A 72,089-nucleotide genomic window follows, 5' to 3' on the forward strand; every position below is an offset into this window, starting at 1 on the left:
CAAATGGTGGGGACTAAATATTAAGCATCTGCAAAAACTTTTGTGTTTTGTGTGTTGAGCTGCATATTTATTACACTTAGCTGAGAGAGCATCCTCTGTAGTATCTGAGTGTTATGAATCAGCACTGTAGTCCATATTAAGTTTCAGTGCTTGAGATGAGGGACGCATCTTAAGCATTCAGCTAAAGTGAAAAGAGGCAGGTATCTAAAAAAATACAGTGAATCTTGGCACTTTGACAGAGAATCTCATAAAGAGAGGCCAGGACTTCAAAGAGCAGGGAAATGAGCTCTCTTCTTGCACTGCTTTCAGGGCAGCACGGGAGCTAGTGCTGGTACTGGTACAAAACAGATTGTTGGTAAATATATATCCTGTTGTTGAGAACTCCCACGAATGGTTTCTAAAGCCAGTACTTGAATTTAGGAAAAACAGCATTCAGGTGCGGGAGAGTCGTGGCCAGTCTGTGGTGAGTGGACATGATAATAATACAATAATAATAATAATCATCATCATCATCATCATCATCATCATCCTTGCAAAAACAGTGACACTTATTCCCACTTTTAAAAAGGGGAATGGTGTTTACCCCTTCCCTGAATTCCAGCACTGTCAAAATCAATAACACAGGATGATAGCATCAGTTTTCATCATACTCACTTCAAGCATCAGATCCACCAAACTACAGCACTTAACGCGCCTGCTGCCCTTTAATATCTTTCTTAAATGACACATCTGTTTAAAATGAGAAGATAAATATTTAACCACTTACGTTTCTGTTAATGCACGGTACTAATGTAGACGCATCAGCACTGATGTAAACGCAAAGACAGAGTGGCTTTGGGTCTTGCAGGAGTCCAGGATTAAGTCAAAGTGTGTTGCAGAAACTTCATGTTTCCAGGGATCTGCTCCACGGCAGAAGGCTTCACTCATCAGGAGCAAATGGGTTTATGAAAACTACTGCCTGATCTTGAATACAATTCTTGATGTACTTGTAGATGAATGACTGGCACATTCGTAAAACCACATTGATAACTGTTCCTCGATATTTAAAACAGCACTATGTTTAGAATTGCTCATTATTTTGTGAAAGTAAAAACAAACAAACAAACAAACAAAAAACATCTACACACCTGAAGCGGCCTAGCAGCGGCATCATTCAAGAACTTAGACAGACCCACAAACGTCTTTTTTATTGCTCAGGTTAATGGAACAGGCTAATGTTATTCAATACAGGGTCATGGGGGAGCAGGAGCCTGTCCCAGCAGGCAATGGGCACAGGACAGAATACTTAGATGGGATGCCAGTCCATGACAGGGCAGACAGGCACAGACACACACACGCCTGCACACCAGGGTCAGCCTTCCCAGAAGCCAATTAACCTACCAGTATGTCTTTGGACTACGGGGGGAAACTGCAGTACTTGGCGAAAAAACACATAACACAGGGAGAACATATGAACACCAAGCAGGAAACACCCCAGGTCCTGAATTTATCCCAGGGCCCCAGTGCAAACCCCTGTGCTATTGTGCCCTAGTATACATCAGCATCTCATCTCAAAATTCACTTTGTGGCAATGAATTTATTTTTTCAAACAAATCATAAGAATCTGACCTTACTGTGGGCCTTACAGGCTTACCTCTGCTTTTTAGCGTTGTGAAACGATGAAAGCTAATTAATATTCATTCCCACAATTCTTATCTATTGACTAGCAAGAAATACTTTAAGTATATATATATGCGAAGCAGAATTAGAAGTCCCTTTAGACAACGTCCTCTGTGTAACTTTGTGGAATTGGTCAAAACTAATTAATATTCACGTTCCCATACTTCCTATCTGTTTGCCTGTCCAGTGGGAGTTACTACCACTGGTATTTATGATAGATTACTCCAGAGGGGTCCCATTTTAAAGGGCCATTCTTAACTATCAATGACCAGTGATCCAAATTTTCATATTTCTTTTTCAGTTACTAGATAAGAGAGGTTAGCAGAAGTCTAAACTGTTAATAGACAGCATTACTAAAAAGGTGATAAAAAGCTCATTGTCTATAATCAAAAACCAAACTGCAAACAAAAGGAATGTACTGCTTTATTGTTTTCATCAAGTCAATGAAGAGTAAAAGCAGTGTATGTATTTACACATTTATAAAGTGGGCGGTACCAGTTATTAAAAGCTTAGAGCAGCTTTTAAAATACAGTACTAGCCAGTCCTCTGTGATCTATACTGTACTCACTATTTTCACAGATGAACACCTACACAGTTCCTTTTCTCCCGAGTCTGGTTAAGTCCGTGTGGTTTTTGCTAGACCAAAGGCTGAGGTCAGGGGAAGCACTCCTCATAATAGCAGCAGTTAACCATCTTATGTGTGATTTGGCAATGACAGTACATTTGACCATAAGTAATTATGCTTGTTTCTAATTTGACTGTATTTTTAAATAAAACTAGCCATATGTTCGGCAATCTATTCGGCCTGTGAAAAGACTTTTATGATAGACAATTTTGTTTGCAATCCGAAAAACCTTTAAAAACGTAATTAAAATTGATCTTGCCACAAAGCAGAAACAAACACACACAAATACAAAATAAATTTGGTAAGAAAGTAATTAGCGTACTTCACTCTTTTTACAGTCCAGAGTATCTCAGGTAAAAGATAATTACATGTATAATACTGTCAGGGAAGCAATATAGGCAATTATCCAAGAGCTTTGTTCCAAGAGCAGATATATCACGTACACTAAGGTTTTTCTTCAAAAAAAAAAGAACAGGAATGTAACTGAGGTAAGCACTTAGTTTTCATGTAAACCGCAGGATTTCAACATGAACTGAAATCGCCTGTACTAATACATAGCTTAAAAAATTGTAGTTGGACTATTTCCATCAGTAAGAGCATTGTTAAAGAATCACACTGCATTGTCAGTCTGAGTGAGACATGATTCCAATCATGATCTGCCTTGTCAAGATTTCTAAGAAGTATGCCAACACACCAGCAGCTTTTAAGTGCTTAAGATCCCATTTAGCCCTACAGCTGTTTATGCTTCTTCTCTTATAATATGTAATAAAAGAGTTCCGATGAATATATGCCATTAAAGATATGAAACAAATTACTATTGTAATAATTTTCCACACTCAATATTCCTCTACAGTGGTGCCCTTCCACCTCTCGCTTTCAGTCTTTTCTGTAGTATCCTAAACAGAGAGAAATTGAAGGGAGCTGATTCTGCTTTGATCCCTACGCTTGTTGTCAAAGCGCCTGGGATTGAAGAGACTGTTGGCTACAATTGACTGCGACAATTAGGAGATGATCAGAGCCCTAGAGTGGAGCACTTAAAGGGTAATTTACATGTCAGTTTGTCGAATAAAAAAAAAGATATTCAGCTCAGATTTTTTTATTTCTCTCTGCCTTGTAAACTGTAATTTGTCCTTTGCTAAGAAAAACCTGGCAGAGGAGTTAGGATGCCCATTACCATTTGAAAAGAAGCAATCATGAGGCCACTGCTGCGCCTATTGTCCACTGAAAATGCTGATTTGCAGCCAGTGAGTAAAATGAAACCTTGTGCAGAGGTAACTCCCCCTGCAGTGGTCTTTTGGAGTTTGTTTTTTATTCTATACCTTAAACCCTACATTTGCCATCATTATAACCTTGTTTTACTGCCAGTGAAGACCTCTTGCACCGGTTAACCTAACAAATGCAGGAGAGAGAGGAGGGTGGCCGAATATAAGCTAACAGCAGGTTGATAGGATAATACTAGTCATCTGTTGCCCTGTATCATTTCCCTTCTGCCTCCCTTCCCCCTGCCACCTCATTTTCCCTGCCTTGTCACCTCTGGAGCTATTTGTCTGTCCTTTTTGCTTTGCTAGTTGTCTGCTCGGTAGGACAATGCACATCCCCAGAATTCTTCGTCTGCACAAGAGTGCATGTGGACGTGCGTGGGGAACTGCCTTTTGTCTGGTGAGAAAGCCAACTTCTGCTACACTTTACCCTCCCTCACAATTACTCAGTTTCCTACCATAAATGAACTAATCCAGCTTTTGCTGTCAACATAAACATATCCCTAATCTAAATCTGTATAATGCCCATGTAAGTGGAAATGAGTGGAATGAGTAATAGCCAAAATTAACTAATCCTGGGAAATTAACATTGATTAATCACACGTTCTGAAAATAAAACCAACTTGAATTTAAATACCGGAGAGAGGTAAAATCGTCTGATTCAACACAGAAAGCTAAGTGTTTTTTTTTTCATTTTCACTTTTGTTTCATGTTTAAATTGATTTTTTTAATTCAGACATCTAAGCATATAAAAACATCCTTTAAAAAGTTTTTTAAAAATGTTTCAGTTTCATGAACTGACTAATGCATGAATGTTTCACCTATAAATTTTGAAAGTTAAGAAAATATGTCTATTGACATTTAGGGGCACTGAATCTTTTTTAACGCAGAGTTTTAATTTTTAAGGTGGCCAAGCAGTAAGCAATAAAGAAATGAGGAATCAACATCATTTTTTCTGGCACATTAAATAAATGATTCATGGACCAATGTAAAGAGTTTCCTTTATAAAATTTCAAGCACATCAGATACAAACGTTTTTCCAGAGTAAAAAGTAAATATTTACTTTTTCTACAGGAGGTATTATACATTTTTACAAATGTATTTTTACGCTATGAAAGTGGACACAAACCAAAATTTACCCTTTGGTACATTAATATGTGAAACCCTGAAAAGTGTTTATTGGACACAGATATTCTACAACAGTTGGTTGCCTAATCAAATTCTTGTGTATGCCTTTGTGCATAGTTTTGTTGGTTTTAAAAGTTATCTCTTAAGAGACAAACCACTTCAAAGCTGCTCTGGGCTCAGAATGTTTTTCAAATGATTTGGTTTTCATACGAGCTATATGAATGTTGCCGCATGTGTATTCTAGAAACCTACATGCTGTTCACTTACACCGATACTTGGTCGTGTGCTCTCAGTCAGCCTTGAATGCAATTTCTCAGCAGCAAAGGTGAATAAATAAGGAGCGAAGCAGCTCAACATGGGGAAATAAAAGGAGATATTAAGGGCAAACAGAATAATGAGAAAGGAAGCTGGGATGGATCTGGCTTAGTACATTTCTTCAGGATAGAGGCAGTTGTAAATCTGGATCAAAATCAGGCACAGCAGGAGGTGTGTGTCTCCCAGGTAATGGTTAAATGACAAGCAGATGAGCCGTCATTGTATTGATTTAGGCATTTTGTTCCAGCCAGTCACAATTAATGTTGACTTGTTATTTTTTTCTTTTTTCTCAGCACAGGTTTGTTTCCTAAAGGTGCTCTGGAAATACCAGGTCTTAAAAAATTCCAAAAAACCTGAGTTGCCTTTAGTTGTTTTTTTTAAGGCTACATGAAACCTATTTAAAAGCACCAATTAGTTTCCGAAAACTTTAGTTCAGCAGGCTTTGCCTGCTTATTAATGAAACAAAGTAAAAAACATAATAATTAATGTTTTGTTTTAAATCAGCATGTAAAAATTTCATTCTCACTTTAAGTCTGAGAGATTCATAAAATGCAGAGATAAATAAAAAGGAAAAATGCTCTCTCAAAATGGTCAGGAAACAATGCTAAAATATTTTTAATAACAGGAGGATTTTAATGAGTAAACAAGGCTAACTGGAAAAAAAGAATGATTTCCCTCACATTATATAAAATGTTATTGCTCTATAGTCAACAAGTTTTTGTATTAAAGATGTAATTATATTAAATACTGGAGATTATTACTGTTGTAATAACCAATACAAAGCTATCATGAAGGGATAACATTTGAGTTTATGTAGGGCATTATTTGTAAAATAAATATATGATTTTATTAATATTGTATGATGTTGCTTAATATTGTAATTACTTTTAGATATTGTTAAGAGGAAAAATAGTTTATTTTATATAATTAAATATTTATGGAAACTGTAACAGTTTGCTGTAATATGCTGCACATTACAATCGCTACAGTTTTTTACAAAATATAGATTAAACCACTTCTTTGAAATCTTGAAACCGCATGAAACGGAATTAAATTCCAAATAAGTTGCCTGGAGGATGAACCAGTGAAGTCTGTGTAAAGTTATGTCAAATCACATGTTCCCTGCTAGTAACTGCTACCATTGGTATATTTTACTATATGTGAAAAGTATTGCAGGATATTCCCAACTACAGGGGCAGCCTTACTATTGCCACTACACTGGCTGTTCAAAGACCCACTCTGAGAGATCTGCTGAAGGTTGGCAGTCATGATTTCATGCATTCGCACTGCTCAGTGGCTGATTCACTAGAGAATGGTCACTTTAATATCAGGGCCAGTGTCTGAAACATGAGGCTCCTGGCATCGTTAGCTTTATTGGAGTGCTTTCACCTGAGGCACAGTCAGATTAAGTTCATTGTTTCATTCAGCACTTGACCTTCTGGGGCCTCAAAACATGTGTAAGACTAAAAGGAAAGAATTTCTCCTGTTTGAGTCATTTTCTTGAAGAGCAGTCTCAGGACATTGCCCATGTAAGAAATCGCAGGCGTCCATGACATCCAGCATGCAGATTCTCGTCAACTGGTGGCTGTACTGATTACTAAAAGCTGTTTGGAGCTCTTAAGAACAACCGAACAGAAAATCAAATAGCCAAGCGATAAAAAGTAAAGGCTTCTGTATGAGCAAGGCTTCTGCATGAGTTTCTCAGGCATCAGTGATAAATTGAAGATGTGTGTTATTATATCATCCAGTTTAAATGTCTGAATTTAATGGCAAAGGCAAGACTTTACTTTACCATTTGACCCAGACAAGAAAACAGAAGTTTACATAATACAGGCCTGTAAAGACTGTGTCGAATTTGCTGGAATTCATGTGACAATGGCAGGAAAAATATTTTTCAGGAAAACTACTGTGTAAAGTACAACTTGCAGTAAGTTTTTCCATGAATCCGGTAAGGGTAACTTGAGAACAACTATTCAGTTTCTTAGATTGTATAATTCAAATATATTAAAAGTCAAATCCTAATGCATTTTAGTGTATGAGGAAATGTTCAGCTTTCTAAAAAAATGTTTTTCTCTGATAAGTTTTTAACACTTTGATGTTTCTCATTAAAGCATTATTTTCTATTTGAAAAAAGTTCTTATCCACAAGAGCTTCTATATATACAAGTGAGTTTTAAATTGTATGGGATATCTTGTGTTTACATACTTTCATCTATCATAATTTGAGATCTTCTGTGCTAACCCGACTTACAAAAAAGGACTTAAACTAATAATGGTACCATGTCACATTGCACTTCAAATGAATTAATAGAATAAAGTGCTTCTTGTGTTTCTTGCATAATATTCAAATACTATGATATGCCACACGAAGTAAGTCATATATTTAAAACAAACTAAGTTTTTCTTTTAATAGCATTTAAAATTATTACATTTATTCTAAAAGCACTGCTAATTTGAGCACAAGGTACAGTATTTTGAGATAGATACACATGCTTTACATTTTTTCTCAAGAAAGCACGGCTTCACACCTTGAAACATAGCCCTTAATAGTGTCTTAGCCCCTTTCATCATCTGTTTTAATGTATATACAAAATAAAGCATCATGGGTTAGACAAACGAACCTTTTTTCAGTCTGTTTAGCTCCATGCTAACAAATAGGTGTTTGTGTCACAAACAGTGTCACAGTAAATTTAGGCTTGATCTCCAGCCAGACACTGCATGGTCCACAGATCCTGGAGCTTATTGTCTAGGCTTGTTTTTTAAGGTGGAATGCTATTTATAATGACATATTTTTAGAAAGGTGGTTAGATTATTGTTCTTCTATTTTGCCTTTTTTACAGGAAATGCAGAGATATATTAAAACCATTTTCCTATTATAAAATTGACACAAGCTATTAATATTATTGTTTTTTTTAACGATTATTTTGTAGTCATGTGGTTTACCATGTCATAAAGGAGTGCTTTAAAACAAATTGTCAAAAGAGCTTAACTCTTTAATCAGTCATTATTATTCTTCGAATGGCCACACCTGAAATACTCTCAAGAAATAAAAAAATGAAATAAAGACTAAAATTTCTAGATTTTGCTACTATAAAATAAAAAAAAATCTGTTTTCAAAGTTTAATGTTCAAAATTCTTTTGTTACCTTCAATCCTACACATCTTTTATATGCCTAAGAAATGGAGAATGGAAAAGATTAAAATAGAAATTGATTTTTAATTACCCATTCTTTGAGAGAAATCTGGATAATTTCGGTAATTAACCTGCTTGCATTTATATGCTATTTTTTAATTACTGAAAGACAAGTTTGACATGACTGGAGCAGGTTTTATCCAGTTTCATATGTCGAAAACGACACATCTACCTTAACCTGGGAACGCTGCTGAAGCAGTTAGCTTGCACAGATCTAATCAAGTTATTTGGCTTTTTTTGGCCCCTCATTACAGAATTGTTTATCAATAGGTGCACCAAGTGTCAGTAGTTTTTCTCATCAAACAAGGTCTGACAAAGAGCTGCGGTGCCTGGGAAAGAGGCAGCTAGGTGAAACTAATGCCATAGATGTTTGATTCATCAGGGGCTTATTGTTAACAGGGACGTCTGATTGTAAAGGCTCAGTCAAGCAAAAGAGTGCAGAGTAATCAGTCGGATTTATAGTTTGCAGGGTTCAAAAAAATCAACGCAAACCTTTGGATCCAGCAGAAACAGATCCCCCTCCCTTTCACAGCCCTAACCTGGGACCTGCCAAATAAGGTCACTATGTCTGAAGGTTTCCTGTCAGGTGATCGGAGATATTGCAGGATTATAGCCATATGGCATAGCCTATCATACCTTCTGACTTAAGATAACAAAGCCAAGCTTTGTACCAGGCCTTTTTTTTTTTTTTTTTTTTTTTGCTCGTAGACACCAGTTTTATTTTTTATTGGACACCTCCGGCGAGAGAGAGAAGTAAAAATGACCGGAGGATGATAACACATGGCTACGCTGCTGTAGATGCCTCAAAGCTGGCTTTGTGTTTTCGAAATTCTCATAGACTGAGGAGCCTGCTCCTCCCTCCTGTTCCCATCCCCCCACAACTGTCAGTGCCCACCCCTCAAGCCCACCCCCCCATCTCAGTTTGTACCTTGCAAATTAGAGACGGCCTTATTCAGAACCAGATGTAGAGCTCCTAGAGAATGAGTGGTAAGCTGTTGTACTTTAAGCCTAATGGGAAGTTTTATATGCAAGGGCCTTGAACTGATTAGTATAATTCCCTCTTTAATACAGCTGTCCCTCCAGATTAAGGTAAACCAAATGTTGCAATCAGAGATTAGTGTACCTTGCCAGTTATTAACATCCCCGGTTGTTCAGTGAGCACGTCAGACTCTAATGCCATGCATTTATTCTGCCACTTCAACTCTGTAACTTGAACTTTTGCACCTGTCGGGGCATGCCTGTGCTTGGATGAGGCTGTTACAGAAAAGCTCAAGAATGTGTACCTGTGCACCTGTTTCATTTCGTCACGTCACGGGAGCCTTTCAGTGTGCCAGCTCTGCCAGGTGGTTTAATGCCCCAAATCTCTTTTTCGAAGCTTATCGTCTTTCTCTGCCCCTCGCATTTGGCTTCTCATTTTATTTGTTTTGTGACTTCTTATGAATTGTGTTATCTGGAAAAGAGTGAGGCATTTCTAGGCATGCAATAATGAAGCAACCAAATGGGGTATAGCCAGGCTTTACAAGACGAACCAGAAGCTCTAGTGGCCTAGTTAGTACCAAGGAAGTAATGAAATATGTTATGGCTACAAGTTGCGTTTGTGTACAGTTACTCCAAGCATTGTTATATGTGCAGCATTTTACTTTTGACATTCAAAGTGGTAAACTATCTGCCGAGCTCTGTGCTGATGTGACACCAGTCAGTCTGTTCTCTTAACATTTTGTAAAGACAAGTCACGTAGTAATCACTTTATAATTTGCAGGATATCATGGTCAATGACATGCTATGGTGTGGTTCACAAAGGAATCTGACCCAAACAAACAGAAAATTAGAAACACAAGATTATTTCCTTATCAAGTGTGAAGTTCAGATACAGTTATTCATTAAACATCACACTTAGTCATTCCATCCACATTTATTTCACCTGAATAGAAGAGCATGAATTTTCACAGGCTAAAGGTTAATAACACTTGACTCAGGGCACACTACTATTGTCTGGATAGCATTAATTTTGAACAGAGCCCTTAAATGTAAATCCCATTACCCTAGCAAAGACTGCTTAAGCACAAGAACTAAAAACCTATTAGCCACAATGCAAAACTAGTTCATCATAGTAATTGCTTACGACTATGATGAGCTACCATAATGCTTGAAGGAACTTTACTATTGAAATATTTTTTCTTTGAAGCTGTAGTGTTTGCACGTACACAACAAACTCAAAATAAACATTATTTATTTTTGTTTAAAATATATTGATATGTACTTTGTACACAAGATACACATGAAACAGTTTTAATAACTGCTCAACAACAACAACAACAACAATATTGATACATAATAATATAAGTCATAAAGTTACATGAAAAAGGTTTTGTTTTTTAACAAAGAAAGTACTGGGCTCCAAAATGCACCTCAGGTAATCTGCTTAAATTGTAAGCCTTCACAGGGAGTCATGCCTATGAGTTAAGATTTAAGACTAAAGCTTAACATTTGCACCACTGCACTGTGGATGATTTCATTAAGGTTATACATTGGAGGTAACTGGAGATCTCACGCATGATGCAGTTTTATAATGTTCATTCCAATCTGATTCAATCCATTAGAAAAATAATGTGCACTGGAAAGGTATTTCAGGAAACTGCCCCATTTCGTTTTGTACAATGCTCAGACCTATTTAACAAATATGATTTCAAATCATACGCCATTTGTATAATAAGACTCACTCCCCAGAACTGTCACATTCTCAGGCAAGTAGCTCTTGAAATAGGTAAATTGTGAGATTTACTTTACTAATGTAGCACAGAAAAATGTGGGGGAAAGGAGTCTGCGTTGTTTCTGTATGAAACTTTGAAGACTGTTTTGTTAAATATTTTGTTGATTGTGTTATTTTCTATGAGCTGCACATGTGGTGTTTGTTTTATTAACATTCAGCTTTGCTCAGCTTACCACTGGCATTCAGATCATTCAGTAGACTGAAATCTTCATACTTAGAGTATGTACGACTTCATATTGTTCCTTCTCACTAGTTACAATTTGCATTATCATGAACACAACATGCATCACAGCACAGGGGTTTACCATTTGTTCATTCCAAAGTACGTCTCTTTTGATACAGAATCTCAGACAATCTATATTGATGAGATGTGAAAAAATATTTTAAAGACTTTTGTCTTTTTTCTTTGTCTGTGACTTTTGCAGAATTATGTCCCCCTAGGCACGAGCATGCAAGGACAGACAAAAAAAACCCACCTCATGCACATCTACTGAGCCACATGGAATCTGCGCACACAGGACAGCGAAGCGCAGCGAGTGAGTTAGTATTGTACCTAGCAGTTTTGAGCGTTAGGCTGCCAAGTTATTGCTAAATTTAAACAAACCAGTCCTTGGCAGCTCTTCTCAATTGTCATATTCACTTCAGGTTTTCAGATAAAGCAGGCTGGATGCTCAGTGAAATGACAGGCCTGACAGGGGGAAAGGGCGTGGGCTGGAGCTTGTGGTTGTGGAGAAGCTGTGTGTTCTGACCTGCCGTAGGTTGATATGGACAGGCTGCAGGGGGATTTTGCTTGTCATAGGGTCCCCAGGCATCGGAACAGAGTGACTGTATGTCCTGCTTTTTCCTGTTAGGATCCTGACACATGAAGCATTGATGAACTCAGCACAATGTTGAATAGGAGTATTTTGGCAGCTGAGACACAAGGGCTAAGCTGCAGGTCAGAGATAACACCAGCGCAGATCTCCTTATACACACAGCTCTGGTAGTGAGCATTCTTCCCTCCTGAGTGCAGGAAACAGGTCCTGTTAAATATGCTCACTTCTGTGCTTTTTTTTTTGCCTTTTTTTTTTCTAAATGCAGTTTGACAGATTGGACTTTTCAGCTCTCTCCCCCACCCCCTAACCCTCTTGCAACTTGATTTCACCTCAGAAGTAGTCCTCAGGAAACAGGGCCTAATCTTGGTGAGGAAACGATAAGGTGATGCTTGATTTTCAATGGAAAGCAGGAGGATGTGACTGGCCAGTAACTGCACGCAAACCTGCGGGCTGTCAAACTCCCCTCCGCTCTTCCTCTCCCATCGGCGGAGCAGGAGGACCGGGCCCCGGGCCCGGCTGGAAGAATGCAAGGACAGTTAGCAGAGGGCCTAGCTCAGGAAGGAAGTGGAGAGAGAAGGTATGATAATAAAACAAAGTGCTCCTATCAGTGATTAAGGGACAACAAAATGTGAGACAACAGCTTAAGATCCTTAGTCATGTCTGAAACCTAAAAATGTCAGTTCAACGGTCTTAAAAATGTTAGGACAGAAATAAATACACACACACACACCTGCTGTATTGGATGCAAATTTGTTTGTGTGTGTAAATATTCCCAATATCCCCACTATCATTAGTGATTTTGATGTCTGTTAATTTTAAGGGCTTTAATTTGGACAAGTGAAAGCCACAAGTGTTTTCCTGGAGTTCCTCAAGAAGCAAGGATGATATAAACATGCATATAGACAAGGTCCCAGTTAAGACTGAATTAAGGAAATGCAAGGGGCACAGCACACATTGAGCCTTAAAGTGGTAAAGAAACTGGAAATGTATCCAGTTTCTTGGCACAGATAATTTAGGTACAGGGGCAACTAAATGTGCAAATTGCAATTGCATCATTTTTAAATTAGCCTTTTAATCTCTTTTACACTTTTCTTCTGAATATGAAACATAACAAAAAACAATATTTTATTAAGTTGGAGATTTTAATGGTATTTCAGATATCTAAAATAATCAGTTTAATCCATCATATTGTTTTTTTAATTTGAAACAAAGTTTAGAATGTTACATTGTACTGATCGAATTAATTAGCAGTAATACTAGATAGTTAAACCAAGCAATGATATGTGTATTTCTCTCTTTAAAAACATGTAAACAAAAAGATAGCGATACTTAGCAGTTACATCAGTAGAAATGCTAAAGTGTTGTTTGCTGAAATTGTGTACGTATTGCTTATATTAACTGCTTATACTGCTTATATTGCTTATACTACAATATTTTGTGGATTTAAGTGAATTGCAATGTGTAAATAAGAAAAGAATGAGTCTAGACAATACTTTCCTTCTCCCTACGTATATTACAAAAACAAATTGCAAAGAAAAAATACATCTTTGCAATTTAAACCTTTCAGTAAATTTGTGTATTTTATTATAGCGTGTTATGTATATATATGCAAACATATTGCAAACTGGTGTCTGTAGTGTGCTAAATCTCTGAGGACAGGTTTTTAAAATGATAAATTTAGGTGGTATCCATAGTGTATTTTGACTCCTCATGTCTTGGGAAGGATCAGAGCAGTATTTTTCATCACTTTCAACAGACATAGGCCTCTATAGTAACAGCAACAAAAAGGATAAGACTTGAACTCCCTGCCGAGAGAGGGCTTCCTGCCAGTTACAGAAATGAATGAAATCAGTGGGATTAGCAGTACCTGTAAAGGCCTGTCAGGTAGATTTACAGGGCACACTGATAAGTAAGCAGGAGGGATAAATGCGTCTGGATCCAGACGGCAAGGCAGCTCTCTTCCACTCACTACCTTTAATATCTGTCTTGACTGTGAGTCTGCTGATGAAGACTTCCTGTTTGTGTTGAGTCACTCTCAGAGTGATAAATTAACTTAAACCTTCTCTTGTGAGGGAGCAACAGCCGCCTTGATGTAGAGGAAAACATCAAAACCCAACGAGAGAAGACTGGCAGAAAATCTTCCACCACAGCACAAATCTGTCTCGAAAGTAACCAGGCGGAAGGTTAAAATATGAAGCAAACCAAAGCAAACATTGCTTCATCATTGTATTTCATCAGATTTTAGTGCGTTTGTACCTGGGATCTCCCGTATTGTTTTTGTAAGGGGATTTAAAACAAACAGTAAAGATGAAAATATTAGCTGAGAGCAATTCAGTGTCTTTGACTCAGTAGATGCTGGCTTTCCAGCTTGACCACAAAAACAAATGTGAGATTCTGAGCTGAAGTTTCCAGAATCTTGGCAAAAACAGTTACACAATTTTTTTTTTAGAATGTAAACTCAGTTTGTCCTTATGGTAGCCAGAAGGGCAGCCACTAAACAAATTTAGTGGCCCGCCAAGATCTGTGGTATCCCATGATGGTTTCTAAGGCTAGTGGAATTTGTCTGGGGGTAAAACCTAAAAGTTTAAGGTGTTATTTTAAAAAAGTCCACCTAATTTACATTCCCATAGGACAACATAGTTTGAAGAATGTTTAAAATACCATGATCAGATGGGTAGAAAATATTTTTTTGTTTTCTTTTAGTCTTTTGTTTCTTGTTAGATAACCTGGCTGAAACATCCAAGTGCAGATTATCTATTAGGAATGGTAGAGCTGGAGCACAAAGGAAGAGATTGAGTAAAGCAGCCCAAACACTTCTTCCCATGTATGACCGGACAGTTGCAGACAGCAGAAGCTTGATAGGGAGTAACCAGAGGGTCATGTTAGTGTCAACTCTGCTGTCAAACCTTATAAAGTTTACAGCCATCTTCCTGCAAGCACATTCCTCACTGCTACAGACTAGTTAATGAAGGTAGAGTAGTAGATGAGATATAACTTCATGGCGCTGTGAACTGTGGGTTTACCCAAAAATTATAGCGGTGAAGTTTCCCAGAAAAAAAAGCACTGCTAATCCCTCCATCTATGAGATAGTGCTCCATTGTATTACTCTTGTTCTTTTATTGATAGATGTATTAATAGATGTAAGAGTATCAATCATCATTTATTACCATATAAAAATAGTAAAAACTCTTTGGCAATGTTTAAGATAAAACATTGTTAAAGATGTTTAAATCACAGTTCCTGTATTTTGTGTTTGGTATGCGCAATATCTTTAGACACCTGGGTGTACTTCAGTGTATACTAGCTAATCTGTCCAGGGCTGAACTTTGACAATACTGTTTCTCAGTAGCGTCCAATCAGTAGCTAAACTGAGGTGGAAGAAGGTGTGAAGGAGAACACTAGCCATTTGCAGAGGGCAAGTTATTAAACGTTATGTCCTTATTGCTGCAGAGTCATATTATGACTGTCAATGAGGACATCTTCTACTGCCTAAAACACCTTAAAGCATTTTGCAATGTAATCAACACAGATAGGCCATTAAAAAGCAATCTTTATTAAGTGAAAGTCTGTACTAAAAGGAATCAAGGAAATGCTTTCTGAAAGGTATCAGAAGCTATCTGGTGATTTTAACCATATTTTATTAATGTACCTTATGTTATTAGTTTAAATCATTTGTATATATATACTTGTTATTCAGGTATCCTCTAATGCTGGTCTGAGTTAAACAAAGACATGATTTGGTACAACAGCACCGGTTATTCTTTATATTTGAGAAGAAAGGGTATTAGGTCTTGTAAAACATTATTGTGAAAAGGCTGTCAGCTATTGTCAGTTATAGCAAAGTGAACTAGTCCTTTAAGACAGTTCAGGGAAGGTGTTAGTTGATAAGTGGTTTTGGTTAGTTGAACTGGGTCTCCTTTGGTGTGTCTCACCTCCATGCTCTTGTAATAAAACATATTTTCCCATATAACATCTGAGTTATGACTTGGCGAAAAGTCATTAAAGCTCAGAGTACTGGAATATAAAGGGCTGTGCTTATTTTAGCCATCAAGGGTAGAACTCCTATTCTGAGTCATTATAATTGAAAACATCAGTTTGCAACATTTACAAGGCTGCTATAAAACGTATTCCCTTGTGCTGTATTAAGTCACTGCACCTCCATGTATCCACAGTATATATCATCACTTCTCTCACCAAGGAGGTTTGTTTGGGAAAGCAATTCACAATTGTTAGCTATCTACCCTGCTCTTTGTTATTTATGTGCTCGGTGCAGCCAAGCATCTTATAAGGTACCTTCCTGAATAGAATTGCTATAGGTTAGTTTTCAAAGCTGGAAAATACTGACACAGATACAGTCCATTATCGGCAGTTAGGTCAAGTCCCCAGTGAACATGTTCTCACCCCTATAATATTAGGTAATACATGATATCATGGCTGTGGGCAGCAGGTGGGGAATACTGAGGGACTATAATTACGTGTAATTTTGGGTCAGGTGTTTAGACTAACGTTGTGTAGCATTCCCAAAGAAAACGGTTGCTAAGGAGTATTTGGGTGGACACATTGACAATTAATGAGACTTAACGTATTGTTAAGTTTTATTTTCTATAGTCTGACTAGTTCAATATAGCTCATCCTTTTTATCTTGACTTATTGTAGATCCATTTCAACAGGAGAGCAAACTGTCATAAAGTTCTAGATTATACGTTTTCACTTAGTAACGATTTCTATCACTCTGTTTAGCATGATTAAAAATGACCAGTACTCAAACACACATCTCTCAACATCAAAAGTAACTACAATTGCCTTCATTCAAGCTTTGCATTGGGAAATACAAAACACAATTATGTTATTGTATGGAAATGCAGGATTCCATCATTAAGTATGATACTGTACATTACAGTGTGTTACATGGAATATTTTTTGTAAATGATCATACTTATTTTTATATTTGTTCAAAATATTGAGTCTCCTGAAAACTGCTTTGATCACTAAAATATCAAAATCTTTGACTCATTTTACAAACAAGCTCAAATATATAGAGACTAGGACTATCATAAAATATGATACACAAAATTAGATCACCACCTCTTTGTCTTAAAGACAACTGTAGCATCATGTGTCTTTTATCTTTGTGCACTTTCCTTTCAAATTAATGGTGAAATATTTTAGTTATTGAAATCTTATAGACTTATATTATAAAGGCCCCAGATGAAACTGGATACAATGTACTATATTTGAGCAATAATGAATAAAATGTAATTTACAATTTCAGTCTTATAATCGTTCAGTACACAATACGCTACCAAGTGATTTGCTTTTAAGATTGTGTTATTATTAAAAATTGTATTGTGGCAGAGTTACAGACATGATTTGCATTTGACGTGGGAAACTATACCTAATTCTACTTCATTTTGTTTTAACATTTACCTTTTACACGTAATCCTTTCAGTGGTTTTAAACTTCCAAGGAAATAGTTCAATGTATATAATTAATCCTTTCAACACAAACGCAAGCTTTTTTGGGAAGAACAGTACTCTAAAACTCAAAAATCTGACTAAAATATTTTAGAATACAAATTGCCTTTTTAGGATAGGTTCTCTACAGAGAAACAGTTTTCTGATAAAACCAAGTTGCACAACATATAGTGATCAGCGGTATTTCTGAGGTTTCACCTTCAGGTTTCAGTTGGTGAGGACAAACTCAAAAGCTTCAGCCCACTTGTATGTAATATCATAAAATATAAAATAAAACACTTATCTACTGCTAAAGGTACTACAGTAAGAGTGACCTTAATCTAACTTTCTTTATCAGTCAACACCCATCTCCCTGTTTTGGACATATGCAAACTTTTCACCTCCATTGACCTGAGACCACAGTATCAGTTAAATAACTGCCCATTATTGCAACCTTTATTCAGTTTATCACAAGCATGCTGTTTTCCATAAAGTAAGAGATGGCTATAAAAAACCAGAGGGCACGTAAATATTGCTATTAACTCCAAGTGCAGTTCTGTTCATGCTGTTTTTTTTGTTAGACTTATAATGTGGAAAAAATACACCTAACTATCAAAAACCTCAGTAATATCCGACAACACATTAATATAATAATCATTCACTTTTTCTGATATGGGATTAGATTTTTATGGAATTCTGGAAAAAAAAACATTGGTGACAAATATCCCTATTATTATGAATCCTGCTCAGATGCAATAGTAAATTGTTCTAAGGGTTTTTCCTGTCTGGACCCAGATCACAGCCCTCCATACACCTGTGGCTGGCTGCCCTTGCCTCGTTTCCCTGATGCGCACAAGAACGTAAGAACGATTACAAATGACAGGAACCCATTCGGCCCATCTAGCCCAACTGGTGGTTAGTAGCTAATTGATCTCATCCAATTATTTATTTTCTTCCTCAGAACAAACCCCAACAAAACCTGGATTTCGGCTTCAACAGCATGACTGTGGCGTTTGTCCATACTCCCACAGCCCTTTGGTCTGAAGATGTATCTCCTGTTCTCAGCTCCAAGCTCACTTCCTTGTTCTTTCCTGTTATGTCCCATGGCTCATGTTTCACTACTGATTCTGAGGAGGTCCACTGCGTTGGCTGTGTTAAGGATTTTGAACGCTTGTATCAGGTCCCATCGCAAACGTCTCTTTTTAAGACTAAAAAGGTTCAGATGCTTCCATCTGCTAGTGCAGGGCATTCCCTTACGTCAACTGGGTTGAGAGGGTATTCTTCTGTTGGCCTGGAAATGAATGATATCTATATTGTTATGATTCTTCATACTCAGGCAGGCATTTTTACCCAGCTTAAAAATAGAACTTCACAGCTCTAATTTACTGCAATATAATAGATGTAAACAAACAGATAATAACAGAGATTTCTAAATTCTTAATTAAAAAGGGAAAACCGATTAAGCCCAGTCTTGAATTTAAGACTTTGCACTATTAATGCTCTACTGTAATGTCTGTGTTTATGTTACGGTGTGGAAAAATATGAAAATAACACTCGTGTAAGATGAAGGTGCTTGTTGAGTTACAAATGGATAACTTCAGAAATGGTGTGGTTAAAAAAAATATATGTCAGGAAAATATGTTTCTCTTTAAGTGCATTTTGTTGTGCTCTTCTATTATTTTCTATAAAAAATAGGAATAAATGTATGAATTATGGGAAGAGGAATAAAAACTCTGATAAAAATCTGAATATCTCATCATCTCTAAAGTAAACTTTTATTCCTGGCTCCTTTCCATTAAAAACCTCTCCTGCTTTCCCTTGTCACCCTCTGGATTTGCGAGTCTAGTAAAATTAACAGGCTACATATCTCACTGACAGGAAATGCATGGCTACCTTGAGTAGACTGTGACAAATGTGATTAATAGTGGGAAGAGAGACCTTCAAGGAAAACCAGTTTGCTGCTGGTGGACATGGAGTTGGTGGTTCTACCTCAGACCCAGAATTTACAAACCAGTATGGTTACAGGAGACGCAGAGCCATAGGATGTCCCTCAGAAGAGATATTGAACTAAGGCCCCGATTACTTGGTCACTCAGTTCATGTCACTGTTCAAGAGAGAGCAGAGTTTTAACCCTGGTGTCCCACTTAAATTCCAGGCCTCTCTAAAGTTCCTTTGTCAACTGGTGGAGCGATGTCTCACTCCCCTGGTCTGTGCAGTGGGGCCAGTGTTACAGGCACTGTAGCTGCAGTGTGTCACCTACAGTATGTGGAGCCGCACTTCAGAAGTGGATGAAGTCTGGCCACTTCTATGTGTAAAGTACTTTTGGTCGAAAAGCTATATACAAATGCCATGATTTACTAATAAGTAGCTTGTTCCTGCTTTGTTTTGCTGCTTGCTGAGTCCCAGTGTTATTCAGCAGAGGGCTTCAAACAATTTGGCAACTGAGTGTTTATGTGATATATAAACTTGGCCATACACAATCACAGCTGAGCAGAAGGATCAAGGTACAGCACAGTGCAAAAAGTTGCATTTGGCTAAAAAACTAAAAAAACATCTGTTGTTGCCCATTGTGTAAGAAATCCCAGGTCACATATTTTTTAGGCAGCCAGTTGTGGTGGCGAGAGCCTGGCTAACCGAACAGTAAGAAGAAGGTTACATGAAAAGTGTCTTTGTGGTTGGGTGGTGCTGAGCAAACCAGACATTATTACCAGCAACCGTGACGAGGCCTACATTCGTTAGAAAAAAAGAACGAAAAAGTCTAGAACTAACTTATTATTCTGGCAAACAGCTATGTGGTAGAAATAATTTTAGCAAACCAGTTTAATGTGAAATGCAATTCATCATTTTTGTAGTAGTGCGCATTGATATGCTCTTTGGGATCATGCCAAAAGTAACCAGGAGTTACGCACAAAAACCTTTGTGATGGAAGTCATGTGGCTGCACCTTCAGTGACACTCAGTAGTGCAGCACTTTGATATTCTCAATTAGAATGAACTTAAACATATAGTTACAAAGAATGTATAATGATTTGTACAATTACAAAGCATTGTAAGGTTTGTATGTTAAATAAAAAAAACTCAGAACCATAAATAAAAATATTATTTATCCTATTATTGTATAACAAGCTTTTCCATTACTCATGTAAGTTGTAAAAGCAAGCAAACGTTTTTATATACAGGCCAAGTAAATATATGTTTATACAGTGCCTTGCGAAAGTATTCGGCCCCCTTGAACTTTTCAACCTTTTGCCACATTTCAGGCTTCAAACATAAAGATATATTTTTTTTATTTTATGTGAAGAATCACCAACAAGTGGGACACAATTGTGAAGTGGAACGAAATCTATTGGATTTTTGAAACTTTTTTAACTAATAAAAAAATGAAAAGTGGGGCGTGCAAAATTATTCGGCCCCTTTACTTTCAGTGCAGCAAACTCACTCCAGAAGTTCAGCGAGGATCTCTGAATGATCCAATGTTGTCCTAAATGACTGATGGTGATAAATAGAATCCACCTGTGTGTAATCAAGTCTCTGTATAAATGCACCTGCTCTGTGATAGTCTCAAGGTTCTGTTGAAAGCGCAGAGAGCATCATGAAGACCAAGGAACACACCAGGCAGGTCCGTAATACTGTTGTGGAGAAGTTTAAAGCCGGATTTGGATACAAAAAGATTTCCCAAGCTTCAAACATCCCAAGGAGCACTGTGCAAGCGATCATCTTGAAATGGAAGGAGTATCAGACCACTGCAAATCTACCAAGACCTGGCCGTCCCTCTAAACTTTCAGCTCAGACAAGGAGAAGACTGATCAGAGATGCAGCCAAGAGGCCCATGATCACTCTGGATGAACTGCAGAGAACTACAGCTGAGGTGGGAGAGTCTGTCCATAGGACAACAATCAGTCTTACACTGCACAAATCTGGCCTTTATGGAAGAGTGGCAAGAAGAAAGCCATTTCTCAAAGATATCCATAAAAAGTATCGTCTAAAGTTTGCCACAAGCCACCTGGGAGACACCCCAAACATGTGGAAGAAGGTGCTCTGGTCAGATGAAACCAAAATCGAACTTTTTGGCCACAATGCAAAACGATATGTTTGGCGTAAAAGCAACACAGCTCATCACCCTCAACACACCATCCCCACTGTCAAACATGGTGGTGGCAGCATCATGGTTTGGGCCTGCTTTTCTTCAGCAGGGACAGGGAAGATGGTTAAAATTGAGGGGAAGATGGATGCAGCCAAATACAGGACCATTCTGGATGAAAACCTGTTGGAGTCTGCAAAAGACCTGAAACTGGGACGGAGATTTATCTTCCAACAAGACAATGATCCCAAACATACAGCAAAATCTACAAAGGAATGGTTCACAAATAAACGTATCCAGGTGTTTGAATGGCCAAGTCAAAGTCCAGACCTGAATCCAATCGAGAATCTGTGGAAAGAGCTGAAAACTGCTGTTCACAAACGCTCTCCATCCAACCTCACTGAGCTCGAGCTGTTTTGCAAGGAAGAATGGGCAAAAATTTCAGTCTCTCGATGTGCAAAACTGATAGAGGCATACCCCAAGCGACTTGCAGCTGTAATCGCAGCAAAAGGTGGCTCTACAAAGTATTAACGCAAGGGGGCCGAATAATTTTGCACGCCCCACTTTTCATTTTTTTATTAGTTAAAAAAGTTTCAAAAATCCAATAGATTTCGTTCCACTTCACAATTGTGTCCCACTTGTTGGTGATTCTTCACATAAAATAAAAAATTTATATCTTTATGTTTGAAGCCTGAAATGTGGCAAAAGGTTGAAAAGTTCAAGGGGGCCGAATACTTTCGCAAGGCACTGTATTACCAAGTGCAATCATTAAAAAAAAAAGTTTTTTTCTATGTTTTTAACGAAGATTTTGCCAGAGGTTTTTTACTCTACCTTTGTGCTTTGAGCTGGGCAGATGATCTTGCTCTGCAGGGGGCTGAGATGACATCATCCAGCACTTTCCTTTTCACAACCCAAAGTTGTGGGTGTCAGCTGCCAGTGTTGGGGGGGATTAGAACATGCAGGGAGAGATTTTCATTCAAACACGTTCACACGTTGTGTACTGGAGCAATGCCGGTGATCCGAAATTCTATATGTAATATACCTAATGTGTCATTTAGAAGGTGGCAGTGTTCTTAGAACTCCACCATCACATTACAGGAAATATTTGCACAATCATGACTGGAGCTGCACTGCTCTATCACTCAGGGCCCTGCACCTCCACACACGAACTTACAACCGCGTTCGTTCACACAGAGAATATTGACAGCTCAGGCTTTTGGTGAGCTCCTTAATGAAAGGCAGTGACAGTGGATCCTTCCAGCTGGTGTCCTGTGACTGTTTCTAAGTCACCAATTTTGCAGATTGAATTTCCCTCTTATTCTGAAAGTGTTAGACAGCTCTGGGTGTTGTGTACAGTGCACAATCCGGGTAAGGCAGGCTGTCTGTCCGTCTCGTGACTCACAAACATCGCTTTAATGTGTAAGTGCGTTGAAGATCACACTTCGAGGCCTAAATGAGATTTAACCCTCTACATGAAAATATGGATTTCTGTTTATGGTTAGGTTCCTTAAGAAAAACTGTTTGATGAAATTGCGTGCCAGGTTAATTTGCTGTCTTTGTTTAAGCATTGCAAAGATTAGACTTTATTCAGCTATTAGATGTATTTGCGTTGAGGTCAGTTGCTTGTATATTTTATAGCTTTCAGTGATGAAAAAGCAATACTTTAAGCTTTTTTCATATTTTCAGTCCTGCAGTTGCCATCTTGCTAAATATTTCTACCAACAAGCTGCCTCTAAATCTCTGATGGTATTTGTGGTAACTGGCACATATAGACATATAAAACAGCTAAAAAGTGTACATATTCAAATAACATTTTTGTTGCTAACAGGCAGCTCTTCTGAAAGGTACACTCCCTTTTTTAAATATTGTCAGATGCTGAGCTTTTTTTTTTCTTGCTTCATGTGTGGGAGTGAACCTAATCATCCTGTGTTGGTCATATGTTTTTGTTTCTTTTCATTTTGGTGGAGACATTATTCTTGGTGTCTTTGAAAAAAAAAACTTTCCAGCTTGCAGACAGTTGGCTAAAAGGAGAAGGGAGAACTAGGCAGCAGGTCGCAGTCAGATTTGGGTTTCTACTCGTGGAGGGGAGGAGGAGTGGGGGGGCCGGGGTGCCAGGTTGCTGACACAACAAATCAAAACCAAACCATCTGAGGCTTCTGGCTTTGTACTTCTCAAAACCCTCTTTGCAGAAAATAGCCTTGCAGTGTATTAACATCCACCTCCCACCTTCCCTTTCTGCGTTATAATAGATAATGTTGACATATGTTCCCTGCTGGTTAGAAACACTATATGTCTGTGAAAGGTAACATTTTCGAGCTATGACAAAATGTATTTTACTTGGACAGAACAATACTTGCTGGACTTAACTCAGAATGTGGGCTGATGGGCATGTCTGAAGATTTTTCTTTCTGTTTTGTTCACAAGAGATGCTGGTTTCTCCAGCTATTAGTTAATACCGTAGACACGCTCAGCTAGAATGTCACAAGATCACAAGAATTTTAGATTTGTAAATGGCGCAAGTTGGATTGAGCAGTTGGTACGGATATAAGATATCCGGGGAGAGTGCAGCCCTTCTCTGCGTTTTTCTACCCCAAAATACCTAACTGCACAAAATAATCAAAACAGAATTGTATCCAGGTGTAGTAAACTGAATGGTACAGAATGTTCATGATTTACCAAGCAGGGATACTAAAACATCAAATTATTTTATGAGCTCTTCTGTTATATCTTTTTGCAGTGTCACAAGAGCAGAAACTTGTGACAGGGGTAGTCATCACCTGTGGGGTGTGGCAATCACATACTTGTTGAAATGCAGGGAATATGCAGTACTGAAAAGGGAACTGGATTGTAAAACACTCAATTTTACAAACAACAAAATGTAATGTGTCACATAAGTAACCATCTGCACAAATATAAACAACAACTCCAAAACCCCAAATGAAATGTACATTTGGTTTAAAAAATCATTATAAAGATATCATAAAATGCAGTTCAGCTCATGTAGCAAATTGCTTCAACTCCTTTTTAAAAAAATGCCCAATATATGCTAAAAGTTATCAAGCTAATGGTCATTTGTGTTTGCTTCTGTGATATAACTATAATTGTTTTATACAGTGAAAACCATCATTGTATTGTTATTAAAGCTACTGAAATAATGTCATAGAGCAATGTACCTATGAGTGCCCATTGTGCCCAAGTGAAGGGCCACATTTGTGGGTCATTTCAGAACATAAAAATTGCTTTGAGAAAATTATACTTTTTTAAACACATGATTAAAATAAATCTGGAACTAAAAATACATCATATTGAGAACAAATACTGACAGTAATAATTTAACAATTTCCCTCCGCACAAAAAGACGTATCTCTCATGTAACTATAATGGTTGTGAAAACTGACATTGAAGGAAGACTTTGAAAACCTGCCAAACCCTCTTTGTGTTTGGAAAGTTCACATCAGACTGAGAGCTAGTAAATAGTCACTGAGTGGTAGGAAAAGGAAACTATTAGTGTTGTTTTCTTTTTAAAGATTAAAGCCACTATATAGAGCAAATCATCATAAATTTTGAGATATGAAGTTTTTTTTTCTTTTGGATTCAAGAAGGCACATTAAGTAGAGTAGAATACAAACACCTAAGAAATCAAACATTTCTAAAAGCCTCTCACTCCTCTTCAGAGGTTTGGGCAGGGCAGTATCTGTGTTTCCATGGTATGCAGAAGGGAGTTCTAAAACTTTACCATTAAGGTTAGGAAAGCGGGTTCTCTGAATGTTTAAGCAAGATGATATATCGGAGCAAAGGCAAAAAATTAACTTGCTTCCTGCAAATATGATTTTATTTTTTATTGGCAATGGCTATGTATGTTCTAAATAAAGGAAGATTCAGATAGATCCAGCAATATAAAAACACATTTTATTCTGAAGGTCACTGCAAAAACAAACAAAATAAAAAATCAAGGTTTAATTTCTCACAAGATCGGGTCACTGTAAACATAAAAGCACATATATTTTACTTCTAAAAGTTTCATATATTTCCAGTGTATCTGTTTTTCACCTGTTGCTTTATGCAAGCTTATTTCTTAAAAGTGTTCACTAGAATACTTGCTTTTGACCATGTCTAATCAAGTGCATGTTGTGCATGTTTAAGAGTAAGTGGAGGATTTACAATTGGGCTGGACACCATTGACGTTAATCTAAACCAACCAAGTCACACCCAGATTTTTTGGTACAATCTAGCAGACAAAACTATAAGTCCTAAACATATTAAAAATTAAACATTGTGCTATCCTTTGCCATTTGTACACAAGATAAGAGTTTCAAGATGCGATCCTCCATTTGCGAAATAACTCTGCAAATTGGAGTAGTGGAATGTTTTTGACATGTATATGCACCAACAGATTTTTATCGCCTTTTGAAGAGCCAGGCTAAGAAGGTTTACTTTCCAAAAGCAGGAAGCTGTGACCACTAAAGAGAATGCGGGGAGGAAAAGGAAGAAAAGGAATAAGTAAAAAAAAGATAAATAAAGACAGCATCATTTTCTATTCTTTCAACTTTAAATGGCGTTCGGATTGATTTATTCCATTTTCAGATGCTGCAGTCAGTTTCCTGGTAAGCCTGATTCATGCAAATCCATCATGAGCAGGTGGGCCAAACAAACACATATGGGGAACACTGTATTACAAAATTATAAATTCTCTTCCTCTGAACCATTTCTAATTTGGAAACATCAGAACAGCAGGTGTTGCTGCCATTTTATTGCATTCAGTCGTTAGTATAGTGTGCTACATCTCTGTGGCTCCCTGCTCCTGCCTTTGATTGTACACATGGTAAACCATAAGTGATCTAAAAGCCCTAATGTTCTTTGATGACACTTGCTGTAAATGCTTGACCACACTGTCTGAATGCATAATGGATGGAGAATCATTTGGAATGCTACGCATTAGAAAGAGAACAGTCTCATGATATCGGAACATTTTGTTCTTTTTTGCTCATCATAATCTGAATAATCTGATTTATACAGCAGTATAAATATAAATAATTGCCAGTGGAATACATATTGGTATTATGTTTCAAATTAATATTGAATATTGACCTAATAGAATGCTCAATTAATACATTAATAGCAATAAACAGTGCAGATTAAAAACAAAGTTATGTTACATAAGAAGAAGATATAAATCTCCAGTTGTCATGAGCTAAATATTTTACTTTAGGTACCTGGTAATTACCTCAGAACCCTGGTAAATATCTCGCCCATTGAACTTACTTATTCCTTTGCATATCTTTGCAGCCTTGTGTGTGTAACAGTAAAATAAACAACAAAAACATTAAAGATTAATAAATGAATAGCTATAGCTTGTATTCAAATGTATCAATGATTTTGATAGATATATACTGTAAATTCATGTTACAGAGTTAGACGAAACATTTTAGACTACAAACTATTTAGAATTTAGTATACTAATTTATGTTACTACAGACATGAATAATGCAAAGACACGTACTTTAGCGAGTGAATCAAACAACTGATGTAAAGACAGATAACTAACTATGCTTGTGAGTCTTGTCTAAGAGCAAGTAGAGGGTGAAGGAACCGCAATCTGTTCTCCACCTATGAACAGGAACCATTTTAAGATGTACTATCATTGCATATGAGACTGCAACGAGTTTAATAAGGGGCTCTGAATGTAGACCTGGTTTCATCACACAAAAATCTGAAAGAAACGAGCAGCTAAACCTCTTCTTGGGTTACAGTGAAAAATGTCTTTGAAATTCAGATGATAAGCCTATCAACTGTCACCTGTTCTTTTTACTTCACAGCAGCTTCTGGAACGATTATTTTCAGGCAACAGTTTTAACTGGTGTTCAACAAGCAAGACATTTAGGACAATTCAGTTTTTTCTGGCTTTAGTTCATCTGGATTTTTATCCAAAAGCTCATTCAATCCACTGTAATTGTTCACCATTATTTTTATTATATATTTAAGAATGTACTAGAGGAGTTGAGTTACAGTTTTATCTTTTACATGGCAGTAAGAATACTTGTACCATAGCATCCAGAAAATAGTTCCTGCATTCTTTGTGTAAAACAAAACATTTATTGCTGCTTGAGAGAGTTCGCTCTGATACAACAAAGATGGAAAAATGTAAATTATTTTCACAAAGCCAGTCTTGGATGTAAAATAATGCGTATATGAGAAACATTAGGTGATATCAGTGTCTGTCTTCTTAAAATGATACGTGACAAGAATATAGCAAAGCATATGAAGGTCCGGATTAAATCACAATTGCAGCCCATCCATTAATCGCAAATTACACACCCAGTCCTTGATGGCAGGTTTCCACTGGGTAAAAGCAAGAAGTCTCTGTCAAGCAAATAACCACCACCGAGTACCAGGCATGTAATTTGTATCTGGCTAGAACGTTGCTATTTTAATTTAATCCAGGCCTAAGTATGATATAAATTTAACCATCAGCAGAAGTACAAGAGTGATTAGAAATTCTATTTAATGCGTAAAACACAATGGATATGTATCCTAAGCTTCTACAGGTATTCTTTGCTATCAAAGCATACAAAGTCCCTTATTTTACAACACAAATAAGTGATAAGAATTTCTAATCATATCAAATACTAAATAATAAAAAACAATAATAAAATCAGAAAACAAAATGTGCATTACATAATTAAAATGTGAAACAATACAGAAGCTTTTTTCATTGTTGTAACTAGGTAGAGCACTTTGGGGCAGTTTTCTGAGGGTTAAATAAATACAGTTCCTGGGATATTAAGACAGGATATAGATATATATAGACTAAAGTAATTTTTTAACCTTATTTTCCCATTCCAGGGTGTATCTTGTCTTGCGCCTGTAGTTTGCCAGGTTAGGCTCCGGCTCCCCTGCAACCCTGTATTGGATAAAGCGGATGGAAAATAGGTGGGTGGAAACAGTAAAGCACTGAAATGTGAAATGCTATGATCTCAAGAAAAGATAGCATCTTGATCACACAATTCTAGATTCAGTTACTCATTTCTCATTCTCATTTTTCTGTTCTCTCTGCTCTTAATAAAGAATAAAACAGACAAAAGTTTGTTGTCTCATCGAATAATCAGAAGAACAGGATCTGTGCCTGTTCTTTGGTAATAAAATGTTCTTTTTCAGGTCTTTTTCCAGTGAAATCCCACTCCAGTACAGTGACTCACGCTGGATGGCATTCCAGAGAAGAAAATAATTACGCCATTGCTGAAATTGATGTAATGGGTGTTTTTCAGGATTCCTTAATTGACATGTGCAATATTTTGGCAGGAGTTTAAAATGGCCCTAGATATCTAACTACATTGCTGACAACTCCCCTCAGGCAACGTCTGGAAAAGAGACAAAATCACATTTGGTTGTTAATTTTTTTATCTTTTTTTGTAAGAAGAGTATACAATTCCTGAGTAATATACAAAAGAAAACATTTTCAGTCGAATGCACTCACAGTAAATCTTAACAGGATCCCAATTTCATACTTGAAATGCAGTGAAAACGTTTTTCACTACAGAAAAGATACTGTGTCCTTCTAAAACTTTTTTTTAAATTAGTTTATTTGAGAGGACATCAACTAGACGTACAGTATATGACTTTCCTGACGGGTAGCACTTAGACTGAAGGAGCAAGTGATGAGGAATAAACTTAATTGGATTTTACTACCACATCGTCTGGATGGAAAGCTAATGCATGGGGAATATATATTTAGGATGTAGGCCAAGCTTTGACAGGACTCATAGTCTAGGAATGGCAGTCTATTCCTAAATGTTTATATCTGTGTTGATACTGTGCAATTTCTCTTGTAATTCACTTGCACACTCTGTAGGTGTATCTGGTGTGTGGTGTCTCCCTCTTACTTTTTCTTACACTGTCTTGTCGTGACTGTCTTCGATTTCACAGGGAAGTTCAGAGGTGAACTTAAACTTCCACAAACCTTAAGAAGTTAAAGAAAGCTGAAAACAATACAAGTATGCTGTTGTGTCAAGTGCTGTGCTGGGGCTTTATCGTGTGTTAGAAAGAACAGTCCAGGTCAACATTGTGAAAAGATGTTGGATCGTGTTCAGCAGTCATTGCGCACTCTATCATGTTCACTGCCATGGGCCCTCAGAAGCACTAGTTGCAATATTCTGTTGCAAGAAAACACCCTGGCAAAACAACATTAATTGTGTTTGATCTGTGGGAGAAAGTCTCATTTAAATTACACAAACATTTGAGACAAAATGAGTAAATACTCGGCATGAACATACAGAACAGGATACCACCACAGTCATTTTATTTTCTTCTTCAACAGTGCCACAGTGAATCACCCTGAAAACATGAACATTTTCGATCACAGCAGCGTCTTTCCCTTTACAATGGCTGACTTGTCAAGAGAACTTAAAAAAATGAACATACTAATTTGTGATAATTTGTCATCACAGCTATGTTTTGGCCTTTTTTGTTATTTAATATCACTGGTAGTTGGCACCATCCTGGTTTTGCACACCACAATAATAAAAAACACATTGCACAAGCAGATGGGCGATAACTTTATTTTAAACCCAACTGCTAGACATTAGACCACACCCACTTCCACATCTTCACTTCAAGACTTCCTCTCCTCCTTGTACAAATGAAATTGCCTAAATATAATGTTCATATCTGACGGTTCAACATATTATTATAGTTTTATTTCAAAACAGACTAATGTGGGATACAGAACATTATGTGTTTGAGTAACAGAAGTGTGAAAAATGTGATTTTAGAAAATCTGATGTGTTTCCATATCCTTGACCAGCTCGGATGATGCCAAAACAGATTTTAGTACTTGTTGACTAATAATAACTTTCTTGGAACTAAGAAAATGACTCATAAATTAGCTAAGCAGTTTTTCACACATATTCATTTAGGTCCCAGATGCTCCACCTGTGCCCTCTGGTCAGGCGAATTAAATGTTCATGTTTCGACACCTTTGGCAACAATCAGGATTAGTATTATCTGTCATTGATTGCCAGATCACCATGAAACCCACAATGCCTGCACTCCTATCACTAAAATAGAAGTGTCTAAACAAAAGCAATATGAAATTGAGGAATGGGTAATGTTCATGTGTTGAGCTACTGTATGTATTGTATTTAGCACTATTCTCTCTTAGTCCCCACATATTCTGTAACTCTCTGTTGTTTCTCAGTGAACCCTGTCGGTGCTTGAAAATGAAGGTGTCTTAACAGGGATCACTGCAGTGAAGGAAACTATTCTGAAGAGCTGGTTGGAGTTTCTGGGATATCTACATGATCTTTTGTTTAAGAAAGGTCCACTTCTCAGTTTGATTTAGTCTTTATCACTATATGGGTAGCTTGGAACACTGCTATGGTAAAGTATCCCAGATTAAATTATGGTTTTATATTCATTTAAAAAGGAGAAAGTAAGAATGGGCACAAGAACTGATAGTCTTCAATGAAATCCAGGTGACAGTTTTCAGGTAAAGTGTGAAAGGCTGAATAATTAGCTGATCAGTGACAGCTGAGTGATATATATATATAAAGAACAAATATAGTCCAGTATATTTATGCATACATAATATAATAATAATATGCATAATATGCATACAATACAGTATATATGTATTGTATGCATATTATGGAGAAGAACAGACTTTTGCGCATTCTCAGAACTGACACACTGAACAACCTGTGAGCTCCAGATACATGAATATTTTTAGCAGCTTTTCTGATTCATATATCTGAATATGATGGGAAATCAGAAAAAGTTGAAAAAAGTCATTTATCAATGAACATGGTAGTATGAAGGTAAAGTCCTTACCATGTGTGAGAAGATATTTCAGAGATTAGCCTGTGCAGCAATGAATCCATCAGTAAAGATTCATGTCTGAGACACAGTGACCTGCCCAGCACTGATTCCCCTGACATAACAGTTTGAACCGAACTCCCGCTTTTCTCACTGTGTCCTACAAACCCGGGCTTAGGTAAGGCTGCAATGGAGGCTTTGCTGAGCAATTCCTTGCCTTTTACATCCCATTGGCCCTTACTATCTCTCTCATGTAATGGATATACAATAATTATTGCGGTTTATGCATATATACGTCATTTTGCATACCATTACCTAACCGTGCAATCACCACAATGTCTTATCCTGTCAGATCTCAAAAGCCAAACAATGCCAGGCCTGACTGGTACTCAAACAGGAGAGCTCTAAAGAAATCCAGGTTCTCCTGTAAGTGTTAATGTCTCACCTCTCCACCAGATTTATTCTTTAATCAACTTAAAATGATTAATTCAGTTACTGTATATAAATATCCTCCCACATGTTATGTTTAATGTGTTGGTAAGGTTAAACTGAGTTGAAGAGCAAAGTCCGACTCCTGTATGATGATTGTGTATGTTGGTGCATATGGATTTGGTACCACAGATACCGACACACAAAAATGTGCATTTCCATTCACACATAAACAACATTTATCTAAAATATGATCTAAAAACCAATTGATACAAATGCCAATTGCTCTGGATAAAAGCCAGTCAAACAAATTAATAGCAATAATAGATGTGAGAATTACTTCTAAAGGAACATCTCATTTATTCATTAAAAACAGTGGCACTGGAATTAGGATATCCATAATTTCTAAATAAGACATTACATGTTTATTTCATTTTGTCAGTTTTGTTATTAGTGTGAAATGCAAATTGATACAAGAGGACATTACATTCAGAGTGGCACTTACCAGCAATACATAAAAAAATGGGTTGTCTATCTACCAATGTGTTAGTGTATATTTAACTGTCTTACAGAGCCTGTCTGGTTTATGGCCTGTTCTAGAGAATGCAGATGCTATGAATCATGGGAACGAATATTAATGAGCAGATTCTTAGTGCTGAGGAGGTAAGACCATGGAAAGAGATGTCTGAGTCCTAATAAGGGTGACTGTATATGTCATTTGCTGCTAACTTTGGCTTCTTTCTATATGCTAAAGGAGGAGATAGAGCTCTGTTTAAACAGTTCCTCTCCCCTTACCATAGTAAAAAGGCTCATTAATATATATCACTATTTGTTTGCAGGAGTATTACAATGTGTTTCCTCTGTTCTTTATTTAAATGTGCTGTATCTTTTGTCCCTCCATGGACAGTATTGAAGAGTTTCGCTGGTGTGTGTGTATCTGTTCCTTTCATTGTCAGAGGGGTTAGTTTACAGAAAACTACTTCATTCAGGGCTAAAGAAAACAAACAATGTTATCAAACCCGACACTTAAATTTGTTTTTGTACATTTGGGATCCCAGGCGCTCGGTTGTTCTGAAAGGTAAATAATCACCCCTCCCTTGCCTTCACCCTTCCCTCCTTTTCTGCCTTGAGAAGCTCTCTATCTCTGAAGCTTTCCACTTCGCTGGGCCTTAGGTAGGTCTGCTAAGAGCCAGATTGTTTCAGTTAACATGAGCAATGAACCGGCTGTTTTACCTGAATATCTGGGACAATAGCCAGCATCATTTCCCAACATTTTACTCAGAGGCACACAGCCTATAAAGCTGTCAGTGTTCTTGTAGGCCAAGTCACCTTTGCCATGGTTTTACCAGCTAGTCCTTCTTTAGGAGCAATATTGCAGCTTATTGGATCAGGGTAAGGAATCTCTTATAATAAGAAACATTTTGAAATAACAAGTATCTTGGATCATGCTGCATTCACTTGGACATATGAATGCTCTTGTAATTCTATCTCTCTGCCATCGCTTAAATATATACATATCCTTCTTTTTTTAATATCTCAGATTTATCCAGGTGAGAAAAGGCTATAAATCTCTTTTCACACAACTAAAACAAAGGAGTGTTATAAAGAGATTTTCCTTGTACGGAGCCAGAAACTCAATTTAAAAAACACTTCTGCAATATTGGGTAGCACTACAACTTTGGTGTTTATTTTCTCCCCATAGAAACTATCTAATAATAATGTGAAACTTAATGAACACGAAGAGTTTATTTTCTGGCTGTGAAATATGAATACAAGGGATCTTTGTTGAAATATTAATATATTACCACTTCTTAAAGGGCAAATTTGATACAAATCAGAGTAAAGCACGTTATATACCCTGAGGCTGAGCGTTCCATTCGGGTTGCATTCCTCTTGTTTACAATTGGAATGACAATCCAAATTCTGTGATATTAAACAAAGCAATAATTCATACTTTTTTGCCATTTTTACTTCAGGCCCACTGCAGGCACAGACTCTGTACAGGGCGCTACTTGTGATGGTCAGGAATGATTTCGAACTGCAACATTGGTGCTTCATCATGATCAATGCATATGACACTCAAGCACGCAATTTAACACAAGCAAATGAAAAACAGGAAAACAGATGTCTGAACATGACTTTGATCTGCGACTTGCCCAAATGTTTTATGCCGCTACATGATTCCTGTAACCGTTGTGCCATCTTTTGCTTGTCTCCTGTTACCCTCACAGCACTGGCACACCATTATTGTGTTCAGACTAAATTCCTCGACACCATTTCCTCAAAGACATTTCTGCCAAGGGCTTAGATATAGACACACCTTTCTTTCACTAAAAGTAGGAGAAAGATAACTTGAGAGGAAGTGGAAAACCCTGTGTTTGTACTAATAATTGTGACATCAGGCAGGGGATTGTACACGAGGGAAGCATATGAAATCCTCTGACTTCCTATGTACCTAATTGTTTTGAATACAGACCCTACTTTGTTTAAAAATCACAGTAATCTCAAGACTTGCTATATGCACTCTATAGATGTCTTTTCATTTTAGCTCCTGTTAGTCCGAGGTACCGATCGCAGAGAAAAAAAAGAGCTCACATGTTGATAACTGGTGGATTGAAGACAGTTGAAGTGTTAAAGTTTAGTATGGAAGAAGACAATGGGGTGGAATGATCTCTCTGTGTATTGCTGTAATTATATTTAAATATTTGATCATATTCCTATGGAAAAAACACATGTTAAACATTAAGACTGTATCATATTTTTTTATGAATAAATAAAAATCAACCGATCTCAAAGGTGTGTCTTACCTACTGTTTTTATTAAGGCTTTTAATAAAAGATCAAAAGAACCCCAGTTCTGGCCAATAGGAGTGCAGCTCAAAGGTATAAATTGGGTCCTGAAGACAATTGTTTACCAGCATTTGTCACACTAACACCCCTCTCTCCTCTCCTCTCCTGCTCCAGCAGGCAGCGGCCTGTTGGTTTATAAGGGGTTCAGACTTCCTGTTTCATATGGCCAGCTGTCTCCCCCTCACACCCAATGGGTTAAATACTGTATATGCTTGTTGATTATCACAGACACATTATGAGGGTATGTATCCCATTATGAAGGATGCATTGTAAACTCTGCATCCAACAGTAAAAGAGTATCAGGGTTTATTCGTTTTCATTTTTTTATTTTCTGTGGGACTGTTTTCTCAAGTCTAGTGACCTGTCTTCCTTTAGGATGATGCTTAAATGCATTCATACATACAATAGCTGTTTAATTGTATTAAATAATCAATAATGCATATTATTTTGTGGTTTGTGCAGTATGGAGTGGTCTGGTTTTTATGAGGAAGCTTGAATGCAAGCAGCCATTAACAATCCAATTTAAAATTCTAGTCAGAGTGATTAAGGAAATTCTGATTAGCTGTGACAAGCTGTGAAGTTTAAAGTACTACTCTGATCAGTGTATACTCACAATATACTCACAATACCTATATCAGAATAATCTGCTTGATGTGTCGGGAGTGAAATAGCACATAGTTTAGATTGATCATAGATCTTCGTGTCAACAGCTCTCATCTTTTGTGATGTGCCCATCTTTCATCCAGTGCCCGAGACATGTTGATTCTTCTCTTCCTACTGTACATACAGTAGAGCTCTGAGTTCATACAAATGAGTACAAATCAGCAGTGTCTCTCTTCCTTATGAAGTTTTGCTTTAGCAAATTCTAAACTATATCCCCATTCCATTACCTCTGGGGGGTATGAGATAGAAGTAAATGTAAGGTCATGGTTGTGCGCATTCAGGTTAAAGGATAATGCAGACTTTACATCATATTCCAATGGTCTCTTTCACAATGCACAGTAGGATCAAGTCAAGTTACTTCACACTTTAATATTTGTTGATCTTTTCTTATTCTGATATGTCTGGTTTGATTAAGATCCCTTATGCGTGTCCTATAATATTGCTTCAATCATAAGTTTAGATCATGACATAATGCAACAGGATACCCCCAATAGTATAATTTCAGAATCTGAAAAAACATATATCACAAACCTGTACAAATTGCTGCAAAGTGCAGATGTCATGGTATTTTCAAAAGAGATTAATCAGATATCTTTGGCACCTGGAGAGAAGGAAAATTGGCTTTTGATTTTGCACATACTGTACTTCTATAGCCATGCCACAGTCTTTTTTATGTGCCTTTTTTTTCTACATTGTTTTCCTTGGTTTCCAGTTCAAGACATTGGAGCGTCTGAAGAACTAGAGCTGTCATTGGACCGCCTTCCTGGAACACCATAGCAGAAACAGAGATACCATGAATGATTGGTTGTTTCTGCAGAATATCTTTATTTTTCATCCAAATTGTCAAAAACCTTTTTCGTTTTTGGCAGGGCTTCATATTCACAGTCATCTAATAATGGGTGAGAATTTAAATAGTGCTTTAGTAGGAACCACACAACAGCAACTCATTCTCCCTATACCCAAGCAGTTACCTCCTTCTGCTACAAGGGAAAGCTATTAATAATACTGGGGTTATCAGACAGACGTACTTTCTTACAACCTTGTTTTCCTAATAATATCTAGTAACTTCCAAGTTATTAACAGGATCCCATATAAAAGTATGTGGAAACACAGTTGAAACTGCAGCTCTTATTTTCCTAACATGATAGCTCCTGCTTTCTTTATGGCTTATCCAGGATATTATTTTTAAAAATGCATTTTTGTCTGTTTTGGTGAAAAGGGTTAAAACCGAAGTCTGAAGTTTTCTAAATATTTTGTATTTGCTTTTGCCACCAATGATTACAGAGCAATAAAAAAAAAATGTTGCTTAACTTGTCTGAACTGTTGGCAGATTGAGGGAAACAGGTGCATTTTGACAGAAACCCAAAGTTACTTGTTTGTTGTACTCAGTCAGTCATTCACATTCTAGGTTTTTGACATTGGATACATTACCACTATAGAGTCAGTTTCAGCATTGAATGCTCAGGTCTCATGGAGTATCAACATGCAGAAAGTAATTTGATTCTCAGTATTCCCTCGGAAAGACAATGGACAATTTTAGATATTTGTAATTTACATAAAACATATCTATGGAGTACATACACATAACAATTTTACTTTTATGTTACCACCCTGTTTTGAAGGATACTGAACACACATTGTTAGGGGAAGTGGATGAGAGTGTACGCACAGGTTCAGGAAATGAGCAAGAGAGATTGCAGAGGTTAGGGGCTAATCTGAGTTAACATTATAGGTGTGGTTCAACTGTATTTGTCATCACAGAATCTGCAGATGACAAAATTATGCTCAGCAAGTATGAAATATGCAAGCAAATGTTAAAAGGGGGAAACCCATAGCTAAATTATACTATTTTTCTTCCAGTGTCACAATAAGACTACACTCTGGCTAAATTCCTTTTGGAGGATAATGAAAACGTCAAAAACTGACAAGTTTAACTAAATTTGTCTTCAGCTTCTTATCATGGAACCTGCATTTTATCGGATTTCTCATTCCAGGTGGTGGTATCTCCCCAAAATATATCAGCTGACATGTTTTTATTAACTCCAAACATGATAAAAATCATTAGAAGTTTAGAACATGAAGTAAGTTTCTATTACCGGATAACTGATCCGTGTGTGCAATTAGGCACATGATAACCAATTGTATTTTTGTCTGTTTTCAGAATAACCATGTTTTTATACAGTATGGCACGTGTGTAAAGACCAAAAAGGCTTAAGGTATGGGGTCAAAGCAGCTTTCAGTTTTTTAGAATTGTCAAGTGTGGCCACATTATTGAGAAAGCATCCATTCATTCGGTTTTCCAAAGATTGTTTTTAATTTCTCTGCCTTCTAATTAGCAAGCACACATAACCTGCTATTTGCTCCAGAAAATACAAAAGAGATTACCCCCTTTCCAGTCAGAGTTAAAGACAGTACCAGCCAATTAAAGCACAATTTGATGAAAAGGAGAATTTGTCTATGGTTCTAATGCTGCTGCTAGTCATTTTATTTGAATCAGAGGCCTTTCAGGAGTCTTTAGACTGTAGTAGTGCTATTAACAAGTAATACATTAACAGGATCAGTTTATTACGATAGAAGTGAATCACTCATCTACATAACTAACATTGTGTTTTATTCTTTTAAGTTAAGATGCATTTTGTCATTGTTTTAAAGTGAAGCCACTGTCCCCCACCGACAGACAAACACATGCAATGTTCTGCAAATTATCAAGATTTCACGTTTGAATTCATACCAGTTTAGCCCACATCTCAACCAATATTGGGATGGTAAATAACACAGAACAGAATGGTGAAGACAAAACCCATTTTATTCCAATTCTCTGTCTTTTATCTTTTGAAAGTCAAAGTTTGTTCCAAAATCTTCCTACTTATTAATTAAAAGATTTGTGTATAATTCTAGAGAAATTTGTGGTCAAACAACATCTAATCTTTCCTTAATTAAAGATAGTAGCCCTCATATTAGGATATCCATATTTCCTAATAAGACATTAACTACAAACTGGCACAACAGGGGTTGTCAATATACCCACGCATCATGTTCTTTCTTCCTATCTGTATAGCGTACATGCATTCTGACACACAGTCATTGTGTTAAGAATTAATCAGCAATAATGATTCTAACTCTTATATGATCAGAGTTTAAAAGACAGGATTGAATGGACTGTTACTAATACTATTAATTTGGACACAGCAGAAAGTAGCACTAATTGGAAACATCAGAAATTGTTTATTCTACTCATGTGAACTTTTGAGGACTATGATACATGACAATGATACGTTTCTTTTAACAGTTAAGAATTATCAGCAATGTGACCTAAGCAGTTAATGCTTGTTATCAGCAAGTAAAAATGGTAAATGCTAAAAAGCTATTTTTTTCAAAAAACAAGGCTCTCTTAAAAAAATTTTTCATCCCCCAGTTTAATGCTAAAACTAACAACCCTATTTTAAAACGATATGTTTGTGTAATCCAGTTCAGATTTTAATTAGCATTACCATGCGCAGGTAAAGATAACTTTTATTCTGGGTTTATTTAGTGATTTAAAAAGAAGCAGTTGCTTACTCTTTTTTTTATCATTTCACAGTCTACATCTCAATTTCAGTTTTGATCTTGAAATGCTAATTATTCAGATTACTCTTTATTACTACAAATTTTAATATTATTTGAAACATTTTAAAGGTCGTATAGTAACTGTCATAAAATTGAAACATACAAAGCATTATTCATAGAAAAAGATGGTCCATATCATCCCAAACACCATAAAGCAAAGTTAAAAGTGCAAATGAGAAACCATGTCTGATTTGTGTGCTGTAGTGCTGGATTGGGGAATTCAATCTAACTGAAAGGCAAAGAGAGACAACATTATTGTTCTCAGAAAGGGGCTTGAAGAAAAAGTAGATGAATTATCTCACACATCTGTAAAATAAAGAAAACACATTTGGCACTACCATTGCTGAAGTTGTGAGTGTATGTGCAATCACAAGCACTTTGCAGCTCATACAGTAATGTAATCTGGCCATGACCTGACCTGTTCTTGCCTATGACCACGTCATACCTGTTTCACCAACATGCGGCTGCACTGTATCAGGAACTGTATTCAACGGCATTTGGGAGCCATGTATTTTGCCTACAGTATTTACTATATGTCATATTTAACATTTTTTAAAAAATTTACATTCTTAATGTAATATACTGTACACAGGCTGCTTCAGTGAAGTAACAACTCGGTTAATAATTCAGAGTTGTTTTATGAAATACACAGGAGATAAAACTGAAATACAACTCAAGCTCACAATCAGAGGTAAAACATGAAAATTTCAATCTTACTTCAGCAACATGCATATGATACATTTGGTTTCAAGAATTACATACAATGAAACATAAAGTTCTGTTAAATAATAAATACCTTGGTTCATGACAATAAATTTAGTGTTAATGCATAATGTTTCAGATATTTAGTGGATCCAGCTTATTTCATTTTGAATTAAGTGTGTGATTTGCATAAGCAACAAACCATACTGTTTAGCAGTTCACTTATTTTATCACCGCAAAATATCGTTGCTTTCAAATCACTTGCCAGAGGTCATTTTCCTGCTGTTGTAGCACAGTCCCACGGCTACTCCTGCACAGATACTCACACCAAAGCTCCATACAAGAGCATATTGCCTTGGCCTGATAATAGAGAGACTGACACTGGGTGTCGATGGATATCTCAAAATTGTGAGAGCTGCTGAGTATGCAAATAATGGTAACCAAAGGGGAACCTACAGTGGTTTAAGTGGAACTAGAATAACTTTTATTTTAGGGTAACTTGCAATTTGCCATTTAAAAGGTGCTGGGACAGGTCACACGAGAGCTGATGGTAATCATTGCACTGATGAACTTGACCCCAGCAATTTTAACTCATGTCCTTTCATCTGACAGAAACTCACATCATATAGAAAATGAATCTGACAAATGGGAAAGTGTATATTCAAGAATTATGCAAGTGTGGTTAACGTTCAAATGCCATTGCAAAGGCAGTATCTTCTTTACTTCTAGGAAGTAGGAGAAAAAAATAAGAAATGGTAAGCTCAATAAATAGAAAACATATTTGTCTATTTATTAAACATGGGCATCTACTGCACATTTCACCTTTTTAAAACTTTACATCTTGTTTATATCCTGTTTATGTATGGGACAAGCCCTGTTGATCTGTGGATTCCATATCATTATTTAAATACCTTTAGCTTTGAGGTTTAATACAATATGTGCATTATTGAGTAAATATAGAACTTTCTTTGCTCATATTTTGTGGACCAGATTTTTCTTGGCATGGCTTACTAGATTGGTTTTCATGGTCTCTAATTTGTTTTATCACTCTCTGTATTTATCATTCTCTTTATTTTTTGTTAGTACTCTAATCATAACGTGAGACATCATACAGTAGTTTTAGTATGCTTGTGGAAATTGCTATTAGATTACAATGTGAAAGTTGAACAAAGGTTCTTTAAAATCAGCACTGAAAATGATGTACATAAAACCAATCTATTTGTGTTTGTGGCTTACATATGAAGGCCGCTTATATCCACATTTCAGAAGGTTTCTGCAGGTTTCCTTTTTATTGGGAAAGGAACTGAGCCATTACATGGTAACACTTCTAATTTATGTGCTTTCGATATTGAAGTCTAATTGCAGCTTTTATAAAGTTTGCTTTCTCCTAGGGATTTTCAGTGTTACTCTCAGCCAGTCAGAGAGGTCTGGGAAGGACTGAGCCCAGGCCGAGCGAGCAGCTCCCAATGTGATTCCAGGCCTGACAGGGGGATTATAGAAAACAGATGACTTACGCTTCTAATTTGTGGGCTTAAATTGCAAACAGAATTTCAGGAGTCGAGTGGAGTAATAAATAGCAATAGAGGAAGCCACACACAGCCAAATCAGTATGTGGTGGTTGTAGGTTAAACTAAATGGGAAGAGACAGGTTATGATGGTTTAGTGTATTAAAGCAAAAAAAAAAGTCTTATATTACTAGTGTCGTGCAAGGTAAGGTATTGCAGTATGGTGGACAGTGTTGTGATGTGCACACTCTACAAAGACCATATTTATTGCGATAAAAAAGCATGGCAGAGGTAATACCCATTGACTATGAAAATTGCTAATTTATGACCTATCGATAAAAAGGGTGAACATAAGAACATAGTAAAGGTCACAGAAAAGGAAGCCGTTTGGCCCATTTAACCTGTTAGTTATAGTTAATAGCTAAGTGATTCAAGGGTCTCATCCAGACTTTCCTTGTAAGGAAACAGCTCAGCTGTGTAGCTTGTCAGGGTAGGACATTCCCTTAAGCCCCAGAATCTATCTTGTTTTCTTCTCTGGACTGATTCCAGAGCAGCAGTATCTTTTTTACAACAAAAAGGCCAAAATTGTACAAAGTATTCTAACTGCCTTACAAGTGCATTGTCCATTTTCAATATAACAACATCGATTTTAATGATATATCCTAACATTTTGTTTGCCATTTTATTTACTTCCCCACATTATCTATAATATCTAAATGATGTGCCAATATAAACACCTAAACTGTGTTCACAAGTAGTGTATTCTAGCTCAGCATTTCCCATGTTGTATTTATATTTTTTTCTACAAGCAATTTAATTCTTTTCACTTATTTGGATTAAATATCATAGTGTTGAATTTTACAAAAGTCATTTGATTTTTATTGGCTGCTTCAATAGTCTTTGCCAAAGCTTATTTTTGTATTATTTGCAAACGTGACTAGTGTACTACCTACACTCTAGATCATTGATAAACTGTAAATTAGGAAGAGCAGTGGTCCTTATACAGATCTGTGTGGTACTCCACTATTTACCAAACCAATTTAAAGTATACATCCCTTATCTGAATTCAGTTCTTATATTAACTCATTCTTATTTTACACACACACACTCTGCCAAATGTAAAAAGCATCAGACGTTTTATGGGCTATTTGCTTGTTTATCCCCTAATTGCCAAGTTTGCTAGAATCTCCTGTATCCTTTTTTTCCCAAATGCACAATTGTTAGACCTCCCTTGGATATTATAATTGAGGTCCCACTGATTGCTGCTTGTTCTGATGGCTGTCTGACTCGCATTGGCTTCAGGATGGGTTCTTCCAGACTAGCAAAGCAGGCTGGCAAACTGCTTTATTAATAAGGGATAACACAATGTTAATTATACAGAAAAATCGGGTCAAACATTCAGTGAGCTGCTAGTCAGAAAAAGTGGATTTAACTTATTACTGCAAGACTTGTATATACTGTACGACGGCATAATTTAAGTGTTTTAACCAGGTGATGTAAAATAGACTTTGCTGTTCCCTGCACATCTCCTAAGGGTAGAAAGATGAAAAGAAAACCTGAGCCATTCAATAAATACATCAATTATAGGGTTACAATGTAAAAATGTCAAATCAGAGATAAAAAGGCCTATCCATCTATGATAGAATGAGTTAAAAAGACATATAGTTAGAAATGATTGGAATTCAAATATGAACTCTGTTTAATGGTAAAATGAAGAACAGTTTAAACAAACTTCTAATTCTGCTTTGTGTATATAATGTTAAAGGCAACAGCCACGGACAGCTGTTGGAGGTCTTGCAGGAAGGCTATACTATCTTTTCAGAATATTGACATTCTCTGAAATTATAGTAACACTGCTGTCTAAAGACTCCATAACACTGAAGTGGTCGTACCATAGTAGCTTGATAGACATTAGAAAGACAACTAAAAAACAAATATGAAGGAAACGATGTTGATCATATTTCTATTTTGGGAGGTAGTATCGTCTATACAGTCATCCATTTTCTAACTGCTTTATCCAATACAGGGTCATGGGAGAGGTGGAGACTATCCTAGCAAACAACAACACGAGGCAGGAGGGAGGTAGTGTGTAATAAATGTATATAAAGAACAAGAGACCTCTCACTACAATTGAATGTGTAGACTACTTCCAAATTTGCAACATTTCAGAATATTACTGAGTGTGATTTGCGTTATAAAGGGTAACAAGGCCATCTTTGTAATGTACAGTTTATTCACATTATGAAGTTGCCCTTCTTACCCGATGAAGCAATCTGATTGGCTTGTCATAAATAAGACTGTGTTTTGTTGTGATCTGACAATTCCAGATGCCTATTGACCAAGACTGAGAGCAGTTTCTAAAACATTTTCCATAAAGCTTCTTATCCAAGTTCATGAAAAACGTGATAAGTATTTCACAGGCAGGAGTTTTTAATGCATATGAAATGTTATAACTTTGCAAATAAACCTGTTACAGTAAGAGCTATCCTGAGGAAATACTGAACTCCCCTTACAATTTCTAATGTGACCAGAACACATTATATTAAAAAAGCAAATAACAAAAGACAGAATAAATTCAACTGTTATATATTAATATCTCCAAAAGACCTGTTATATAAACATCTCTCACTGTAAATATATCATCTACATAAAGAGCTACATTATATAAAATATCTGGCCTTACTGTCATTTAACAGTTCCCTAGCTGAAAAGCTGTATGACTAATCTGACTTTTTTACTGCTTGTTTCTTGTAATTGGTAGCAGATATGAAATTGTTCCTTTGTGTGTGAATTCAGAGTGCTTAGACCTGATCAGAAATACAGAAAAGAGACATTTCAGCTTTTAGAATACTTGTAAAAAGTTCCTGGATTGGGCCAGAATGTCATATATATATAACATGTCACTTAAAAGTTAATCTAGCTGATTGTTCTTTTGAGTTACTGTGGTAGGAATTTATAACAAATAAAAAATATCTTCAAATTATCTGTACTGTACACACAATACAGAAATACTTTTAAAAGTGCTGTTACATTCACTGAAGGTCTGAAATTGGAGTCTTGGTGCTAATAATCCTTTTTATATAAGCTTCAGAGCAAGATTGTTTCAGTAACCAAAGTCTTCAAACATACATACAAAAGTAAATATGACATTGACTAAGGCTACACACATTATGGGGAACATATGAACAGCTGAAAGGAGACCACCTGTCTGTATTGGCCATTGATAGGTTTCTACAGGAATAGTAAAGCATTTTGCAAACCTTAAAACAATGGGTGTTGACCTTTCTTAAAACTATAAACAGGCATGTATCTTTCATTGACAACATGAGCAATAGTCCCAGATTCATGAAATCATATCCTGTAGTTCCCCTACTTCCCTACAATGGACAGGAAATTATTGCAGGGGGACAGCTGGAGAGTAAATGCCACCTGTTAAGGGCTGGATTTAGTTACAGTATTGTTCATATAGGGCCAGATTCCCCTCTATCTGCAATTGCTGTAGTTTACACCTTCATTAAAGATCCAAGTACAAGATATTTTGCACTGATATTTTGTATTGGTACATCATAACCGTGAGGACTGAATGGTGAAAGACAATGATACCTGTACATGTTCATGCTTGGCCCCTCCTTCAGGACAAATGGATGACCTGTAAGTCAAGCCAATCAGCCACGTAGAGAATCCCATGAAACCTTAACCCTGGAATTCACCACACAGATCCTCTTGTTAAACTGGAAGTCATTGCAAACGTTTGACATGCTCATTGTCAGCCTCCACACTCGATAACAGGCATGCTGAAAGTCTGCCTTAACTGCATGAAGTGAAACATTGAGAATGGATTTTTAATATCACCACAAATCTATTTCTCACCCAGTGCAAACTTGGTTAGAAAATGGATATACAATATTGTACTATATTTTAACACAAGATTAGGACATCTTCACTGCAGAGATGACAGATGTCTTTAGGTCTCTTATTTTCTTGCTCTTACAAAATATATCACATTTACACAATCCCTTAAATTTCTTTAAATGAACCTATTTTCAGAAAGCAAAATATATAAAAAATACATTTCTAATTATTTGTTTTATTATCTAAATTATTTTTGCTCTCTACACAGTGTATGTAGTAAAACTGTCTTTCTAAAACCAGAAATATTGACTGCACTCACCTTCAGGATGTTGCTCTTGTTTTCTGTTTATTTTTCTTTCAAAAGCTACAATGTGAGGTTGGACCCTGAGGTATTATTTATAAGAGATTTAACTTTTACTAGACATACTCCAATTTACAAGAGTGTCACACTTTATATATCTAGTACTAAGTAGCCTGTCCCGTTACAGTGTTAGAGGAGAGTCTTTGAGAAACATCCAAATACTGAAAGGAAATAAAGCCAGTATTCATGTTGTGTCATTGGGTCTATTTGACAGAATACAGCTGTCATTGAGGAATAGGGAAATAAGTTTCAAAATAAGTCGAGTGAGAAGAAAAAATTGACTCGATGATATCCTGAAAAGACTGAATGAACAGATTTTTGTAAAACTTTCATCCATTTAATATTACTCATACAAATACATCGTTTTTCAATGTAAAAAGATTACTTCACCTCCAAATATTAACATATGTTATTTAAATGCTTGTACCATACATGTGTAAATAAATCAAAGTGTATTATAAGTTAATGAATAGTATAGCTGTCAGCAGTGCTTCACCACAGCTATTGGGGTCAGGATTTGACTCCTGGTCGACGGTGTGACCTGTGTGGATTTTGCATTTTCTCCCCACATTTTAGTAGATTTCTGAAAAGATACTGGCTGCATTAATGGGTGTCACTAAAGTGACTGTATGCCTGTTATTATTCATTTGGCAAAAACTGATATCAACATCAGTTCTTACAGGTAGGGCATTTTACTGAAACAATCTATGTGTGAAGTGTTTTTCTCAAAGTCTACTATGTCCCACCTTGGATTCAAACCCACATCCTCAAAGGTCCTGAGCCCTGAGCTCTAACCCCTACACCTGTAGTCGTGTGCATCTGTGCACACGTGCCCTGTGATAGGCTGTAGTTCCACTAAGTGTGTAACCCTGCCTTGTGCTTCTGGGATATGGTCTAGGTTGCCATGATCCTTACCAGGAATACTCAGGTTTAGACAGTGGATGGATGAAAAAACTAATATATCCATTGCAGAAGGTAATACAGTAATATTTTCAAAGCAGAAGGTGCAGTTGCGCATGGCAGAATGCAAAATAACCACTTTGCCAGAGTAGATGTTTTCTATCTTTAATTGTGACTGTGGGAGGGCAGTGAACTGTGACGATGCTGCACCACGATCTTTTAACAGTGCCGTCAAATCTGCATGGCTGTCAGCCCGTTGTCTCATAATGAGGACAGAAAATCACCTGGTGAGGGGAACAGGGGGCCTGAAAGGAGAGCTTTTGTCTCAGATGCAGACCTTCTTCGTTCCTTTCCCAGTGTTGTTTTTCTTTTAAAAAAAATCCAAGTCATTAGTGAGCTGCAGTGGGAAAAGTGAGGCCCAGCGCGGGACCTGAACCTTTTCAAAAATGAGCGCGGCTTTTGTTTTTGCACCCTGTCAAAAACAGTCACCTAATTGAACCTGATATCTCTGGCTAAAGAAAAACGATTCGTTAATGGTTCTTTCGGAATTTACTTAATGAGTTTAGATGCCCATTGTGTGGTGGTGGCTCCTGTAAGACAGCGTGTAAAAAAATCGAGGGCGAAGATTGAGCAGTGGGAGCAGTAAACTGACATGGCTGTGGGCTAAACAGACAAGGTGTAGCTGGAGCAGAAAGGACTGTGGGATTGAAACAGTTCATTAATGGAGAACAAAGAACATACCTCAGGGCCAAATGCAGCCACGCTGTAACACAAAAAGTAGGGATATTCCAGAGATATCTACATTAACACCTTGATCACACCAAGTAGCTGACACCATTTTCTTCAACAAACTGCAGCGGCTTTTTGGCTTCAGTTTTCCTTCGTCTGCCGGCTTGTTTCCCTAGGCTTCCAATCTCTTTCTTCTCTCGGTCTAAGAAGGGAGAAGGAGCTTGTTAACTGGCCTGGGTGTTTTGACTGCACACGCACTTTGGCCACTTGCCTATGGAAACAGTGTCAAAGCGTAGCTGGGTGTAATTGCCACATTTGCAGTCCTAGGAGACCTTCTTTGGTGAGGTTCAGCATGATAAATATCAAAAGGCTTTCTCATCTATTTCTTTCTTTTTTGTTCTGAAAAGGAGCCTTGTAAATTAATCTTAGTGTCAAAACAAGACTTTTACTTTTGAATCTCTTGTTATTTTTCTGCGCATATCCCAGTAGTTTTCATCAAATGACAGCAGTGTCAAAAACCAAACACTCTCTCAGCAATTGATAAATTTAGTTTTTATCCGGAGGGTTCTGAGAACATTGATTTCTTTAATTAGTGCTGGGGATTGCATTATAGAAAGAGAGAAAAGCTTTTTGCTTTCTTGGACAATATTTCTGTTTACAATAAAAATCAGACACAAATCCAGATTTTTGATGATTGTTTCCTGCTGCGATGTAAGCACTTCTAGATCATATTGCATCAATCAATCACATATTTCCATGAAATTGTTGTTTCTTAGGAAAATAAACTATGTAAAAACAAGTAAAAACTAGAAAAGACTGCTCTGTAGTGCAAGCCCCAATACATTATTAAAGAAATAACAATAGACAATAGATATCATCTTTGCCATTATACTGTATATACTTTACAACAATAAATCCCCATGTAAGTCATTCTATAAAGTGACATTTTAGATTTTGAGATGTAGTTTTGTTAAGGAAGAGATGGAAACTACCAAAACAGACTGACTATTTGGCAAGTTGGAAACCTTTTTTGTTACTTAATATTAAAGAGTCGTTTCTTTTTTGTTTTGTCGCATCTGCATGTTTTTTTTACACGTGAAGGAACTGTCATTTGTTTTGTCAATAGGTTGGCCATCAGTGTGAAATCTAGCAACTTATTTTCTCCCTTTTCGCAATGATGTGACAAGACATAAACTGTTTTGTGCCTAAGCTTATGTAAAATGTTCACTATTTTTTTTTGCTTTGTAACTTGCATAAAAAAGCTCTAGGAGGAGATAGCATTTTATTACAATCTGTGGCACAGTTTTTCCCTGAACCAGGCTGTGACCTGAGAATTAGCCAATGCCTCCCTTATTACACTTGTGCACTCATCTCATGCAAAACTCAGCTGATCTCCAGGATGGCAGGAAAAGTGAAGAACTGCAGCTTGCTAATAATTGTCAGAGGGTTATCCCTACCAAGTTAAGTCCTGCTGTTAGGGCAAGTGCTTTGATTAACAATAGATTTGTCCAGTTCACAATGGGCTAGGAACTGACAGTGGGTGGCATGAGTATTAAGGGAGCTACAGTATGTGTTAGAAGGCAAAGCTGAATAAGTTGAATAAACAGGCCAGCTTTCAAATTTAGCCCAAAACATCTGTATATTATATATTATATAGTCAGTTGTTTTCCAGGTGTTCTTTTGGGTATGTTTTTATTTTCTATGATAACTAACATTTAAGAGGTGCAATGCTCTTGGCATAGGCAATAGTTTAAAATTCACAAAAATAAACAAATTCCAGTTTGAAATCACTTGATATATACTGTACTTGATGTAGTGCAGAAATGTAGTGAAAGGTCTCAAACAAGAGGAAGCCAATCTGCCAGTCTTGCTTATTTGACAGTTTGTTAGCTACGTGAATCTAAAATTTTAGCAAGCGGTTTCATGAAGGAGTTTATTATTTGTGCTTTAGCCACCTGTCTATTCCAGATACCCTCAGCTCTCATTCAATTTGTATATTGCTCCCTGCCTTTGATGGGAATATATAAGAACCCACAAAAACACCCAGATTCCCTTCATGTGTAGTTCCTGTAGCTCATAACCCTACAGTCATGAAGTATATAGTATTGTGCATTTCCTCAGCTTACATTGACCTAGCTAAAGGCCTTTCCTGTTCATCAGCCAGTTCGCAATCCTTGCGGAAACATTACCTTGGATTTTTATAATTTAATCCTGAATTTCAGAATTAACATTTTAAGAGAGGTCTTATCAGAAGCAATCTGGAAGTTTAAATATATCATCACCTGTTATGTTTTATCATCTACCAATTGACTAGTGTTATCAACTGTCCTATATACTGTAGCTGTGTTATATCTGAGTTTCTCCAGTCTGTGACAGCTCCCAGTGTTAGTAAGATTTGAAACAACCAGTAAGGGTCTATAATTAACATCCTTCATTTCCTTAAGTATGGCTGGGAAAATACCATCAGACACTTTCTATATTAGTTTTAAACTAGCCCCTGTAGAACCTCAGTTATGCTGAAATTACCCAGCACTGATGGGAGTTAGTTCTGTAACATAAGGCATATTATTGAAGTCTGCTAAAAAAAATACTGTATGAAATATCCATTTAGCATGTCTGCAACATCTTTTATAATCTTCCACTTTATTCATCCTCATCTTGTAAACTATTTGCTCCCACTTTACAATTCTTTTACTGTTACTGTTCTGAAAATAAATGCTTTAAATTATTTTTTTCATATGTTGCAATATTATTTTCTGTCATTCTGAAGGCATTTCCATCTTTCTACATCTGGACATGTTGCTTAGTACACTTTAGGCTTTTTAGTCTACTATGAAGACCATATTTGTCTAGTAAACTCTGCCTCATTCCTTCATAGTCTGAATAGAAATGTCTTACTTGTTTTGACCTTTAACATTATATTTTTGAACTATAAGCATCCTTCAAAGCTCTGTATCCATCTGTTCTCAGTTTTCCACTTTTAAGCTCTGCCTTATTCCATCATATGTTACTTTTCTAAAATTATAAGCCTAAATGTTATACACAAGCTTCAGAGATTTACAATATACATCAAAGGTTAAATTATTGTGGTCACAGTTTCCCTGTAGTTCTACAGCAGCCATTCTCTTAATTATATTTTGGTTGTTTGAAAAGACAAAGCTAATGAAAACATCTTCCCTAGTGGGTACCTTTGCAATTTGGTTTAAAAAGCAATCATTAAAGATGATCAATTCCATCTTTTGTATTACCATAACTATATTCCACTTTATTTTGTTTTATGTTTTCCTCATCTCATCATGCATTAAGCTACTTCTGCCTACATATGCATTAACTTCTCAATAGTATGCACTTATTGTTGCAGTTCCAATTTAACCCATATAATTTCCAAATTGGCCTGTACCCCTCTTGTTTCAATTAACGATCTTACTGGCTGTCATTCCGAAAGATGTGTAACCTTTCATTCTGGATTCCTCTCAATGGCATAGTACTGTATATTTTCATGTAGTGTCCTCAGTTTTATTCCTTATGCTTCTCTCATCGACGTATCAGCTTTATGGAATTGATTTGTTGGTTCTGAATGGTGTCAGCCGATTGAAGTTCGTGTTATAAAGAGTTACCTAGTGGTTTCCTGATCCTGTCAGAACCAGCCTGCCTCCCAGTTCCCAGGGTTGAATTCTCCTGAGCTACTCTACACAGACATTCCTCAGCACTTTGGTGCCCCTCTGACTCACGTGTACCCATCCTATCTCTGCAGGTCCAGAGGTCTCCAGGAGGCTCCCCAGTTCTCTATAAACCTGGACTCCTCAATTCTGCACCAGTCCTTGAGCCCTGTGTTTTATGTGTAGATTTGCTTTTGCTTCCCTGGGCCAGCATAAGGCACTGGTCGAAATACTAATTTTACTTACCAATTACATTTGACTGGTAGAATCGCCACTATTCCACTATTTCCTATCTCGTTCACTCCAACATAGACCGTGGCTACTAAGCCCCCCCAGTCTGTGACGAGGGGCCTGTTCACTTGTTCAGACAGGTCTGACACCTGGAGCCCAGGCAGGCAACACACTGTATGAGTCTCCTCTAACCCATTTAACTCTAACAACTGAGTCCCCCACTATCACTACCTCTCTTGTACAGAGGGGACTGGGTTCCTGTGTGCCTTAGGACCTCTCAGTCCTCCTGTTTTCCTCCACACTGTCAGTGCCGTGATGAGTCTCCAGCAAGGCTTGGAGGTGTGAAAGAGTGAATACTCAGTTTTACAGACTAGCTCAATTTACTCTACTAACCAACTTATATGATATATTTCAAATGCGTTATATACCAACTTCAGCTATACCTTGGTTACAAACATGTGAGAATGACTCACATTATGCAGCTTAATGTCTCATGAAGAAACAGTTTATTTAAGTTCAGTTGAATATTGCCTCTCTCAAAGGATAATCATCTTTTTTTTATTTTTGCACGGTGCCTGTAAATGGATTCCTCGTCTGTTATAGCAGAGAAAACAGCCGTCTGAGGATCGGAATGTGAAATGCAGATGGTTCTTTTAATTAGAGAGAAAGGAAAGGAGAGAAAGATGCAGGAAAAGAGCAATGCAGTGGTTTTCCAGCCCCACTCATGTTCATGCCCCTGCCTTAGTTAAACCAGTTAGGCATGTTACATTAGCCATTTGAATGGTTTATGTACTTGTACCAATTCAATTATTTGTTTCTCAGAGTCAGCTTTGGGGGAAGCCTGGGAAGGCACTCACATAAATTCTAGCTGTTAATTTCCAAGTAATGCAGTCGTAGTGATCATTTAAGACAGTACAATTGATACTCCTGTCAGGAATGATCCCTTTCTAAAGGATGTTTTTGCAGAACATCATGGTGACACTTGGCTCAGATGGATGTCCTCAGTAGCTTTTGATTAATGTAATGTAATAAAAGGAATGTGGACTAAAATGCCTCTGCACGTCTTGTTAAGAATACTTGATTCATTGTATGAAATTCAGAACAGTTCTTTTCTCTTTACCAGGGCCATTTTTATCATTTCTGTCATAAATCAATAAATATGACAGGGGTGACACTTTTAAAGTCCTTTTCTCTTTTCTCTTCCCAGTAACATTTTATGACTTTCTTAGAAACTGTTTTGCAGATTTGTATTTTTAAGACATCTACTCTTTGTGACATCTGGGAGCACGACTGTTGAAACACAAATGTCGATTCACTGGTCTAGGAACAAGCTTGTTATATATATGAACATACTCAGACTGAAGCAGGAAACACAGGTAGCTCACATGCATGCCAGAAGGAATTCTTGACCAATGGAAAAGCCCCTTTCTGAACGCCCACGTTTTATGTGTCTAATTTTAGTCATCACAAGAAGACTTTTCTTTATTTCAATCCACCAGTTTTACTTATCATAGTGCATTTTTACTATAGTAAGACTAATGCTTATATGAGTTCAAATATACACGAAGTGTATGAAAGAAGGGAAAAGTTCTACTTAATGTAAAGAAAGAAATAGCAGCATACATTACACATGGGAGATCTCTTTATTTGGTTTAAAAATATAATGGTATTTATTTGTGCACTCAGTCACCTCAGGTAAGATATAGTGCAGTGGACTATGGTGAATTATAGACAGTGAATGTGTTTTCTGTTCTTAATACCACAGCTTACCAGCCATGTGAGTCTGTGCTTTTTACACCTGGATGCCCCTATTCATAGTCTGTTAATAAATATTCCTTTACCTGTTTAAAGACTAACAAGCAGGTTGAGAAGAAAGTTAAGGACAATCAAGTACAAGGTGCACTTTCAGTTGGATGATACTGTATGCCCTCTATGAAAAAAAATAGTAAAATAATCTACTTTTCTGATAAACCCATTTCTGGTAAAGCTCTTTATTCACACTGCAATAGAAGCTTTTATTTACCATTTGGTAATACGAATATCAAAATATGTTAAAAATAAATTAATGTTAATACTACATTTAGTTTCTATAATATAATTATTTAACACACACTGCACTACCACAAGCTCTGGTTGAAGACAGGTGAACTGTGACCCTGAGTCTGAAGCCTTCAGTGCCAACTTGAGAATGTGCATTTTTCTCACTTATATTTAAAAGCCTGGCTAGCTATATGATTTTGATCCAGACCAGACCTGTTATAATGTACACAACCTGAACCCTATCACACGGGTCTTTGTTTTTTTCAATCAGAAACCTTTAACATACAATAACATCTAGTAAAAACATCACAGCCTCCCCCCAAAAGTAGCATAATTAACAAAATCGTTTAGATGAACCCTTTACCAATTCTTATTTTATTTTGTATTGAGTTTTTATTGTAAATGCTTAAATAATTTCAATTATTGGTGTTAAACAGTCCCTAAAAACATGCATAAAGTTATGCTTATTATCATTTGAACAATATTTTATTTTTCTGTGAATGCATCACCTTTAGTTATACAATCAGTCTTTTCAGTTTTTCAGGGGGCTGTTCACTGGCATTTTGCAGAGGTGCCGTCTCTTTACTTTGCTGATTATAATGATGCTGTTGGAGGTGAGGTACACTAGCATACAGCCATTAAGGAAACAACACTAAAGACAAATGTGTTTGTCTTTCTTTTTGAAGGAGAGTTTCAGTTACCTATTTCATAAATGCTAGGCTCAGGTAGATTTATAGCTCTGTTAATTTGTCTCTAGTTTGAAACTAGTGATGCAGTGGTGTTACCTTGGAAGCAGCAGGTACAAGGTACAAACATCAGATGACCCTTTCTTACTCTTTTAGATAGCTACGTCTTTATTAAGCAAAACAGAACATAAAACTTTTATTTATTATTTCCAATGAAAAAAGATTACTGGACATAAAGCAGAACATGTGAAATACTTTAATGACTAATGTAAGTTTATGATAGATCTGTGTTAGGGGATAAAATAATACATTGGTTGCTACAGTATATTATTCAACTTCAAAGACATTGTTGTGTTAACCTATTACAACACTAATGGTATTGTATGGTATTATATCATATTCCAAGTGCCGAAAGTGTTATGGAGATAAAGCAAATAGATCCTTAGAATCATTAACTGGAAATGTGACCTGTGTTCCTATTTTACTTAACAAGTTCAAACTGAAAGGACTAATTAATTACATTTACATAATGATTTTTATCTCTAAGAATCCCAAAGCGTTTTTTACATACTGTACAAGAAGGGGCCCATCTACGCCCATCCACCCTGCCCTTATGCGCTCTCAGCCCCACTGCACAGCAGGCCAAGAAGACAAGTGAGAAGATGCCCCACCACTTGAATCAAGGGGTGATTCTAGGGGAGCTTGTTGAACCCTCAGAGCAGAATTCAGCCAGGGCTCACAACCATCCTCTTACGAACACTGTCATAGGATCTTTGTTGACCAAATGGTCAAGACCTGAGTTTAACATCTCTTCTGAATGGCTTCCTACAACGCTGTATTCATAGCGTTGCCACACTTCAGCGGTGGCTTGGGAGCTGTGATCCAGAGGGGAGAGCGCCCCCTACTGCTCCACCAGCACTGCTTAAACCAGCAGCCTGGTCTCCCATTCCTGCAATTACAAGGCCCAGCCTTGATTAGCTTCACCAGCTTGAACTCTGAAACACAGGATAAAAAGCCCTGCACATCTTTGAAATTGTGTTGCTGTCACATTAAAATTGATCCTCAAATCGCACAGTACAGCTCACTTTGTGTCTAGGGATTAACTAACCAAATATGCTAAAATTAAAATTTCAAACATAATGTTTTTAGGCTGTTAACTACAGGACAGATTCTTGTCTAAAGGCTTTGACTGTTTATCTTTTTAATTAAAAAAAGTTCTTATTGGCTTTCTAATGTTATGAGACTTATAATCATTGCGTAGTAAAAAGTAGTGATTATATTCCAATCATACTATTGGAGACTATCCATACAAAGTTAAGGAGTCTAAAGCTTTCTGAATTTCTTTCAGTTTGGCCCAAACTGGAGGCCTTGTTGAAAACAAAATTCATATCTAATTGTTTGCTTTTACAGATTGTATCTTATACTGCTTTTGTAAGGAAGATACTATAAAACTAAGAACAACAGAAGAACGAGTTTACGGCTGAACCTTCAGAAAAACATAAGCACACAACACATCAACACATTCATGATCTTTACAGCATCCTATCCTGACTTTTTTTTTATCTGCAACACCTTGCTTTAATTCAAAAGTAATTTCGAGTGGCTGGTAAACAAATTCATAAAATTGTGTTATCAATTGTAATGTTGGCAAACACTATTGACGATCTTGTTGCACATGTTTATCAACACTCACACTCACCCACCTGCTAAGAGGTGCTACGCTTTAATGAAATTGTTTGAATATCCAGGCGCGTTGCTAAGAAACAGTGTTCTTGTTCCTAGGGATGTGATGCTTACAGATTTCTGTCATCAAATAATGATTAGAGATGTGCTAACCTCAAGGTGTTCGGTGCACTGAAGGGTTTATTCAGCCTGAGATTTGCAAACTGCTTGAGGAGAAAAAAGGATCCTTTGTGCTGAGTATTGGCACCAGTTCCAGTTCTCGCAGTTTAAGGGAGATGTAATGGTTTCCCTCTGAACTACATGTTTGTAATACCATCAATGGTTTTATATTGTAATGTGATTGGCAGTACTAGATATTTACACTTCTGAAGGAAATAATCTAGAATTCGGAGTTTGAAGAATTGTGTATATATGAATGCATCCTTTATTAAACTCAAAAACCCATAGAACCTCTACGTGGAAGACACCTATCTTTCTATTGCAATCTAACTAACCCCTAATGTGATTGGTAATATCTGATTATTCACGTTTTTATTCTGTTCCTTTTAAGACTTTTTCACATTTCATTTTAATCTTCTACACTTGTGTATACCTCCGTTACCACGAGGAGATTCTGTAGTTCCTGAAGCTTCATACTGATAAGTGTTTTGATTAGATCCAAGCATTGTAAGCAGTGCGGAAATGGGATATATACTGTATATATCTATATACTGCTAATACTGACCACAGATGTACATATAGAGAGACTTGGATGTCCATGATATCACTGGCACAAGCCCAAGGTGCCTGAAGGCACTCCAAATGAATTGCATGAAGACAGACAAAATGTTGCATTCCAACCTGATAAATTCTTGCACAACATCTTATGGTCTGAAGAGTAATGAAAAATGCTTGAAAAACTAAATTGTTTCCAATGCAGGGACAAAAGTTCATTCGAAAGAGAGAAACCTCCAATGAAAAGTTTATCACACCTACTGTCACACAGAGCAGGAAAGTCACCAAGGATTTGGGCATACTTTACATCTTCAGGGACGGGAAACCTTTGATGAAGGAAAATTAAAAGTTCAAAGACATTCTAGAGGCTGAAACGATGCTTGGTTATACCTAGGCTCTTCAGCCAGAGCTCTGCATTTCAACAAGGTAGTAATCTGAAGCGCACAGCCACTTCCACAGCAGAAAATCAAAAATAGGAAGAGGGATCAAATGACTTTATTTATATTTAAGTGAGACTCTGGAGCCAGTTCTTTTCATCATAAAGCAAGCTTTTATAAAACATGTACTGTTAGCTACTACTTGTCAAGCAAACCGCAATGATGCTTATATTATTACTTTCAAAGACTACTTCTAGGTACACCAGTCAGATAAAATGAATTGCTGCCACAGGAACAACAGTAAGTAAATCCCATTGTAGTGGAATGCCTTCTGTTAAGGTTTGCTTAACACGCCCATGGATGAAATGGAAATCTTTCATCACAGAACGTGTTCTAGTAGATTCAATTGCACATGGTGTAATTATAATTTCTAATAGACAATGGTTTCTTTCTGTCCTGCTTCTATTGGAGGTTGGCATAGAAAGACAGGCATTGCCCCACAGGCTCTGTCAGGGAGTGGCTCAGCCATGATGCTGGTGATGTTTTATTGAATGTCATTACAGGTTTGATTCATGGGTGCTGTGTGACAGTCAGATAGATGCAGCCACTAAATTGGTAATTGCGTTGAGAAGTGCATCTTTTCAATTGTTATTCTTAAGGGAATAATACAGTATATATTAATCCACCACACAGCATGAGTATTGTACTTATGTACATCTCAAATTTAGAGTATTACCCAGATAGACAAAAACAACCATTTGACTGAATGGAGGAGATACAGGTATGGAAATGCACGATCAGTGTCATCCCACACCTACAGGAGCTTCTGATCGTGCCTCTGATGTTGAAATGGTTTGGTTGCAGCTACTTTCAGAGGCAACAGCTGTTGCTTTCAGAAGACTCACTGCCGTTCCATGTGACCTGCATCTTGAATGCTGCTGAAAAGGCATCTCGAAAGAAAATAATCTAGGTGAATGTAGAATACAACCTTTATGTGTTCTCTAATTCTTCATTGTCACTTCAATGTCCCCCATAGAATACCCACTTGCTTCACTCTGGTGTTTGTAGGAAATAAATTGGATATTCAGACTTTCAGCTTAAAACCACAGTCATATCTTGTGAAACCTTCAGAGAAAAGTGTTGTTTACTTAGTTAGAGATGATGATTTCAGGTGCTTAAAAATAAATTTCAGCAAAACAGAACAGCCACAGTTTCTGAAAACAGCACGAATAATCAGATAGATGAGGAACTTGGCCTTTTTTTTGCATTACTGCTGACCAAGTTAAAACAAATGAAAAAAAAATAAATGCAAAATGCTCAGACAGAAGTATAAGTCAACAAAAGGACAGTGTGATTTCCAATTACAGTCTCAGTAATAAGAATGCAATTACAGGCCTGTTTTTCGAGACGATATCAGAGAAGCCTTAAAAGGACAGAACTGCATATTTTTTCCACAACATTTAACTTTATTATTAATTACAGGAAATAGCAAATAGCCATTTGAAACAGAAATCCAAGTTTTAATGTCTATTCCTTTACCTTAACATGAAGAATAGAGGCAAAAGAAATAGGAGTTCTCAAGAAAACAGGTCACAGGGTACGGCAGCAGGGGGAAAAAAGTATTCATCTCCTTGAGTGTAATGAGTCATCAGAATGGCTAACAGGAAGACAGCGTTGTGTAACCTTGACCAGTGGGTGTCACACAGCGCTGGAATTTTTAGAAAGACAGCACTTTGGGTTCTTCTCTGCGGTCAGTGATTGCACACACCTGTTAGCCTCAGAGATTTTGCAATGAAAAAAGGGAAGCACTTACTGTTCCTTCTCCTGAGCAGTGCAGAAAGGCACAAAACCACAGCTGTGCTAGCAGTTAACAGATATAGGAGGCAGAGCGATGTTACATAACTTAAGAGTAACGTTTTATATGGCATGTGGTACTGACAAATTATTACATTCAGTCAGGAAGCATTTCAACACTTTGAAATGCTTAAATATGAACACCTAATGAAACGGTAATTTCCTGTAACAGTATGAGCACAGTAGAATTGTCACCACCTGTCCTGCTTCTTCAGGCACTTCTAATGCAGATCAGGAAAACAGGTAAAATTAATGACGCCCGAGGACACATCTGTGTCAGACTCACTGGACTGTAAAAGAAAAATATCGTAATCAGATAGATTTGCTACAAAGAAACAGCATAAGTCCAGTATAAGTATAAGTCCAGTTCCTGCTGACTAGTATGTACAACATTTGGCTCAATGCCAAGAAATAAATTTTAATAAAATTGGAAGCTCTGTCTCATGACCTATAGAACAATTACTGCGTAACCATTAAATCTCCTGGTTCACGGGAGACAAAAGTGAAACATATTGTTCCCATTCTATAAATCTCTCATGATGAGATAGTACTTCAAGATGTCATGAGTAAGAACACAAACTAGCTTTTCCTTTCTACTTCTGTTTCCTCATTTGTGTTATGTGGACACTCAGAAATGTCCAGCAAATTTAGATTCAAATAATAAACCCTTGGTTTAAGTCTTTTTTAGGGGCTCCTGGGTGGTTTTAGAGTATTTTTGCAGAGCCTCGAGCCGTCTCTGCTAAGTGCAATGATTGTCTCCAGACTATACAGAGCTGCTTCTGTTTGAACTCGTAGCACTGTGAGATCCATACATTTAGTCTTAAACAAGAAGTTCTACTTATTATAATCATGTGACCTCAGACCCATGTTTGGAGAAGAGGTATGGCTGTATCTAGTCTCAGAGTGGGACTTGCTGTCTTCCACCTGAGCTCAGCTCTTCCTCACACAGACTAGGTAGGGGGATGCAAAGCAGGTGCTTGTACCAGGCACCGGAGGTGGTGGGGAAATACGTAGTAGATGTTTACCAGAGGACAGGTAAGGTAGATTAGCAACACAGCACTAGCAGGCGAGTTTCAAAACCCTGCTGTCAAAGGGTAATAATTAATGATCAAATGTTAATGGAGATGCTGGGCTGTTGGGCTGTTGATGCCATTAATTCAGCTCAGTGGAGCCAGTCCTGCCCAGGACCTGCCACAGCTGTCACTGCGTTTGCTTAATTATCCTTCTGCCTTCCGGCTCTTCCCCCCTTTTCTTCTGACTGCAGGACAGTACGGTGTCAGCGAAGCAGCAACGTGAAGGGCACACTGCTTTCTGGGCACTACCAGACTGCAGGCAAGGAAGACAGAGATGGGGTGGATTAAGAGCTGTGCTGCATGTTCCGTCTCCTACCCTTCATTTGTTCAACTCATGCATCATGGTCTGGTAGCACCATGCTGTGAGTGTGTGCACAGGTCATTTTCACCTGTGTTTACTACATTAGAGGATTCAGAAAACGGTTTATCTTTTCATTACTAACTTGCAAAGTGCATTGCACCTTGGAGGAGTATTAGAGGAGTATTTTGACTGTAGTTAAAAGCAAAATGTTTCCCACACCTTAGAACAAGGTAGAGTAGGATATATAGTATAGGAAGGGAAAGGGCAGAATTGTTTACTTCAGATACCAATTAAGTTCACCTTTACGTCATAGAATTGAATTACTATATGTTAGATATTCACCCTTAACATATCTACAGGAAAATCAAATAGCAGTTGTTGTTTTTTATGTATCACAGTGTTAATTTTTTCTAAAACAGAAAAATGTGGCACTTATTTAATCTAAAGTGAGAACATAGATCCAACAGGTGTTCCTTCTGATAAAATCAAAGTTGGATAAAAAAATATAGCTAGCTAAAATGCCTGTCGTTTATTTACATCTTGAAACATGAAAGGAAACTGGCTATTATTTTTATCAGGCTTCAGATTGCATTAATTTGAGAGGAATTATACAGTGTCTGAGTGCAATAATGATGGAGCTGTGAGACACAAGAGCCGGTTTGCGTGTCAGTTTTAATATGGTCTTCGTGTGTCAAGTTCCTCAATAAAAATGCAAGCGAAACAATATATTGAAGTCATCTTAAGCTAAAAGAGGAGGTTCAGACATGTCTCTGACACATATTGTAAGAGAAATACAGGAGATGTCATAATCATGAAATCTATTATTTGTAAGCTGTCAGGCACTGGAGTGATCTAAATTTATAGTTTGTAAGTTGGCTATATTGACAGATACCAATTTCAATTTTCACAAAATCCAAATATAGGGAGGAAAACACACACAGAGATTTAAAGTATGGCACTATGAGCTTTTATCCTCAGAGAAGTTTGATAAAACAGACTGGCAGTTTAAAATAGTCACTCTGAGGAATGAGGTATTTGAGGCCATTGGAACACACTGCACGTAGGTACTGGCAGATGATAACTCAGGCACCTGTTCCAAATGAATGCTTTGTTCCAGATGTACAGTAAATGCTCCACCTGTTAATCCTGTGATGATGCTGGGACTCTTTCCCATTTTAGGACATAATGCACTCAAGGTAACAAACAATCCCACCACCTCAATAATTTATAAGACTAAGGTTGCTTAGAGACCCTCTTCACTCAGAAATCTTTTTAGAACATGGAAAAAGAGGGTGCACATTTTCTTTTTCTGAAGGGGTATTTCTGTACCTGTTCAAACATGCTTCTTTAAATTATTAATCGTGTTGAGTGTCGCTTACTAATATACTTCTTCTTTTGACATAAGATAGTGAAAATGTATGAGGTATCAGCAGAAAATAACTTTTTTTTTAATTTAAGAAACGATGTCAGAATAAACCCATCTGAGATATCGACTAGGCAGAATGGAGTGATCTTTAGGTCAACAAAGACAATTATACCACCTCAGATATTTACCATATGAGGCAAATCTACTGCATGTTACAAGAGAACGTTAGTGGCAGTTTGAGTTATACAGCAGTGCATTAATGATGAAGTGAGTCCCTGAATGAGGGGTTAGGGTGTGCCTCATCAGGGCTTAGGCTGCTGGCTGATGTGGATACAGCCATACAGGTGTTCCTTCAGTGTCAGGTACAGTGACGGCAGAGGAAGAAGCAACACAATGGCTGTCAACACTATGGGTACAGCAAGGCTAGTTTTAATCCCCTTATCAATTAGCTATGTCCAAATGAGCCAAATTAGCTAGTTCATTCAGAACTATTTTGATGGTGCCCAGGATTGGAAACCCATCAATGAAAAGGCTACCTAATCCAGGTAAAATTACTGAGAAGCAAAGTCTGTCTATCACAACAGCCTTTGAATACATGATGATCCATGATTATATTGCCTTACACCATTCCAACCATTCAACACCATTGATATGAGTGGATGACATTTTTGTTTTACTTAACTAGTAAACTGATAAACAGCCTGAATGAGCCTGAAGTCCTCCTCTTGTTTACAGTCTTTCTCATATTCTTATTGTAGTGCTGACTTGCTGTAGTTAAAATTCTTGTGGTTCTGACCAAGGGTTATTACCCCAGAAACTGACAGTTTTGATCCCAGCATCCTCTTGTGCTGTGTCCCTTGAGTCAATCTTTGGCCTCTGCAACTGAGTAAGAGAGAGATAAGAGATCAGATCACTTTAATCCCTTTATGTATAAGAATTTGTCTTTCGCATACCCCAACTTTCTCGCAGGGTTGGCCATTTATACGGCAGCCCTGGAACAGCTGGGGTTAAGGGCCTTGCTCAGGGGCCCAACGGAGTAGGAATCCTCTGCTAGCTGGGGGATACAAACCAGCAACCTTCCAGCCACAGGCGCAGATCCTTAGCCACAGAGCCACCGCTCCACCCCACATGAGTATCCCAAATAGCAACAAACGACATTAGTGTGCCATTTCGTCTGGCAAACGTCATATCATACTCTCTCATGCAGAAGTGATACACATGTACTGCATGGTGCTAATAGTGCCCCACGTGTTTGTTTTGCTCCGTCTGTGGGACTGCTGTGTGTATCCCTCTTCTCCAGCTCGCTGCCCCTCCTCCTGCCCCTTTTCAGATCTCTTTTGAGATTTTGTAGACTTCAGTATACAACCAAAGTTGTACCTACAGTGGCTAATTACCAATATATCATATTTAAAAACTGACGTACCCGAAGAAGGCTCCACAGCCGACACATTGCGACTCTATTCTTCTCTTTTCAGCATGAAGTAAACCTTTACTTGTTCCTTTGCTAATTACTAATATGTCTCAAATGGATCTTTACTTACTGCTCTGCCAAAGGAAGAAAAATCATCTGTTACCCGGAAGAGGCAACTCTGATGTTTTCCTATAGACTGCTAGCTAAGGTCCTTTGGTGACAAGCAGTTCCATAACAACACACACATGCTACTAACAATCTTCTGACTCATGGAAAATAGATGTCAGTAACCCAAAAACTACTAAGTTTCCACATGAGAGAATTGTGCTGCATAATGAAATAGTACTTATACTTATTTTGAGCATTAAAACAATATTTCAAGAAATAAATATACCTTTGAAAAGTATAGAACTAAACTTGGACAACGTAAGTCATAATTTAGTTCATAATATCGTCATAAAGATCAGCAGGTAACTGTCCAAGGCCAACATTTGTTTCTATTTCAAATTTCCACTTTTTTTTCACTTTCAAAGTTGAATTAAGTCTATTGGAGTGAAATGAAACTACTGCTGTGAATGACATTTCCAGAGTGTTTACAATTGTGGTCTAAGGAATAACAAACAGAAAAGTATAAATGCTCAAATTTAAAATTCTCAGTTGTGGTAAAAATACCACATTTTTAACAGCAAGATCATACACATCTCCCACGCAGTCAAGTATGTAAATAAGGTCCATTTCTGAAACATGCATTGTTGAATCTTTCAACAATCCAAAGCAAATAGGGCTCTTGTGTACATAATCTATTATTTGTCACTTTAAGTAAATACATACATGTGAAATTGTGTTACTATCGTGTTTGATAAAGCTGGTGTTTATACAAAGAACAGAATGAAGAGAAGAAATTCTGTAACTTCAGCATGTATTTTTATTCTTCCCTAAAGAACAACTTAAATGTCTCAAATGTAAATGAGAAGTGAACCTTTAATGAATACAGCAAAGCCTCTTCAATTTTAAATAATCAGGAAAGAGCTTCTTGAGATGAAAGATTATCAAAGAGGCTTTGTGCTGTGGCTCACAAATTAATACTATCAAATGTTCAAGTTATCTTAAAGACTGCATAATAATTAAATTAAAAAGAACTTTCAGAAATGTGGAAGATGCCATTGTGATTGAGTGGGGTTTTTGATTGGAAAAGCAAAATTTTATACCTTCAAAACCTTCAAATTAAAAAATAATATTAGTGACATCATTATGACCACAATTGTAGTTCCTTCAATCAAATAAAGCTCAACATATTATTCATTTTTAATATTAATTTTATTTTGTCTTTTAGCTTTTCTGATTATTTCTGTTATTAATGCATTGTGCAATATCAGAAAATGTGGACTTTAGTTTAGTTTTAACATAGATAAATCTTCTCATTTGAATGTCAACAGTATCACTGTGACACTATCACCGCTTACCACACTGTCACTGTGGTACTTTTTGTATAATTTTTATTTTAAATATCTTTTTAATTAATTGTGTTTGATGCATTGGAGAGGGTTAAGGCGTTTACATTCATTCTCATGGGATGAAGAGGAATCATTTTGATGGAATCATTTTTGCAGAATGCACTGAAACGGTGTTTCAAGAGTTATAGGCAATACTCCAACAAGTGGTGCATTTGTGTTGAATGACATGAAGCCGTAAGAACGTATTTTTAATAGAATGTATTTAGGCAAACGAAACGCGTGTAAGATAAACTGGAGAGGTGGTGTACCAGTCATGGAAGAGTGTTGAGAGTAAAAATGTGAAGCCCTGTACATATACGACAGTGAGCAGGTAATTGGATTAAGACCGTCTTTCTTCTAAACTTGTGTTAATCTTTTTAGTGGCAATTGAGATGATATTGTAAATTTGTGTTGGAGTTTATTTTAGGGAATATTTAGATATGAAGCACCTTTGTTATCCTTGTTTTGTTCCAGACTTTATTTATGATGAATATGACTTTGCTGTTTACAATGTTATCAAGATTAAAGTATAATGGTCTTTAAAGTGTAACTATTATTAGACTTTTTTAAGTAAAACACATTATCCAATCCATCAATCTTTATTATTCGAGTTGGTTTTGTTTCTGTTTCATCAGGAGTATGAATAAATCTGTAGGGACCTGTTACATGATGTTTTAAGCAAAGATGCGATTTCAAAGTCCCCTGGAAGAACGCTCTTAAAGTAGGTGAAAAAAGTCTTCAATAGCCTCTGTGACACTAACAGAATACAGATGTCTAGAGCATTTATTTGGACTTTCACGATGATGCTTGCTCAAGAGAAACACAGCAGTTACCCACCCAGGACTTCAAATTCGAATCGTCCAAACTCCTAGCTAGTACTCCACTGTACTTCAACATTATTATCATTGCTTATGCAAGCATTTTCAATTCAAGAATAAAAATGTGTTGAATAGCCTAAATCTTACTAGGTATATCACCTCAAATCTCTGGATTCCTAAAGAACATTGATACATCATTGTGGCTGTCAATGGAATAGTTAGACATTTGGTGACGTTACTGGGAGATCAGTGCCGTATTCAGTTATACAGTTCTGACATGTTGTAAACATGCATTACTGAGTACTGTAGTATTCTGCTTCTGATATTGCGCAGATTTACAATCTTGATGCTTAAGGCTGCGCTAAAAATGTAGCACCCAATTTCCATTGATTGAGCTATTTCACGGATTTCATTGCATATATCCAAACACACTTTTCATATCTAAAGCCATGAGAGTGGTTTCATCAACAGTGATTCTCAAGACTCCTGAAAGCCCTGAGCACTCCACTGATTTCCAGAGAGGAAGTAGTTAATCAGCACTTGTACTGCACTGTGATAAATATGACCCAACCACAGTTAAAAAAAAGTTTAAAGGTCTCTTGTAACACTGCAGAGCCATTTGTAAGACACTGAAATACCCCCTTTTTCTTTGCTGGCGTGTCACAGTAGCACGCAGGTTATTCCTTCCCCTTTCTGCATTGGGGGCAGCTTTCTGCATCAGAAGAATTCTTGGCAAATTAACGCGCTACCTCTTGGGCTAATTAAATTAGAAAGGATCAAAAATACAGAGCGGCTTTTGTGGTGGACACAATGTTGTGCTTCATGCGTCTTTGCTCAGGGAGGAATTTCTGCCATTTAGTCCCTGCTTTGCCTCTAGCAGCATTCTGGACTTTCTAACACAGTCAAGTTTCCTAATTTGCCTGAATGAGAAGGAATTATTAACTGATAATATGAAAAGGAGCATTCACGGCTCCGGGCTGGGATGTGCGGAAAAGGGTGAACTCCGCGGCACCTGAAGCGCATGCAGTCTTTATTAATTCCTGCCTAAAACGACGCACTCAGGAGTAAAATTGCTGTGCATATGACAAAAACAATTATAGTTGCGATTCTTCCGCTCTGGAAATGTATATAGCTTTGTTTCCGACGTAGCTAGATTAAATTACTAACAAATACACCCTGTTTCCTTTTTAGTTATTAAACAGTGTCATTTCATTAAACGATTACCCATTCATTTAAACAATGCTCTTTGTTTGGATTTTTAAAACATATATCGTCAGATATATCAAACCGCATACAGATGTGGGTATCCAAAAACAAGTTGAAAATGTATAGTATTTATCATGTTAGGAAATCTATTTAATTACTTTTATGCTGTTGTACAACACCATCGTGTATTCATTTAACAAATATCTTGTAAGGTTTCATCATTAAGAAATTACTATTATTTTCTGCATTGGTATAATAAATGTGAGCTTTATAATCTATTCAAAAACCCTCCTTTGAATGTGGACTGATATTTGAACAACTATTTTCATACTATAGCTGGTTGATGTGAAGAAAGTAATTTTAACATTTTAAAATGCACCTTCATCAGAATCTGAATTTTTATTTTCTGAGCTCCCCGTTTACTGTGATGGGCTGTCATTGTTGCTGCAGACCATCCAAAAGATGAACAATTATTTCATTGATCAAAGTCATACACCTTGTCATTGTGGTGGGAGGTGTATTTTGACAAACTGCTAAAACATTTGAGGCTAGGGAATCATTTCATGTTCTGCCCCGCCCTGCATATTAGGTATCATTTCACATGCCTGGATGCTAAAGGTCAACATTACTACAGTTTTTACAAATTATTTACTCTGTGGTCAATTGAACAGTTTTTGCAATCCATTCTTTAAGCAGATAAATCATCTAGAAACAAAGTTCCATTTACAATGACAACCTGCAGAATTTCACCCTTTACACAGGGGTGGATTTCCTAGAGCAATCTCAGAGAAGTACCTGGCTCAAGAACACATCAGTAACATCACACCATGAATTAGGTTCACAACTCAGTTATCTAGAGTCCAGAGCCCTGACCACTCCTCTGTGTCGCTTTTTACAATAAGGAAACAGATCTATATGCCAGCCAGCACTGCGGTCTATGTATATAATCTGTTATTCTCTGAAAAGAGCTGTTGAAGATGTGGTCAGCATTTCCTGTCAGCTTTATTTTAATTCCCTGCTTGGGTAAAATTCTTCTTTTATTAGGTTTTTTGTCATACATTCCATGCATGATCATGTTTTTCTTCCTGCTAGGACAAACAAGGGAGGCATTCTTATGATTCATTTGAATCTGTGAGCATTGATTCGTCAGGTTTAAAATGAAACGTGATTTGAGATTCAAACAACGGACCTTTTGATTTACAGAAATGTACAGATGAGCTCACATGCCATGTGATTCAGCTACAACTCTTCTCTTTTCACCTCTAGAACTTCAGCAAATACTTTGCAAAAATAGACTAACTGTACTTTCAAAATAAAATTACTAGCATTTCTCGCCTTTGTCATTTTTGAGCTATAACATAATGGTGCCTGGGGGATGATTTTTTAACTCAGAATTTGGATTCAACAAATGGCAAGACAGCTGATGAAGCTAGAGGTGCCGTGGGTCTGTGTTTCCTTCTGTTGTGGAAAAAAAATTGTTTATTTTTTTTTAAGAACTGCAGGAACATGACATAAGCATTTTGAAATCTGAAATCTGAATAAGACTTTTCAGCTTTTCAGAGAATCATCATCGTTAAAAACATTTTTGTTCACATTTTACTTCTGATTCTGGGTGTAAGTGTGCACTATCACTCTGATCCTTGTAAACTGAGTGGGCAGAGTCTCAGTTCCAGAATTAAATAAAAAAGATGGAAACAGCTGCCCTGTGATGAATCTCACAGCTTGTGCAAATGACTCACAAACTTTTTTTGTGAAACATTTAAGGCCTTCTTCTCCCTCCTGCAAGAGTGATTTACTGATAATGGTCAAAACAGTCTATCTGTTTGACTTTGTTAAGGGAGTAATAGTAGGATCAGGGCTAGCAGGTGTTTCCATATCCAGGACCAAACTAATTAGAGAAATTTCAGAAATATTTTTTAATGTAGAGCAACCTAGAGGAGGCACAGCAGTGATGATTACATTCAAAGGCTTACTGACAATTACAAGTTGGTCAACAGGTGCCTAGCTTTTAAAATAAAGATTAAAAAAGTTCAGGGAAAAAAACACTCAGCAAGCCTTTCAGAACAACCAGACATCTGGGTACAGACATATGTTCAGTGACACCTTTGTCTTGCAAAGAAACGTGAGAATTGTACTTACACTGAGGGAGCCCTGAAAATGCTTTCCTACATGCATGTTTGATTCCAAACCCTGATGAAATGACAAAGAAGCATTGCTGTGATCTCACTTTGATGGATGGCTGGCAAAGCTGAGTTTAGTTTTTGGTCTGAAAGGAGGGATAGCAGAAAACTACAATACTGAAAATGGCTTATCAGATTCATCTCATGAATGGACATTGCCAGTCCATCAGGAATGAATGGTTTAATGATGTCAATGTTCCCATACCAACTCCACAATTTGTACAGACCTCTAGAATGCTATAAAGCTCAAGTTATCCCTCTCCTTTGCCTTGCGTCTTTATCAGATTGCAGTCTTGCTGTGCTGCAGATTTCTACCTGTCCAAAGAAACAGGCCCCTGAGGTCATTTCCTCATGCATCAATTACCCAACAAAGAAGACTTTGGACAAAAGCAAATCCTCTTTTTTCATGGCTGAATGTTTGGTAACAACAACAAAGGTATTTTTTGTTTTTAAGCCTTTGTATCATTAGAGAACACATTGTTAAATGTTGTGCACATGTAATATAGTTGTGTTATTGATTAAAATAATAATCACACTCCACCCCTTAATATTTTCTATCACTTACAATTTGTGAATATTTTATAAAAAAAACATTTTTATAAAAGATTCCATGTTACTCACACATTATAATAATGATAATAACCCAAATCCACTTTATTATTAAGATGATTTCACATAATGGACCTACTGGAATTGCCCTTAATGTTGTTTCTCAAGATGAAGAATGTGAATAGCAATGTTTATCTAATACTCCACACTGCTTGACTTATCTGTCGTGATTCATTTGTTGTGAATATAACTATGCACTCAGTAAATGTAAACAAGGGCCACCAAATATTTCAATGTTAAATAATGGAAAAAAAAGGTAACATCTAAGACAAAATTCTATATTACATCATATTGTCTGCTGCTGTTTATGGTTTTGTTGAATTACATTTATTTTGTGAATCACATTGACAGAAAAAACGTCACTTAAAAGCAAAAGTTAACTGTGAGCATACATCTGGGTAATTTTCAGACCTGTAGGGTTTCAGTCTCATGACCCTTTGCTTATAAGGCCCACATGGCGGGTTCCAGCTGAAAGGGAAACTCCCCTTAGGGGTCAAATTGTCTTTATATGTGGGCCTCTCTGCTCATCGGGGGTCTCTGTTATTTATTTACCCCAGTTAGAGCAAGCTCATCCACAAGCTGCACCACCGACTCTGGGGGGATCCCCATTGTGTTGGAACAGTGTGACATCACACCTCGGGGCTCTCAGCAGTTCTCCCATCTCCCCAGCAGGTCGCCCTGTGGACAGAGGCCAAGAGGCCGACTGGCTCCTGGGCCTTTAGCTGCCTAGGGGGCTGTGTGGCTCAGTTCGGGCTGCACACACTACTCAGGTGGCTGTACTGCGGCAGGCATTCAGCATCTAAATGACCAGCGTGAGCGCAGGGGCTTGCCTCTGACCAGGCAGTCTGTACTCACCTACAGAGGAGAGGGGGAGATTCTCTGTTAGGCAGTAAGTGTCAGTGTCTCTATACAGAGGATCATCAGCTGCCGGTCTTGCCAGTACCCAGGAGAAGGCTTTCGTACAAAGCAGCAGTGTAAAAATAGGTAAGATATATACAGGAAACAGAGTCTGAAGGATTCAGGCTAAAGGCACTCTTCAAAATCAGAATGCATAAGAAAATTAGAAACAGCAAGTTTTTTTTTTAGAAAACTGATTTTATTACATCATTTATCTGCATCATTTAAATAAAAACAGTGTATTAATTTAATCAAGAGCATGAGATTGAGACTGAAACACTGTTACTGTTATGTCCTTAAACAGTAAATTTGCCTTTTTATTTAATTTTATTAAGATTCCAGTAGCAAAGAAGGGTGCACAGCTCCAAGAGTCTTCCATAAGTAAAACACAGTACATTTGCTCACATGCTAAATTATACTGATTTTTTTATTGGACAGTGGCGGTGATCCTGGAATGCTACAAAACCATCACAGTATAAACCCCTTTCAATTAATACATCTGAAAACTTTATGGCAGCCAAAGAAACAAAACTCAGAGATGAAAACCAGAGAAAGAGAAAGTATTAATACATCACTATCAGTTACAATGGCCAATTGCCACAGGACAGCTCTGGATATTTTAAAAGCAATCTGCAAACACTTTAGAATACATACAAAGCACAAACCACAATAAACCCAGATAACCCATCAGATTTTTCAAATGTCAGTCAGAGCAGAATATACAGTATGTGTCTGTAATATGGCAATTTGAATATTTGCATGGTCCAAAATCACTGTTAAATGACTGTCGCATGTGGTGAAAAAACAGCCATTTTGATTCTTTCTGCAGCTGCACAGTTAAAAACATTTCAGGGTGTTTTTTTTCTCACTGTCCTGACAAGAATGTGTACAACAAAACGTCTGTGCACTTGTACTTTTAAAACCTACTACAGGCAATATGGCAATAAGGTACTGGTGCTTTAAAGAGAGCACTCAGATCCAGATGTTAATGATAGTAAGTGGTCAATACAGACATGAGTAATACCTGATGGCTGGAAGCTGATATGAATGAAGAAACAATGAGGCTGATTGTGTGACAGCTGATAAGCCTGAGAGTGAAATAGAAACATTTGATCTGCAAATCAATATTGATCTGCTGGGAGTGCAGGGGATACATCTTAAAATTTAGGGTATCCCCAGGTTGTCCCTATGAATTCTTCTTTGTTTTTGTCTTTTTATTAATACTTGTATGCAGATTTAGGTAACAGCAGCACTCAATTCCAAATTAAAATTTAAGAGTCTCTGAAAAGTGCAATATCTCCTTGTTCGATGGGGAGGCTTCATTTCCAGCTTCCCCTTCTGAGAGATACAGATGTTTTAGGTAAAAGAAGATGTACTAGAAATAAATGTGTGTGGTATGACCTGCGTTTTTTTAGTGTTTTAAGCTTTTTTTAATTCAGAGCCAGTGTTCAGCTGGAAAATCTTTGGAATGGCTTCAGAACTGAAGGAAGGGGCAGGGGGCATTAACAAGCCCAGTGAGAACAGCTGTCTGTGCCTTTGGGTGAACTGGACTCCCTACTGCTAAATGCTCTGCCCACTTGTAGTGCAATAAAGACTGTCTTGTCTCGTCTCCTTATTGCCTTAAGGGCTCTTAAAGGTTTATGTCTTGCCTTGGTCAACTCTACAAGCTTGAAAAAGAATGTGGACTGATATGCAACAGAGCCTGGAAACATAAAAAAAATATAGTCACTTGATGTCTTATACTAATAATATGTTCAAATGTGAATATATTTGCTGTAAGAATATCATTCTCATTGTAATAACATAAAAATACAAAAAATATGGAAATACCACACAAGTCGAGCACTCCTTTCACCATTTGTGAACCTTATCACAGCTGACAGAATTATGCTGAGGTAACATGTCTCCAGTTTAGTACAATAATCTTTGCAGGTTATTGGAATATTGAAAAAACCCCATGTGTTTACTCTGTGAAAACTTCTATTAAACCTCTCATTAGCAGTTAAATCCCTAGTTTCAAATTAAACCTTGACACATTATTCTGCCAATCAAGGCTTTATTTATTTTGCAAAACCATTTTTTCAATAAGAAAGCAAGCTTCTAGGTGAACACAATCATAATTGAAACTGTTCAAAATCAAGCCATAACGAACAGCTTCTGAATTTTTTTTCTATGCTTTGATTAGTGATGAATAAAAGCAGAATTCTGTGTTTCTTGCCTGCAGTGTGTATATGCTATGCCTCATTCTTACTGTACAGAAGCTCAAATCATGCTTGGTTAAAACAGCGTGGGGATATTACCTATCACATTGTGCAGCACTGAAGAGAATCAAAGCACCACAAGGGTTTGTGCTGTTAGTTTTCCATTTGTAATCAAGAGTTAAATATAACCTTATTGTTATGCACAAGAAAAAATGGTTTCTCTTGTGACTCAAAATTGAAAGCCTTTGTTTTTTTAAAATGACCCGTTCCAAAATCATATAATTGCATCTGCTAATCTGCTGTATTTGTCTCTTTTGCATTGGGGAAGTAACCAAAGACAGATAAGCACCTTGGGTGCCACTACCAGAGGGGCTAGATATTGCAGAATATCCCTCCTGCCCCTCAGACGCACTCATCTGTGGTAAAAAAACTACAGTACCGCGCACCCTGAAAGAAGATCTTAAAACTTCCTCCAAAGAGGTGGCCCTGTTTAGACAACATTATTAAATTTGGGTCTGGGAATAGATGCTGGAGATTGGTGGGTGAGAATGAAAAATACTTAGTTATGTTTTTTAACTAAGCGTTTAAC

General features: G+C 37.1%; 2 long non-coding RNA genes across 2 annotated transcripts; one reads left to right on the forward strand and one right to left on the reverse strand.

The window, feature by feature from the left end:
- Positions 1-3,856: 3,856 nt before the first annotated feature.
- LOC138241984 (uncharacterized) lies at positions 3,857-34,282 on the forward strand. Its single transcript, XR_011191253.1, has 4 exons — positions 3,857-3,943; positions 28,139-28,225; positions 32,107-32,197; positions 33,511-34,282. It is a non-coding gene; the product is annotated as an uncharacterized lncRNA (long non-coding RNA).
- LOC138242035 (uncharacterized) lies at positions 27,968-45,185 on the reverse strand. The gene is made up of 3 exons (XR_011191313.1): positions 45,031-45,185; positions 44,463-44,558; positions 27,968-28,196 (listed from the first exon to the last, which is right to left on the reverse strand). It is a non-coding gene; the product is annotated as an uncharacterized lncRNA (long non-coding RNA).
- Between the last annotated feature and the right edge of the window lie 26,904 nt (positions 45,186-72,089).

Source organism: Lepisosteus oculatus, chromosome 12, assembly GCF_040954835.1.
Source record: "Lepisosteus oculatus isolate fLepOcu1 chromosome 12, fLepOcu1.hap2, whole genome shotgun sequence".
In the NCBI taxonomy this organism is placed as follows: domain Eukaryota; kingdom Metazoa; phylum Chordata; class Actinopteri; order Semionotiformes; family Lepisosteidae; genus Lepisosteus; species Lepisosteus oculatus.